The sequence below is a fragment of the Euphorbia lathyris genome, chromosome 10 (assembly GCF_963576675.1).
Source record: "Euphorbia lathyris chromosome 10, ddEupLath1.1, whole genome shotgun sequence".
Taxonomy (NCBI): Eukaryota; Viridiplantae; Streptophyta; class Magnoliopsida; order Malpighiales; family Euphorbiaceae; genus Euphorbia; species Euphorbia lathyris.
Window position 1 is genome coordinate 14,695,594 of NC_088919.1, and position 72,089 is coordinate 14,767,682.

The 72,089-nt window shown below is 36.7% G+C and overlaps 2 protein-coding genes across 10 annotated transcripts; both read left to right on the forward strand.

The window, feature by feature from the left end:
* Positions 1-8,566: 8,566 nt before the first annotated feature.
* LOC136208457 (uncharacterized) lies at positions 8,567-47,661 on the forward strand. Of its 9 annotated transcripts, XM_065999351.1 has the most exons (50): positions 8,578-8,705; positions 8,911-8,966; positions 9,554-9,897; positions 10,074-10,232; positions 10,433-10,510; positions 10,608-10,723; positions 11,169-11,262; positions 11,654-11,697; positions 11,844-11,912; positions 12,606-12,670; positions 14,133-14,340; positions 16,377-16,445; positions 16,562-16,641; positions 17,674-17,823; positions 20,105-20,168; positions 20,437-20,538; positions 20,699-20,896; positions 20,964-21,091; positions 22,285-22,435; positions 22,980-23,075; positions 23,158-23,259; positions 25,025-25,083; positions 25,221-25,320; positions 27,132-27,305; positions 27,388-27,504; positions 28,123-28,403; positions 28,491-30,070; positions 30,168-31,324; positions 32,782-32,910; positions 32,995-33,150; positions 33,605-34,222; positions 34,339-34,410; positions 34,502-34,957; positions 35,077-35,260; positions 35,345-36,095; positions 36,202-36,318; positions 36,709-36,982; positions 39,397-39,510; positions 39,592-39,675; positions 41,273-41,323; positions 41,401-41,580; positions 41,683-41,969; positions 42,045-42,404; positions 42,487-42,550; positions 43,216-43,362; positions 43,589-43,693; positions 43,769-43,879; positions 43,976-44,074; positions 44,828-44,897; positions 46,689-47,661. In XM_065999351.1, the coding sequence occupies exons 4-50, from the start codon at positions 10,136-10,138 to the stop codon at positions 47,420-47,422; spliced, it is 10,542 nt and encodes a 3,513-aa protein (XP_065855423.1). In that variant the 5' UTR covers positions 8,578-8,705; positions 8,911-8,966; positions 9,554-9,897; positions 10,074-10,135; the 3' UTR covers positions 47,423-47,661. The 9 variants fall into 9 exon arrangements, with proteins under 9 accessions (XP_065855425.1, XP_065855426.1, XP_065855424.1 ...); XM_065999354.1 differs by lacking the exon at positions 8,911-8,966 and having other exon boundaries at positions 8,569-8,705; XM_065999352.1 differs by lacking the exon at positions 9,554-9,897 and having other exon boundaries at positions 8,571-8,808.
* Positions 47,662-59,023: 11,362 nt separating this feature from the next.
* LOC136209198 (light-mediated development protein DET1) lies at positions 59,024-69,916 on the forward strand. The gene is made up of 12 exons (XM_066000597.1): positions 59,024-59,363; positions 59,521-59,630; positions 61,139-61,557; positions 61,656-61,884; positions 62,189-62,293; positions 65,540-65,608; positions 66,117-66,173; positions 67,361-67,441; positions 68,137-68,301; positions 68,412-68,507; positions 69,070-69,169; positions 69,387-69,916. Exons 2-12 carry the CDS (start codon positions 59,559-59,561, stop codon positions 69,521-69,523), a joined length of 1,530 nt encoding a protein of 509 aa, XP_065856669.1. The 5' UTR covers positions 59,024-59,363; positions 59,521-59,558; the 3' UTR covers positions 69,524-69,916.
* Positions 69,917-72,089: the final 2,173 nt, after the last annotated feature.

Sequence of the window (72,089 nt, forward strand, 5' to 3'; positions counted from 1 at the left end):
CCGTAGGCCAATAAAATCCAGATAACCTGGACTTTTTCAGAATGGAGGCGGATGCTTCGTGGGCTCCGCAAGCACCTTCATGTAACTCTTTGAGGATCTCCTATCCCCCTTCTGTCGCAACACACTTCAACCAGGGGTGTCCAAAAGATTTCATGTACAGGTTATCATTTATTATGGAGAAGTATGCTGCTTTTCTCACCGTCCGCCTGGCTTCTTCTTTGTCTTGAGGCAAAGTTCCGTCTGCTAGATACTGCTAGATCGGCGATCTCCAATCTCCCCCAGCGGATGTAAGGAGAGCTACGACTTCTGGGGTGAATGCCAGTCTAGTTTTCACCTCGAATGGGCATTGCAGGTCCGCCCACTGATCTTTGCTTGAAGCTAGTTTAGCCAGGTGGTCCGCTTCTGTGTTTGATCCTCGAAGCACATGGACTAACTCCCATTTAGTTTCTTTGATTTACAGGTGGTTTAATAGCTTTTTGGCCTCCTCTACATGTTTGACTAGAGTTTCGTCTTTCACATCAAAGTTTTTGATCACCTGGTTGACCATCAGCTTGGAGTCGCCATAGATCACAACCCGCTCCGGTGTAATCTCCTTCAACAGGCGTAACCCCAATATCAAGGCCTCATATTCTGCAACATTATTTGTCGCGGGAAACTCTAGCTTCGCAGCATAATGTAACTTGATGTAATGAGGTCCTTTGATCACTATGTCTATCCCTGCACCTTCTGCTGAAGAAGCGCCATCAGTGTACATCGTCCATTCCTCTACTTTCGGTTTAGGAAGATTCACACCTTCTTCAGTGAATTCGTTTACAAAGTCTGCCAAGACTTGGCTTTTCAAGGTGGATCTGCCTTCGTAACGAACGTCAAATTCGCCTAGGCGGATTGCCCACTCCATCAACCTCCCTGAAGTTTCTGGCTTTTGTAGTACCTTCCTCATGGGTATGTTGGTGCAGACGATGACTGTATGAGCCTGGAAGTAGGGTCTAAGGCGAATCGAGGTGGTGACCACAACTAACGCCATCTTATCCAATCTTGAATACCGAGTTTCGGCATCTTTTAAGACTTTGCTTACATAATAGATTGGATATTGTTGGCCATCTTCCTCCCTTATCATGACAGTACAAACTGCTTTATCAATGACAGAAACATACATGTATAAATTCTCACCTTCCAAGGGCCTGCTCATCAAAGGTGGTTCTGAGAGGAAGCGCTTGATCCCTTCAAAAGCTTGCTTACAGTCTTCGTTCCACTCGAACGCTTTCTGTTTTTTGATCACTTCATAGAAAGGTTGACATCTACGAGCAGAGCACGAAATGAACCTGCCAAGTGCTATGATCCGCCCGTTAAGACGTTGCACTTCTCTGACATTCTATGGCGCCTTCATGTCCAGTACATCTTTGATTTTATCTGGATTGGGACCTACTCCTTTTTGGCTGATCATATATCCCAAGAATTTTCCATAAGTTGCCCCGAAAGTACACTTCTCAGGATTCAGCTTAATGTTATGATGGCGAAGGACTCCTAAGACCTCTCTTATGTCCTCTGCATACCTCTCCATGATGGTGCTCTTAATGATCATGTCATCCACGTAAACTGAGAAGTTGTCACCTTTTCTTCCTTCGAATATCTTGTGCATCATCCGCTGGTAAGTAGCTCCAGCATTTTTGAGCCCAAAAGGCATGACCTTAAAGCAATAGGTCACCTGGTGAGTTACAAAGGAAGTTTTGATCCTGTCTGATGGCTCCATGGGGATCTGGTGATAGCTCGACTTCACATCTATGAAGGAATATATTGCATGTCCTGTGGTTCCATCAACTAGGATATCAATGCAAGGCAGAGGGTAGTTGTCTTTGGGACAAGCCTTATTAAGGTCCGTGAAATCAATACACATGCAGTATGATCCGCCTGCCTTCCTAACTAGGACCACATTCGCCAGCCATTGCGTATAAATAACTTCCTCAATGGCGTATGCCTTCTTCAGTTTAGATATCTCCTCATCGATCACTTTCTGTCTCTCTGGACCATGATTCATTCTCTTCTGAGCTACAGGGACCGCGTCTTCGGCGATATTGAGTTTGTGAGTGATCATATCTAGACTGACCCCTATGAGGATCTCATCTTTCCATGCGAACACGTCTTCTGATTCGAGGAGAACTTTCGTAACATTCTCCTTAATCTCTTCTCTCACCCCTTTGGTGACCCGCACCTGCTTACCATCCGCAATAAGGAACATTTCTGTATCTCCAAGGGCCATCGTAACAAGCTCATCTTCTTCATCATCCTTAGACTATGGGCGAATCGATAAGGATGCCGAGTATGTCTCTTGAGCAACTTTCTGATTCCCTTTGATCATCACTCCTCCCTTGGCCGTAGGGATGTACATCGTCAAATGGCGTATTGATATGAGAGCCGCCACTTCTGAGATAAAAGGCCGCCCCAAGATGATGTTGTATGCCAATTGACCGTCCATGATGGAGAACTCCAGATCTCCCATCCACACCTGATCTTCATCCGCTAACTCACATTCCAGCGTCACTTGCCCCTTTGTCTGGATTGTGTGACCTGTAACTCCCAGGATGTCTACGATGGTGGTCTCTATCTGAATAGGATCAACCTTGAGTTTGGCGAACGCTCCTCTAGTGATGACATTGCATGAACTGCCAGTGTCTATCATCACCCTCTTCATTTCCGATCCTTCCACCATCATGGTGATGATGAAAGCATCTGCATGTGGAGGGATCACTGGACCAATATTTGCAAAGGGGCGATTGAGTGATGCTCTATCTAGAGCGGTAGTTCTCGCCTTCTTTACTGTAGGCTGATACCCTAGACCGCCAGCGATTACGTTGATGACCCCCTTAGCCTTCTTCTTTGGATCATCTCTTGCTTTGTCTCCCTCTCCTTTCTTGTCATTCTGGACGAACCTGTCCAGCTTTCCTCTCTCAATAAGCCTTTTAATCTCCCTGACCAGCTCCCAACATGCATCCGTTTCATGACCATTCCTCCTGTGATATTTGCAATAATTTTTGGGGTTTCTCCCCGTATTAGTGTACTCCCCTCCCTTTGGTTCGGGGTATGAAATGCTCCGTTTGTGTTGGCTGTTTTCTATCCACATCAGTACTTCGCTTTTGGAGGCGTTTAACGGTGTAAACGATGGCGTATATGCTGATTTGTTCCTGGAGCCTCTCCGCCTACTTCGGGAGGATGAGTCAGGGAGCCTTTCTTTTTCCTTAGCCCATCTTTGGGATTCTCCTTTCCCTCTCTTGGGAGGAGAAGCAGACTCTCTTCGGATATCATCAACTTCCATGAAATCCTTACACCTTTCCATCAGCTCTGTTATGGATTTTGGCTTATTTCTGATTAGATCCACCTGCAAGATCTTACAAGTCGTATTTTTTACCACTGCTTCTACGGCCATGGGGACATCCACATCTACCACGCGAATGCATAACTTGTTGAAGTTATTGACATAATCTCTTAGAGACTCATTTTCTTAGTGCTTCAGCTCAAAGAGTTTTCGCGATTTAACCACTGGTGGGATGCTTCCTGCAAACTTTGCGCAAAATTCTCTACTCAATTGATCCCAGCTATCTATCGATCCTGGGGGGAGAGATTGAAACCAATCATACACCGGGCCTTTTAGCGTGGTGATAAACATCCGACACAACACTGCTTCACTAGCACGGTTAAGTCCAAGCAACATACGATACTTCCTTGCATGAGCTTTAGGATTATCTTCACCAGAGTAGCCTGGTATATTTGGGATCTTAAAATGCCTATCAGTTTCCTCAGCTTCAATCCACTATGTGAAGGGCGATTCTCGGTTGGTGAAAGGATTGTGCCTGACATTCTCCTCATTCTGCCTACGTATTTCTTCCATGATTTGATCCGCCAGAGAACCTTGATTCCTTCTTGGGCGGCTCCTACTATGAGATCTGCTTCACTGTGAGGAGGAGGAGCTGGATTCTGATGAAGGATCTGATGGCGACCGTCTTCCACCTCCGCCACGTCCTCTTGGTGGGGACCGTCCACCTCCTCCTTGATTCGGTGGTGGCTGTGGTATGACTTGGTGAGGTGACCGGCTCGGCGTTCGTCCTCTTTTCCTCCTAGAGGTGTAAGCGATCTTCCCCACCGGGGGGATCCAGCTCGACGCCTATGATGAGAACGGGATTTGGATCGTCTTCTCCCACATGATCTGGTTCGCCTTCTATGTCTTCGATCATCACGTTCCCCTTCTGGGTGATCCGTCTGCGTTCCAATTTGCACCGGAAGAGCTCGAGGCCCGCCAATAGTAATTCCCGGGTTAGTCATGTTCCTCGAGGGAGCTTGATCATTCCTTCGACTTCCCTCTGGTATATTGGGAAATAACCTCCGGTTTATTGGTATATTACTGGCGAGCTCTGGATTAACGACCATTGAATCTGTGGGTTGAGAGAGTAAGAATGACGAATCGCGAAGAGAGCCCGGTCTATAATAGGCGGCTTGCCATTGTGATATGGTTGGCCTTGGTGGACGACGGCGATTCAGCGAGGGAATTGTCCCTGTTGTGGGTCCACCTACATCATGGTTCTCCAAATAGGCCCTCAATCGACCTGCCATAATGGGCCCATGCATACTCCCCACGACATCTGCACAAATCTCTAAAAAGGAATCTGGCGACATTTCTCTTTCATCATGGATGATTGGCTGATCAGGATCAATTCGACCAGCGTTTGTCGGGGGATTAACTGAAGGTGGTATTGATGGTGTTGTGGTTCCAGTTGAGGGGTTAGACCCTCCACTTGCCATGTTTGGATTGTGAACTAAGTCCTTTTTGGATTAGAACATCCACCTTCACCGCACCAATTGATGACTGGTGATGAACTCTCGATCGGATTCCTTCCCTGCGGGGGGCGCCATTGGGATCGGCAGGGGAAGCTCCGATGCCAAAGTTAGTATATTATAGTAGAATAAACTATAATGACAAAGTAGGGTTTAAGGAGAGCGTAAAAAGTGTACCTCAATAGCTTGGGATACAAGCTATTTATAGTCGTGTAGTTGTAACTCCTGGTAACTAGAAAGTCTCCATTAATGCCTCATTAATGGCGGTTACTGATCTTACTCAAGTATGACTGTTAGCTCATTAATGGGTTATTAGTGCCTTTGTCGGGAATCGGCTCAACCGTTCAGGGGGCGGATCGAGGCGTGATGGCGGGTCTCCCAAAGGTTTGACTACGGATAGCGTATGGAGGAATTTATGTGATCCGCCACTTTGGTAGCTTGCTTGATACGCCATAGCTTTCCCGATCACCTGGATACGCGGTCGTTTTGGTTAATATCCCTTTCAGTCCCGTAAATAATATCTCAATGTTATCAGTGCTTAACATTTTAATTTAAGCAATTAAGTAGTTTATCAAACAAAGCCTAAAATTGATTAAATTTAAGTGTAAAAATATTGTCACGTGTTAATAAAATAATAATTATGTTAACTCTCAATTCAAATTGGGTGAAATTGCACAAATTAAGATAGATCACGGGTCAAATAACAAAACTTTGGATTGGTGGATGGCTAAAGCGGTGAAGGCTGACATATGAAAACTAGCTTCTCGATGGGTGGTAGACGTAGCCAAAGAAAAGAAATTGGGTAATTAATTTATTAGTCTTCATATTTTGACAAAACATACTGTTTAGTCTCCGTATTTTTAAAAACATATGGTAAGATCCCTAACTTTTTTCTCGATGAACTGTTTAGTCCCTAACGTTTTTCTTGGTGAACTGTTTAGTCCCTACCGTTAGACTCTCATGAAGATTCTGTTAGTCAATTTGGATTGGGGATTGCTATTACCGCAGCCAAATTCCTTACCACCGCACCCATTGGACAATTTTGCCCTTGGCATAAAAAAATTTTCAAAATTGGAAATTTTTTTTTTGAGAGAAAATTCAAAATTTAGCCTAAACGGATGTGGCATACCGTTCGACCCATGGCGGGAACGGATGCCGCATCCGTTCCCACCATGGGTCGAGCGGTATGCCGCATCCATTCCCGCCATGGGTCGAACGGTATGCCGCATCCGTTCCCACCATGGGTCGAGTGGTACGCCGTATCCGTTCCTGCCATAGGTCGAACGATATGCCGCATCTGTTCCCACCATGGGTCGAACGGTATGCCGCATCCGTTTAGAACAAATTTTGAAATATGCAAAATCGTAAAATTTCTAGTGACGAAAAATACTAAACCATTCAATTTTTTATGACGAAAAATGAAAAATTCTCTTATTTTTTGTGACGAAAAATGTAAAATCGTCATGAAAAATATGTATTATTTTCATGAGTTCTTTGATAAAAAGATGTAAATCTTAATGTTTCCGACTCGTAATCATCCATTTTCAGGGTTCGGATTGTCACACATCAATTATTTTCATAATTTCAATTATTGTTGTTCGGGTTTATGATTTTGGAGAGAGAATTTTCAGTTTTTGATCAAAATTATGAGAAGGGCAAAAAAGTCCAAAAGAGACGGTGATAAGGAATTTGGTTGCGGTATTTAGCAGTTAACATTTGGATTTGAGTCAAAATCTATTTAAAATAAAAATGTATTGCCTTAACCACCCTTTACCACAAAATCAAATATATAAGATCATTATTTTCATTGTTTCTCATTTCTGCGTTCTTCTTTTCCTTTTTATTTTTCTTTCCTTTACACTCTACTGCATCTGAAATCAACTTTGAGTGTTTTTTCTGGTAAATTACACCAATGGTACCTGAACTTTACCTTATTCATATTTTGGTACCTATATTACATTTTGTCTCAAAAATATACCTGAAGTAACGATGACCGGACAATTTAGTATATTTTACCAGTTAATAACCGGTCAACGTAAGTTTTGTGAGTTAATTACATCAATGGTACCTAAACATTATCATAATTCACACTTTGGTACCTGAATTTTATTTTATCCTGAAAGCACAACTCAAGTAAAGGTGACTGAAAATTTAGTTCATTTGATCGGTTAGTGACCGGATAACGTGAGTTTGACCAGTTTAAACTAAACATTAGGACTCACCATACACTTCATTAACAATTAGTTAATCTACTTAAACACCGCTCCATGGATGTTCCTTGGAGTATTCGACAAGAGTGGTTGTATTATCTCAGCATTTGCTCTAGAATGAATATTATCTTTTCTCACATCTTTAGGGAAGGAAATAGAGTTGCTGATGCATTGGCAAAGTTTGGAGTCTCTTCCTTCGTGATCAATCGGTGGCCTTCAGTTCCTGCTTTTTGCCACAGGTTTATCAATGATGACATTTGTAGTATTTCATAATTGCGTTTTTCTTAACTTTTCCTATCTTTTCTTCCCCATTCTTTTGTTTGTTCTCCTTCCTCTTCTCTTATTCAAACACTCACTTTTTTCTTTTATTTATATATTGCGGGTTTGTCAGTTCTTGGGCCATGGGTGCTCACCCCGCCCAAGTTCTGTCTCGTCCCAATTTCTATAAAAAAACAACAAATTATAATACTGCCATTATATATATATATATATATATATATATATATATATATATATATAAAGCTAAATAGTAGTATTGTATTTTATGTTAATTGAGTGTGTGATGAGTCTCAATTTTTAATTTAAAATGGTCCATGTCGCGTTGACCGATCATTGATCGGTCAAATGTACTAAAATATTGAGTCATCTTTACTTGATATGTATTTTTTGGACAATATGAAATCTAGGTACCAAAGTGTGAATTAAGACAAAGTTCAGGTACGATCAGTGTAATTTACTTGTCAAACTCGCATTGACCGGCCACTGACCGGTAAAATATACTAAATTGTCCGATTATCGTTACTTCAGGTATATTTTTGGGACAAAATGTAATCTAGGTATCAAAGTGTGAACTAGGGTAAAGTTTAGGTATCATTGGTGTAATTTACTCGTTCTTTTTCTTGATTTTCTTCTTAATCATTCAAATTCGTAAACATTAAGGTCTTGTTTGATAAATCACTTAATTGCTTAAATTAAAATGCTAAGCACTTATTTAATTTAAGTGCGTTTGATAACGATTGTTTCTCCACCACTTAAATTGGTCAATTAAGTTAAAAATCACTTATTTTGATAAGTCAAAATATTTAACTTAACGTTTTAAGTTAAACATTATCTACTAATATTTTTATAAAAGTTATATCATTCAATATTTTCAGCACTTATAATATTCAGCACTTAAAATTCATTACTTATTTTTTCAGCACTTAATTTTCAGTTTTATCAAACAGCACCTAAGTCTACGTTCTTTTTCTTGTTCTCTATACAAATAGCTTATTCTTCTAAATTAGATTTCGTTTTCTGAAATTTGAAGGTAAATAGTAAAGAATAATTTAGTCGTTTATGAAATAAATGGTAAAAAATCTAACAAACAAACGGAATAATTAAACAGTTCACGAAAAAAAGTTAGAGAGCTTACAGTGTGTTTTTGAAAATATAAAGACTAAACAGTATGTTTTGTCGAAAATATAGGTACTAATTATTAGCCAAAGAAATTGGGGGGCGGCCTCGGGTTTAAGCCTGTGATCTATAGACAACTCAAGGTTCAACTTCTTGTTCTATTCTAAATCCCCAATTGAAGCGCCACTCTGCTCTCTCCCCTTCCTGTCTTCGTTCATGGTTGGTTCAGCCATTCAACGTGATTTCTGATCAATGGAATAACGACTCAACGAGCAAGTAAGACATCGCCCCTTTTAAAGTTGTAATTCCTTCTCTACTCTTTGCGGCTCTGCCAACTGCAATTTCCATTGATTCGCTTCCAGAAATCACTTCATTTTCGGTCCGTTTTCCGAACTGCTCCATGTTCAACCAGCGTTTTCTTCATTTCTTCATTATAGCTCCTAGTTTCTTTAATTGCTTAAATGATCTTCTTACACCCTAGGTGGTGATCGTCCTCATTATGTGCAGGCAAGAGCAGTATCGGAGTTCTTGAACTCGGTAATATGAAATTTGTGTAGTGACCAAATTGAATTTCGGCATGTATTATTAATGTTTAGAGTGTCTTTATTCAATTTCTTTTTGAATGTTCAAAATTATGTATTCTTTTGGAAATTGGCTCTTTCCCTGATTACGGTATGATGCCAACCTGATTTGATATTGTTTAGACATCTGAAGTGGTTTATTTTTCTTTGGGATAAATGCAAAAGTACCCTTACCATTGACAAGTATCAAAAAAAAAAAAAAAGAGCAATAATATTCATGGTACAATTAGAGGCTAACATTGACAATTAGGTTCAATTTTAGACATTACTGACAATTTTTTTTTACAGGGTTAAAATAATTATTTTGGATCTTCCAACTTATCAATTTCACCAGACCAAATATCATTTATACCCTTTATTCTTCATCTCTGCAAAACTTATTAACATTTTGAATCCCCAAATCTAAAAACCCTCACCAAAATCTCTTAAATAAAAAAACCCCAAGAACCCAAAATCGTTGATTCACTTCATTTTTGTTTGATTTCACTTTGAGACCGTTCTTTCTCATACAGTTCACTTCGACCTCCACCTATATAATTGCAGGTTGACGCACCTGATAAATTTTAATTTGTATCAACTGCATGTAAAATTCTAATGTGGAGCATTTATTGGGAATTTGTTGTATTGATAATGGAGGCACCACAATCGAGTTCTATATTCCTTGCTTTTTTCTCTCTTTGAATAAGCTTTTCCAGTAAGGATGGTAGGTCGTATACAAAAATCAGTTTCATAAGATTGAAGAAATTCAATATGGGTCTGCCATGGCAAGATGATAGAGTTCGTTAATATCACGGTACCATCGAGGATAGTCGCTAATTATTCCGTCGACGTGGCGCCACTGAAAATCGCATTTGATGTTGGTTTCAAAGGTTTTACGGTTTGCACAGGTGAGGGGGATGAGGGCACAAAAGACATTTTGTTAATTTAGGTGACCGGAATTTTTTGAACTAAGTTGTCAACCTTGGGTCTTTAATTGTACCATTTTTAACATTAAAGGTATTATTGCTCTTCGTTCTCAACGTTAGGGGCATTTTTGTAGCTTATCCCTTTTTCTTTGTTGCAGTGAAAGAAGCAGATTTTGTCAGTTAGACCTCCATAAAACGAGGGAAACAGCGGAGAAAGATAATGTTCGAAGGATTGGTTCATCGCGTGTTGGTAGGTTATCTTGGTCGATATGTTAAAAACATCCAGAAAGACCAACTGAAGCTCAGCCTCTGGAATGGTAATCTGCCTTTTGTTTTTCTCTCTTCTATTAAAATTGGGTGAATTGGTGCATTCTAATCAGGAAGTGATTATCAAATTAGTTAATAAGTTTTAACGTGTAAAACCTAATTTTTCCTTCAATTTTCAGATTATATTGTGTAATTTAACAATCCACTTGTAAGCGGTAACTCTTTATGATATCAAATCTAATTTTCACAGAAGAAGTATTGTTGGAGAATGTGGAACTCATTCCTGAAGCCTTTGATTATCTCCAATTGCCATTTGCTATAAAGCTGGGTATGCTTATTACTCTGTTTTTTTCATGGGTTGACTATCCATGGGATTTTTGCTTCCTGTCTTACTAAAATCTTTTGAATTTGTTATCTTTTAATAGGTAGAATCGGGAGGCTAAGCATCAAACTTTCATGGAAAAAGCTTGGCTGGGACCACCCCATCATCATTGTTTTAGAAGATGTATTTATCTGTGCATCTCAGCGGGATGAGCACGAGGTATTGAAATTTCACATTTTTCTTCTACAACTAACTTCACTTCTGCCGTTCTGCAAGAAAAACAATGAAGGGCAAATGCAGTGCACAAGGCTCACACATTTTAGAGTCCTAGGAGGGGGGTCTGGTCTATTTGGGCTTATTGTACTCGGCCTTCCTTTCTCCGCTTCCACAACATGCTGTGACTCATGGTCATGTAGGGACGGATCTAGGCGGGGCGAGGGGGGCTCGAGCGGAAACTCCATTAGACCTTTGTATCGACTTTTAATTTTTTAGGGTAAAAGCACCCAAAGAATTTCAATTGAGCACCCATAGGCATTGAAGCACCCTCTATCTTACCAATGATCTGAGGCTCACTCTTGTGGGAGAAAAGTAGTAGAGTAAAAAATAAGCATCCTTTTTTGTATACATGCATTTGATCAAATTCATTGTATTTTTCCTGTGGTAGTGGAGTATGGAGGTGGTTGAAAGAAGAGAATTTGCTGGAAAAAAGGCTCAGCTTGCTGCAGCAGAGCTTGCAAAAATATCCAGACGCGTATGCGGTAAGCTACTTGATTTCCATGTTCAAGTGATTTTACATGGCATAAATCCATTGTTTCCTTGACCTGCTGTGCCAGTTTTCTTCTTTAGTTTGTCAACTATATACAATGGTACATGCAGCTATGACTGGAAAATATAACCCATGTAGAGATTTTTTGTTCTCATTTAATGTCACCCGATTGTGGACAACAAGCTATTTACTTCTCTTTGTAGGACATGTTACATCACATTTTCTTAGTACATAGGGTTTTGAATGAGATTATGATATTATTGACGGCACATTGAGTTTTTGTGAAAATAAAGGTAAAGCTATTTGATTCATGGTGTCATTCATGCTTGATTTGAAAACCCATTGCCTACACTGTTATTTTACTCTTTTTTTTATGTCTCCAGATAATCAAGCTGGGAAGTCATTTATCTCATATATAACTGCTAAGGTGACATTACATTCTTTTAATTATCGCAAATAGTGTTGTATTTTGTTAGGTTTAATTTTCATTTGAGGTATTTGCCCATCTCTTTGGAGATGCACTTATGATTTTGATCATTCTTATTGTTTCCAATATTTTTGATTTACTTATAGGTTCTTGAGAGCATACAATTATCAGTTAGAAATTTCCACGTCCAGTATAGAGATACGCAACTTGACTCGGTAAGCCTACCATTTTTGTGCTTCAACTTGTAGGATTGAATATTGTATAGCCATTACATATGGTCATAGGTTATATTTGTTGCTTCTGAGCTGCTTCCATTTTTATTGCAATAGGTCGTGCAATAACTTATTTGAAGCTTGTGTTCTTCATATTTTTGGTATCATGATGACTCATTTGTGAGTTGCGTATTCATTTGCTACTGCAGATTTGATAGATTTTGACTTCAGTATATTACTTTTGAAAGAACTTTCTCCATCAATCTGCTACTTAGGGGTCATATTCTAGATTAATAGAGATCGGACCTGAAATTAATGGATTATTCTGTGTTCTAGTTCTATTACTAATATATGAAACTTTGGGATTTCAGTAGATTGATAATTGATTCTAAGGGATTCACAGATCAGACAATTTGCGCTTACTTGAACAAAATAAGGGTGGGCCTCTTTAATGGAAGAACTTAATTTGTCCTTGTCCCAATTCAACACAACAAATACAAAAAAATTGAATACTTGCGTCAGAAATTCCCTGAATTGGTTTACTATTTCCATAAGAATGCGCTGGACAACTCAAAGTTTAAATAATCCTTTTCCTGCAATAGATTTTGGGAGAAAACTGTTTCTAGATTGATACTGTTTGCTATCTTATATATAGTTATAACTGCCATGTATAATGTTAATTTTGTCCTGTTGCAGTTGCAGTCGCAGGTTCTGTTAGGTTTGACGTTTTCCAGCTTGACGATAAAGCAAAATCTGGTTGGGTAATTTTTCTTAAGATGTTACTCTTGGATGCAATTGTGTTTCATGTTTTTTTTTATTTTCCACATCGGCCATTTTGTTTCTTCAATAATACCTAGCTGAGATATGCAGTGATGCTACATATATAGATCTGTAATCCATCCAAATTGTATGATTTTAGATTAGTAACTTATTCTATTAGTTGTTAGTTGTGAATAGTTCAGATTATCAATTGAATTGTGAAATTAGAAAATTAATAAAAGGAAATGAAAACTAGAAAAAGGAAGTGGAAAACATTTTCCCAAAACAAACAAGGGCTTGTGGTTTGCACTGAAGAATTCCTAGAAATAATGTCAAATAACTACGAATTTTCCTTTAATGCATGGATGGGGCAATTTGTTTCTATAGACAAGAATGCTAGGAATCCAATATTTTCTACCCGAGCTGTTTTTTTTTCTTTCTCTTTTTCTCTTTTTATTATTGTTCTTTTTATCATGGGCTTTTGTGGTTGGGGTTTTGGGGAAAAATGGTAGTTCACTTGGCTTAGTTGTGGGTTAATCAAGGAGTATGATTGTCACTAGTATGATTGGAGACCATTAAGATGGGATGGTTCCTTAATCCTTCATAAATGAAATTTCCATCCATTATTCCTGAAAATTGCTTCAAGGTAGAACTTTCCATTTCTCATACATGTTATATTTGTACTCTTATTAAGATTTGGAGAATTTTGTTTTATCTATTTTTCTCTTATTAAACTTAGTTATAGTTTTAATGAATAGTAATTGCTGAATGCATTAACTCTACAGAAAGTCTAATTTGATGTTTAATGAAAGCACTCTTAACATAGCTAATATTTATTTTTAATTGTTTGCATCTGTTTGGTTGTTCAATTAAAGTTTCTTTTCTGCTGGGTTGCCAGGTTGTTATATTCATGCCTTTTATATCTGTGGCCAAGAAATCGGAATTATGCCTGTAAAACCGGATTAAGAATTTGATGGTAAACTAGTAAAGACATGTAGTTGCGTTTCAAAACTAGATCCATGGAAACCATACAAATCAGTAATAAATTTTTTTGTTTAGAAGTAATATAGATGTCTTGCTAGTTTATGAAAAGGCTGTCCAGCTCTTTCACATTGATTTGGCTTCAATTGTTTTAGTTTGATGATCTTGGCTTCATATTTTAGGTGTTTAGGTCTTAATATTCGTGAGATGTTCTTTTTCAATGTAGTGGAATAATATTGAGAATTTCCAGCTTGAAGGCACCCATGATGTTTTCTCATTTGTTTTGATTTGAACATTGCTTTATGAATAATAGTTGCCTCTTTCCTCTTTTCTATGTAATTACATTTTGCACATAAATCTGCCACAATCTGAATTAGTCTCTATATTAGTAATTCAGTTTTTTTCTTTTAATCTCGATTTCCAAAATCCTGTCTGAGACCATACTTAGATTGCTATTGAGTTTATGTTTTTCTATGATGTTAGATCATCAGGTGAAAAGGTGGCAGGGTCCCAAGTTAATAAAAGTGTTGATATTCAAGGTTTGCAAATCTATTGTACCACATGCGAAGAAGATGCTGACTCGACCAGTTTGGATGATGCTGAAAATTCCAGATTCTGGTCCAATGGAATATTCGAAGGCCACAAATTTGACCATTTATTGAAGCCATTTGATGCAACATTATCACTTGTGGTATGAAAAGTTTATTGCAATATCTTTTTCTTGTCATTATAGTTGCGGAGTGTTTTGATGATATGTGTGACATTTCATGTGTCCTTTTATACTGTGATCATCTACTGAACTTATTGTTGAATATAACAGCATGCAATGTCAAAAAGAACTGACCATTTAATCAAAAGATTCGTGTTTAACTTACATGCTTGAACATTTTGCTACCTTAAGGACAATCATAATATCCATGTGTGCATGACTGCTTGTGCACCTAGCTCCTTCCCTTCTATATTCATCATTGAGTGTGTATCATTTTTTGTTTTGGCAAATAATGCTGTGAGTGATGTATGGAATTCAAATAAGTACAAGTGATCATTTCCAACTTTAGTGTAGCTGAATCTTAGGAGTAACTTTGGTGGTTATGTTATGCATGAGCTTTTGAATAAACTAGCTGTATGCAAGAGTAAAAACTGTGACTTTGTGCATAATAAATTTTATTTGGGTTAACTGCAACCCGTCAATCCCTAAGGTCCCTAATTTTTGAAGCAGAATGACAACATCCTTCAATTTTATCTCTGTTTAGTAATTAAGTGCTGGATAGATGGAGATGTTGCTCTTAAATCTGGTTGGTCGAAGTGGAAGAGTGCTACCAGATTCCTTTGTGACCCCGACATGCCTAATAGATTGAAGGGAAAATTCTACCGCACGGCAATTAGACCTGCATTGTTATATGGTACGCACATTCATAAGATGTCGGTGGCGGAGATGCGTATGTTGAGATGGATGTGTGGTCGTACGAGAAAGGATCGGATGAGTAATGAAATAATTAGGACAAAAGTAGGGGTTACATTTATGTCGCTGACACGACTTGATTTGACGGTTTTGTATGATGGTTTATGTTAGCCGACCCCGAATCATTTCGGGACTAAGGCTTGTTGTTGTTGTTGTAGTATAGGGTTGTAGAAATTCTACCCTCGTAAGAAAATTCACCTTTCTGCTTCAATAATCTATTTTCCCTCTTTTCTTTTCTTTCCTCCTGTCATAGAACCTATTGAACTAAAAGCTTAAGCTGATATTTAGAGGCCCAATTCATTAATATCTTACACACCTCTGCATGCGAATGCAAGCGTGAACAAGACAGGTGTTGAAATCAAATCAACAAATGGGGTTGCCAGGAATCAAACTTTTGATCACCTGGTCAAAGAGGCTCTTATACCATGTAATGGAACCAATTGAACTAAAAGCTTAAGCAGATAGTTAAAGGGCCAATTCATATTATGATATTAATATCTGACACCTCCTATTCCTCCCCTACTTTTCCTTCTCTAGACTGATCCTTGTCTCGCTTCATGAATCTTTGAACTCAAGGTTCCTCTTTGATTGCAAGTTCATCTTTTAGGTTAAAATTCATATTGGCAGAGGAAGGTTGGACACAAGATGCTCACTCTTTGATATTAGACTGCTTTGATATTAATATCTGACACCATAATGATTATTAGACGGTCCCTCTTTGATATTAATATCTGACACCTCCTATTCCCCGATTCCGTTTCCTATGTTTTTTAGAAATTCCGTTTCCCGTTTCCGCTTCCGTTTCCGTTTCCGTGAATCATTGGAACGCCTGGGTCACCTCTCGCCTCAGGCGACCGTCTTTTAAAACTATGATTGGTAAGAAAAATAAATGGGTTGTTATTAGGTATTGCTTACGGAAGGTATTTTATTGTTTTATTAGCCATTCAATCATCTTACATATCATTAGGTGCTTTTTCTTAAATATCTTCTTGCATTGGAAGAAGATATAGAATCATTAGCTTTCTGGATTTTACTGTTATAATTAAAGAAAAAAATTTCTTCATGTTTGGAGTGTTTTGCTTATTCCTTTAAGTTTAAGCATTATTACAGTGTTACCAGAAACTACTGCTTTGAAAAGTTCGCTTGCATAGGGATGGGCCAGATGGCTTACGATATTGTTATATATCAAAATGAGAAGTCTTTCAGTTTTCATTTTTTCTTGGGACTTCTTATTGCTAGATGACTAAAGTTTGTTTCTCATTTAGGTAAACAGAGTAGGCAAACTTGATAGTGAGTTGGCACAATATTCAATCAGAGCAGAGATATCTGGCTTGGTACGTACAATTATTTTGAAGATGTTGTCATTTATATAGAAATCTTAATTTCTTTGTTCTCCGTAGTACATGTAATTGCACTTTTCACTTTGGCTGTTCTATCACTTAATTTTCAGGAAATTTCAGTAAATGAAGTTCAATTGTGTGAATTGTTGATTCTATCTGATTACGTAAGCATTAGCCATTTAAGGGAGAAGTAAGTTTTGTGTACCTTGTTGTTTCTATTGTTATAGATTGGTGCATTAACATACCATTAAAATTTTGACTTTTTTTTTTATGTTCTAAAATTTCTTATGATATCATGTCAATCTAATTCTTCGCTGAGTTTAGGTGCTTCAATACTCCCTTTTTTCTTTTCTTTTGGCATTAGTGCCATTTCAACTAAGAATAATCCATGTTGATTTATAATCTACACACTGAAAACATATACAGTCCTACTATTTATAGCTTTATAGGAGATTAGAGCACAAAGAGGAATATCAACATCATTACAAATTTGTAGCCCAAGTAAGAAACTTTCCTACAGTCATTGAAAATTTCAGCTAGATCACTTCACTTAAACTATATATAACTCTAAGTAAAGATGTCAAAAGAAACCTAAACAAAACTAAACAGGGAAAATCGAAAACGAAACCAAATTATAATGTTATTTTTGGGTCAGGTGCTCTAGTCTACATAAACAAGAGTAATTTTTCTCAATTCACGAGAAGTTTCTTTATTTCTTCCATCTTATTGAACGTTGTGGTCAAATGAATTGATGAATTCTCAAAAATTAAGTTTGAAGTCAAAGTATGTGAGTTAGTATCATGAGAATTAACATATATTCGTTTTATATTGCAAAAGCTTTTATTTCACATAGAAATGCACAAATATATGCGGCTGAATACGTCACGCCCCCCCGAACTTGGTCAGAAAACCGATTTGGCCCCTGAACTTTAAGAGTCTTGTTAGCCCTTGAACTTGCTTGCAATATTGGCCTCATAAACTTTCTTAAATTAATATATCGGCTCCCTGAAGTGGTTACAATGATCTATTAGCCCCCCTGAACTTGCTCAAAGTGGTGATACGTGGTTTAACGTATCCATATCTCTCCTTGTGCCACCATGTGGACTTAGGGGGCTAACGAGACATTTTAACCAAGTTCTGGCTAACTAAGATTTTTTTTATAATTATTTACTATATGTAAAGCTAAAGTAGTTTTTAATATATTTCTAAGTGGATGATGCAGATATGGTCGTTACCGTCCTTGGGGTCATTCCTTATCAAGAAAGCATAATGGTTGGCAATTATTATGGTGGCACTATGCACAAGAATCTGTTCTATCAGATGTCCGTAAGAAGTTGAGAAAAACCTCATGGAGATACTTAGGACAGAGACTGTAAGTTTATTTTTCATTATTGTATGCTTATAGCTTTGATACATGATGCTGTTTTTTGGCTGTTGTATAGCTTACAACATCTATACCTCATCTTGCTTTGGCATGACTTGACATTAGTCATATAATGATCAGAAACTAAAGGGGTGATATTATCAAAATGATGATTGCTAATAATTACTTGTCGCTTTATTTTTATTTATTTGTTCAAATTGCAGTTTAGAGTTATGATTAACTTGGTATTGTAATGCAATCAGGTAGAGATTTCATTTCATTATCTGAAGAATTTGTCAATTTTGGTTTACAATCTTAATGCTTTCTAGTATAATTTAATTACGTTAGGAACATAATATCAAAATTATAGAAAACTCAATTTTTAACTTTATGGTCCTTTATCAGTTGCATAATTCTAAATTCTATCATTCTTTTCAAGCACTTTGAAATTTGTACATTTTCTTTCTTCCTTTGGTTTCAATCCTTTCCACCTGGCTATACTAATAGAGTCTAACTTCGGCTCTTATTGATACATGTATGTAACATGTTACACCTTACTTTTGGTATCCCCAACTTGCATGAAGTAACTTGGAAAATTGGATGGCCTAATTATGACAAAAACTTCAAATAAATTTTGAGGTGGCACAATATATGTTTCTTTTGTACAGGCAAGTATTATCATTTCTCTTTCAAACAAGCACATGGTTTGAACTCTGGCAAATTAAACGAACAATGCTCCCAATGATTTACAGTACTCATTAATGCCCTAACTCTGTCATGCATCTGACCTAGACTATAATTCTGAATCTATGAAGCACGGACACTTCCCCGGGGTCGCCGTGGCCATGTCGGACTTGCCGGACTCGGGGACTCTCCGGGGACTCGCCGGGACTCGGCGGTGACACGGCGGTGACACGGCCGGGATATGGGACTCGGATGGGACTCGGTTGGGACTCGGCGGGACACAGATGGGACTCGGCTGAGGTGAAAATAGGTAAAAATTTAGGGTTTTTTTTTTGAATCTCCTGCGATTCACAATTTCTTCAACTCCTGCGATTTCTTTGCACTTCTTCATCTCTGCAATTTCTCCAACTCCAGCAATTTCTTTAGCTTCTTCATCTCTTTCTATTTCATTTGCGATTCGCGATGTTCTTCATCTCCTTTGATTTGCGATTCGCGATTCGTTCTTCATCTCCTGTGATTTGCGATTCGCGATTCGTTCTTCATCTCCTGTGATTTGCGATTCGCGATTCGTTCTTCATCTCCTGCGATTCGCTATTCATTCTTCATCTTCTGCCGTTCACGATTCTTCCTTGTCCAGTCTTGATTTAGAATCGCAAGAATTTCAACTCCCTTGTTCAGTCATCTCCCTTGCTCTAATTTCATGAGTAAATAGTCTTCATCTCCCTTCCCAATTTCAGACTTGTTTTCATCCAGCAGTATAAATTTATTTTTATATGTAATATATATAATTAGCAAGTTTTTTAAAAAATTTATATCTAATATATATATAATTAATTATATAAAATTTGCCGTGTCCCGCCGCACCCGTGTCTCATATTTTCTAAAAATGCCGTTTGCCGTGTCCGCACCCGAGTCCGTGCTTCATAGTTCTGAATACTTCTAGCCTTAGGTTTCCTTTTTTACTGCATCACCTTAAGAGCATATTTGCTAGTCCTTTGTCTTTCTATTTTGAATTTGAACTCTCAAGTTCCGCAAGAGATATATTTGTATAAACATGTAGGTTTATGTATGTGTGTTTATCCGGGTATACCTTCTGGACCAAGCACCTGTTTTATCTAGTATGCATTTTGATAGAGATGGAGATGGGCAGGAACATTCTCACAGATTCTAATGTGAGGCCCTATGTGTGGAATGTTCAGGAAGGGGGAAAAGGGTATGTGGCATAGGGGTTCAATATGGGACAGAGGAGCTGTCACATAAGACAAGAGGAGAGCCTATTTTCAGTACAATACCATTAGAACAATTTATTGGTGTGTGTGGATTTATAAGGAGGGACTTAGGGAGTGAGGAGGGCATGAAAATATGATCTTTTCTTTCTTTGCTATTGTAGGCTCTTGATGTTAATGTGAGGAGAGGGGGTGTAGATCTTTAGAGGTCTCATTCTTACTTAATCTATTATATTTTGTTCCTTGCTTCCAGTTATCTCATTAGAAATACTGATTAATATAAATCCATGGTTCTTCCTAGCTGGCTTGTTTGAGTTCCTTATTGATATTTCTATAGAATTTTCCTGTTTCTTAATTCTAAAGTACTAAACTAATTACAGGAATTCTCGTCGAAGATATATCAATTTGTACAAGATTAAACTAGACCTCCTTCAGCAAGAAGAGGTAATTTTTGTTGTTTCCTTCTTATAATTTTTTTTTTAAAGTTCTTACTTTTGATCTTTCAGTGCCTGAATTTTCTCCACGAATATTGATTTAATAAAACCTGGGTTTCATTTACAAATTAGAGACTGAAGCATGTCCCATGGGCAATTTCATTTTCTTTTCTATTATCTCATAACTTATGTGAATTATTAATTTTCCAATCATGAAAATTTTCTATTTTCTGACATGTAATTGCTTTGGATTTATCTTTTAAAATTTGTAATTACAGTCAATTACTGAGTATATCCTTCGGGAATTGGAGCAAATGGAGAAGGAATTTGACATTGATGATATCTTAAGTTATAGGTCCGCTGCTGAATGTGAGCTGCAGGTAATATTTGCTTAAATATGAGGCATAACTAAGACATTTTGATTCTGATTTGGTTTCTAGTTATATTGGATGTAGCATATATACAGTTTTAACTTCATTACATCTGCTCATTAGTAACATAATGATGCCATGTTTCTTGTATGTTTTCGTTTGGCTTCAGGAAGTTTTGTCAAACCCTTCATCTTTGAATATGAGAACAAATGGTGCCAATGCAACTGCTGAGAAGTCACGTAACGATGAGCAGTCACTAGGCAAGTCCCAAGGTTGGCTAAATTGGCTGTCTCGCGGCATGCTTGGTGCTGGGGGAACGGATGATTCTACACAATTCTCTGGTGTCATCTCCGATGAAGTTATAAAGGTATCTAGATTCATAAGAGTTAAAAGTTTCTCGTCTCAAATTATCTAAACACCATCTTTTTGTGCAGGATATTTATGAAGCTACAGAGTTCCACCCGTCTGTATTATCTAGTGGGAATGTTGATGCTAATGATAAGATGTTTACATGTGCAATCAAATTAAGCATACGTCAATTTACTGCGTGCCTGCAAAACAAGTATGGTTGCTGATCCTTTATGGCTGTGGGCTATGTCGCACCGACACTCCTCTTTAGTGTTTTTGCACTGTGTCCGTTTCTGTTTCCTTTGAAGGATATTTTATGAAGGTTATGTTTTAGAACTAATGTTTCCCGGTTCCGTGTCTGTTTCCGTGTAACGTAGGTTGAGGGTTGAAACTTTTTGTGGTTTTTTTGAAGTCTCCTGCTATTATACCCATTGTTCAATTGCTCTCCTTTGAAATTATGGGAATCTGTCATTGTGGCTATTATTTGATTATCTGTTACTTATGCAATTGACTTCTATAGTAAATGGCTGTAAAAACATGCTGTTGTTGCCCATAAACCTGAAAATATAAGTAGAAATCCTTAAGGGGTTCATACACCAAGAATTTTACAGTTTGGATGTCATCATGGGTTTACATCGGGGTTTGAAAGGCTAAGGTCCAATTAATTAGTTTATCTCTTTTCATTATTTTAGGGTTCTCAAAGTATTAAGAGTTTGTGTATTGAATTTAGCAAATGACACCAAGAAACATCAAGCTATACTCCAATGGATTTGAAGTGTGTGCCTATATGCTATTACGTTACTATAATGATACTCTAGAAGTTGGATGTGTATCTAGATAATGCATGCGTTTTAGGTAATTAAACGAAAATGTATTCTAGAAGACAAGGAATTTGAAATTATTCAAGTGTCTGGTGTGATGTCTATAATCATACATCATAAATAATACTAATTTAATTTGTTAATGCATGCTTTGGGTGGTTGTTTTTTGTTATGTTATTGGCCATTGAGAATGTTGCTCAATGATGTTTACTAAAAGGAATAGGTATAAATTTAACGCTATGGTTATTGGGGAAAAGCGGATATAGTCTTCACGTACAAAACATTGCAATCTTAATCTTAAAGTTGACCAGACAGTGCAATTTCAAGCCTTGTTAACAGAAGACAGGTTTTTTTCATTAACAGAAGATTTGCAATTTTAAATCTTATTGGGTGGTTAGAACGCTGGAGGTTGGCCATGTTATGAAATTGCAAATGAAAAAAAAAACTCATTTGTTTGCTAATGAGGCTTGAAATTGTACCGGTAAAACGTTGTGTTTAAGATTACGTTATCCTTTACTATAAAGCATTTTTTTTTGCTTACTGTTTGCAAATATTCTTTTTATCAATTGTCAATACTATTTTATAGGTACTCTGGTCAAGGGATTGCAGACTTGATTTTTGAAGATACAGTTATTGAGTGCAAGCTTTGGGAAGAGTTAGCAGCAATTGCTTGCTTCATTAAGTCAGGGAAGATGGTTTATCCATCAAATGGGAGAGCCATACTACAAATAGGAAGGGTTTGTTTCAACTTTGTATTCCAATTCTTGTAAATTTACTTAATACGATATTTACTTCTAAATTTTTTATATCAAAATTCTTTGAGAAGAAAGCTTTAGGGTGGGTTTGATAAGAAGGATGGGTGGGAGGGAGGCACACATTTTGAGGCATGAATCAAAACAAAGTAGATCACTGTGAAGAAATATAGTTATAATATACATATGATGGATCTGCAATTATACATGGAAGCTAAAGCTATAAGATCTAATATTGTACCAATTCTTTTTACATCAGAATTGTATCAAAGCAATCAAATTGTTCCCTTGGTGAACCCATTGGTAAATCTCTGAAGACCTAACTAAGTCTTATTAATGAACAAATTTTCCAATTCATTATGTATGACTGACTTCTTTCCAACAAGCATCATTACAAGTCATAGGATCATCTTCAATAAGACAAACAGAAAGTGATGTTATGTATTCAAGTGTCAAACTATATATTTTGTCGGTTCTTACTTTTTGTTTGAGCAATGTAGAGATAATATTTAACGTTCTTTCTTTCCAGAACCTTGCAGAACATTATCTGCATGAAGATGAGCTAAGCTCGTGTAGAATACTAGTGAACATATCATCAAAGCAAGAAGTTGAATTGTCAGTGAAGGTCTTATCGTAATCATGCTTTTTTCTCCCTTTCCTTTTAAGTTGGACTATTATTTCTAAATAAATACAATTTCTGTATGTAGGGAATGCTTCAACCACTCGAAGTTACTTACGATGTGGAATTCTTCTTAAATTTCATCGAGTTCTTCACAATATTAAATACCTTCGACTTTCAAAGCAAAAGGGTGAGTTATGTTTGCTTAATAACAACTTCTTGCTATATTTTTTTATTTTTGAGATTTGTCTGTTTTTTTAGCATTAGTTTGATCGATACGTGGTGTGCTGCTGCTGACATGTTTAACTTCATGTTCGTCATGCAATTTTATATATTAATTTTACTACCATAAGAGCTTTTAGCACTCTGTACTTCCCCAAATAGCAGTTAGCTATTTTTTTTCAAGGGGATTATAGATCTGAAAATATTTTTTAGCATTTCCTATTGTACTTTCTAGGATTTTCGGCATCAAATGGTGGTGATTGGGTTCACCTTCACAAAACTCTCATTTCTCAAATTGCCATTATTTCAAACTTGTTCATCTTTGACCTTAGGGGGTAGGAAATTACCTCTTTCAGAGTGTGAATCTGTGATTGGCATGAGTGATGACCTGATATTCTGATTGAGATCAATGTTGCTATAATACCATTGGAGTCTTCGGTTCTTCAGGCTCTAATATCATTCTACTATATTTTCAGTTCAATGCTTAGACCTATAACTTGCAAACGTGAATTGAAAGCTTATGAAGTTGAAAGTTCAATGAGATCTCTTTTATTTTTTTATTGTTGTATACATGAACAACAATCCTGCCTTTACAGTGTAATTATACTGCAAAGTTTTGAATTAAGAAATAACTGAACTCATTTTCATTGTGGTTACACCTTTATGTGCTATAGATTCTCTCCTCTGTAACCACCTTGCCAAGTAGGGTATCCTGCCTGATCTATCTTCTGCCTTTTGTATTGGATATCTTCTTCGAAGTTCTGTGATGTCAGCTTGCCGATTCACTGAATACCTCCTCTGCAAGCACCTTGTCTCTTGTAATGTCACCTTAGCATGGTTGAATGTGGAAATATCTTCTTTGTAGTTTGTTTATCCTTTAGACCTTGTGAACTTCAGTAAGGTGGACTTTATAAAGCACGGATACCTCTAAGAGGCTAGCGTACAAGTGTCAGACACTTTGGGGACACGGGCACGCATGGACACGTAGTGGACACGCCAAATTTGTGTCCCTTTTTTTTTAATATGGGGACACAGGGGCAGTTGTGGGATAAGGATCCTTAAGTCAATTATGTAAAATATAGGGTTCTTTTAAATAACTTCAAACCCTATGTATGTATAAAATTAAACTAAACGTCTAAACCATAGATAGCAGCCAGCCAAGCTATTTATCTCTAACTCTCAACATTTCTTAAATCTCTTGTTTCGGTTTCCTTCTTTCGTTTTCCTATTTACAACTCAATTCTTTTTCCCCTTTTCTCAAGGATTGATGGTGCAGGGATCCTTGAGGTTGCCAATCTATCTCCTGATGAACCGGAATTTGAGTCATTGGTGTTTGTAGATGACGAAGAAATAGATCAAGTGCTTGAAATTGTTTTAGATTAGTCTTCAGAATTGGTAGTTTAAATAGTTTGAATTATTAAATATTTATTTTTTATGAATTAATGAATAATTTTTTATGAATTAATTTTTTATGAATGTTATTTATAGTTTATATATTTATATATCTTCTAAATGTTTCATTATAAATTTAATAATAGAAATATAGGCATTTTCCTCTATATCCTTTTCTCATATTTTGTAAAAATGCCATTTTCCGTACAGTAAGTCGATGCTTCATAGGATTGACCATTATTAAATTTTGAGCAGAGTTCTTTTTTTCTTCTACTTTTTGATGTGCAATTACACTATGCTGCTCAATAATGTCAATAATTTCAGTACTGATGCGACAACAGGTTCTTTGGTCATTTAATGGGTTTAAAGATACCAAGACTCGCTTATCATCAAAAGCTGAGTAAGTGCTCTTGACACTTCAGATGCCTACTTATTTTACTAAGTAGTTGTTTTTCATTGGTAATGCTGTGAAGTCTTATAACAATATGTCATGCATGCTCATGGTTTTATATTTATGTTTATATATGAATTTTGCAGATATACTATGTCAAGTCAAGGAAAATTGAGATGGGATGTCAGAATCTTGGATATTACTATTAATGTTCCTGGCCATGCCATTTCAGAACCATGTACCTTGGTAAACTCGAGTGACATCATCTTGAACTAGCTTCAGTATTGTGTTATATTTGTTTGTTTTGTTCCTATGGCTCTTTCTCTTTCTCTTTTGTTATATTATCATTGATTTTTTTATAAACTCATCCTTCCATTTGTAACGTATATTCCATCTATTGTGTTATCCTTGGTGAAATATGTGTTCCCTTCAATAATATTGTTCTGTCTACTTTGTGTTTATGTTTTTACTGATTCACATATTACGGTTCAGCTTAAACTCCACACGTCTTGTAGGACTTGGGGTTAAAAACTGAGTGTGGCTGTCACTATTTGGGTGCTGCTATGTTAAAAACGAGATGGGACCACCATAATACATGAAACTGAAGATCAGTTGGGTGCTGCTATGTAATCTATCTTGTCAGATATTAATATGAAGTGGACCTTTAACTATAAGCTTGAGCTTTTAGTTCAATTGGTTCCATGATATGGTATCAGAGCCAGTTTGACCAAGTGGTCCAGGGTTCGCTGGCAGCCCCATTTGTTGATTTAATTGCAGGACATAGTAATATGGGCCTGTGTTGTGCACGCTTCAAGCCCAGTGGGCATTCACGTGTGGGGGTGTGTCAGATATTAATATGAAGTGGACCTTTAACTATAAGCTTGAGCTTTTAGTTCAATTGGTTCCATGACATATCTAAATGATTGGACGTTTCTGCTAACTTCATAATGCAGATGAAATGACTACCATAAAAAAATTGAATAGAGCTTGCAGGTGCATCATAGTTGTTAGAATCGTGAGTCGACGCAACTCGTACGATTCGATGCGATTCAGGCAGATTTCGAGTCTATCGTACGACTCGAAACCTTCCTGAATCGGCCGAGTCACCTGATTCAGTCGATTCATGGCACTATTTGAATTTTTTTTTTTTTTTAATTTTTAAAAACTGGATAAATCGTACACAGAATTGGGGAGGGAGATGACTCTTGAACTTTTATAAAACAAAAAAAACTGCAGAAGTTATGAAATTAGACAGTTATGAAATTGAAAAGGTTTATGACTCTTTACTGCAGAATTATTAAATTATGATGAGTTATGAAATTATGAGTTATAAACATACAGATGTTTCAAATAATTTATGACTCTTGACTTCAGTGAAGTTATGAAATTGAAAAGGTTTCCAGATGACTCTTCAACTTTTGATGATGATTCTTTTCATGTTGATGCATTGTTTGGCAATTAGTTTTATTAGGATTGCATTAAATTTGAATTTTAACTTAAGTATTTAGATGATAACTTGATATAATTTCTATTTGGATAGTAAAATTGCATTTTTAGACTCATATTTAAAGTTAAATATGGTTAATATTTTATCTTTTATAATATTTTGAATTTGATCTGAATCTTACGATTCGGTTCGATTCACGAGTCTCGATTCACAAAATGAGATTTCGAGTCACGAGTCGAATCTCGATTTAACAACTATGAGGTGCATTATTATTATCTACACGGAATTATGAATGAAGAATATCTCCTGTAATTGTTGAGAAAAATGCTGTCTTACATAACGATTCTTGAAATAATGTAAGAATCCATGTAGTTGGCACATATATTAGTTCATACCTCCCATTACTTGATAGTGTAAAAAATATTTGTTTCATTAGGCCTTAACTTTTGGTTTCTGCGACAGAAAAAAGTCAGCAATTTTCATTAAGTTTTAGGTTCAGTATGCTTGTAGTTCATTGTCATTTTAGACTGCCACTGGTTTAGAGAATCATTATATTGATTTCTATTTGTTGAATTATCTGTGTCCTAATATGACCTGCTTTGTTTGCTAGGCTTTGCAACTGGGTTCTCTTCTTTATACATCCAAATATGATCCAGAGTCGATTGTTTCTACTACTCAAGAAGAAAAACCATTATCAAATTCAGCATTTCTTGCTGAGTTTTTTAATAAGTTCCAAGTTCAAGACCTCTATAATTGCTTTTCTGTCAAACTTGAGAATTTTGAGGTGAGCTCCACTTTTTGGTGTGGTTTGTGTGAGTTGTTTCAGTTATAGTGCTCCTAAAGCAAGTTCTTAACTTATGCTGCAGCTAAAGCTAGTCTTCCCTCAAGTTGCTCGGACGATCAGCATCTTGGAGAAATTTTGTGCTTCTATTACTCTTGTGTCTTGCATCATTTCTGATGAATCAATTTTAAAACAGGCAGAGGTAACCAAAGCTAACCTAGATAATTTTAAAACATTGTTCATTATCATCGTATACTCAATAGCAAATAATATAATCTTCTACCGTATATTAATTATTGTCTCGTGCTGCTGTAATTTATAAGCTTTTACATCATCTGATTAGAATAGATTAGACTCTGCTACATACACAGTAGAGATGATTGTTGTTATAATATGCTATACGAGAGAAAAGTGAGGCTAGTATTTTAAACAATTTTCTAGATGCTGTTATGGTTCTGTCACCACTTCTTGAGTTGTTTTGATTTTCTTTCTTCAAGTTGGAAGAGAGAACTCGGTGGAGGCAGATGCAAGCCCTAGTTGCTTGGTGTAATCGGAAGAGATACAGATGGGGTTGTAAATTATGACATGCCATGAGATTGTATCAGTGTTTATTAATTTGTGTTCCAGTGATATTAAGGATGAGTTGCTCATTCTGTACGTGAAGTTTTATGTTCTGCATATATGTCTGTCTTCAGTAAAATTTTAGAATTTGTAATGCAGTGATGAAATCTTATTCTAAATTGCCATGTTTTGTCCATGTTGTTTTCCTTGATATTTCTTTTCCAGCATTTCACTCACTAAATTTTTTCCCGAATGTCAGGTGTACATCAATCTACCTTCAGTGGTTGCTAATTTTTCTCCATCAATATATGAATCGATACAGGCATTGGTAGCACACCTAGATAACCTTAGTTCAACAACTAGTTCTCAGATGCTAAAAAATCCCTATTCACTTAATGTTCTGTCAAATCAACCTACGGTTTCTACCTTTGGGTTTTCTGTTTCAGCAAAATTGAAGTCTTTGAGTTTCCGTGTTGACCTTGCAGATGATGAGGAAAGTAGTTCTGTCCTCATGCTTTTACTTCAAGAATTAGATATTTGGTAAGCTGTATGCTCCTCATGACTGCGTATTTTGTTGCTCAGACTCAGAATTTCACACAATTTTAGTGACTTCTGTATTAATTGCAGGTATTCTCATACAGAATCTGAGGAGTGTTTTGTCTGTACCAAAGCATTGAAGATGACATGCTGTCTGAAAGGTGAAACTGATAGCTGTGTTCTGTTTTCATCCGGAAACCAATTTGCTTCTGATGTTGCACATCATCAATATTTGGGTATTGAAGTAATAAATGAAGATGAAAATTGTTGCAATAAGGGTGCATCAATGAAGGCACCCTTCCATTTGCATTATGAAGGTCACAGAAGTGTGGATTCTGTTTTTCATGAGTGCAGAGTATGCTTAAATGATGCTGATGTCCATTGCTATCCCCATATAATTGGGTTATTGGTTGGCTTCTGTGAAAAATTATCTTCATGTGATGTATCTTTTAGATGCGACTTACCCGTCAGTGCTCAGAACAGCAGAGTTGCAAGTAAAAAGCCTTGTTTTTGGTTTGAAAGGTTTGGTTACTCAAATTTCTCTGACACTGGATGCTTTGACCATGATAGCATTCCTTTGGACTACTTTCCATTCATTACAATCTCCAATTCCAGTTCTCTTGTTAGCCTTGAGAGTTCACTTTGTCATTCAATTCCTAACTTGAGGAAATCCTTTAGATTAAGGGACACAAAATTCACAGGTCCGAAGTTCAGTTTAAGGAAGGAATCTACAATCTCTTATATCTCACCAGTTATGCATAAATCTGGTAGGGATGAATTTCCTGCACCAGAAGGTTCCTGTGATGCAAATATTTCTAAGATTGATGCCAGTCTTTGTGGAGTGAAAATACATTTCCATGATTCCTCTTCTATTATTGCTACTATAACGATACCAACCTCTAGATCTTCACTTTTACTTCAACAAGACTTCATGGATTTGTTGTGTTCCACGGAAGGGTTACTCCTCACATCATCTTGGTGGACTAAAAATCTCAAAGGTTTTCTTTGGGGTCCCTCATTATCAAATCTATCCTCTGTTTTAAATCTGCGTGTGAGAAAAGGGGCTGGATCATTGTCTTCCCAACTTGAAGTTAGCATTGGTGTTCAACATGTCCACTGCTTTTTGCCACCTGAGTATTTGGCTATTATAATAGGTTACTTTTCATTATCCGATTGGAGTTCAAGTTTGAGTGAACAGCCTGTTACTGCAAATTGTGATTTTACTGAAACAGAAAAAGGTAGCCCAGCTATTTATAAGTTTGAGATACTGGATTCCACTTTGATTTTTCCTGTGGAACAAGATGATCATCAGTTTCTGAGTATAGAACTTCCACAGATTTATTGTAATTTCATCCTTGAATGTTCTTCAGATGATGTATTAAGGGGTATTCCCTGTGAGTGTATGGTTCCTGCTCATAAACTTGCCAAAGAAAATAACTCTTTGAATTTATTTGGAAGAGACGTTTTGATGTCACTTATTTCTTACCAGAGTGATGAATATGGTAACATAATGCTCAACAATGATACTGCATGTCAGAATATCCCATTAATTGCACCACTTACTGCTGATATTTGGGCTAGACTTCCCTGTGAAAGTGAATCCTGCCTGAATAGTTCTGGCTCCACATGTATCATGTTTAGGATTGCCAATTGCCAAGTTCATATAGATGGTAGGTTATGTTTGAATTCAAACTTCCATTGAAATTCATAGTAATTGTTTTTTCTTTCAGTTATCTTTTCCAACTAATGCTTCTGTTTTAATGGTAGATTGCAGTTCGTTGGATGGAGTTGGGGCAGTTTTGGATGTCATAAATCAGTTCTCTTTGGTTGAGTATCAATCCAAATGTTTCTCCTCTGATATTTTAGGATTTTATCAGCTGATGAGAAGTCCGAAAGAAAATGGTGCAGCTCTACCAATTGCCTCAGGCACAGTGTTTACAGATGCTCGATGCTACATTGATTCTCTGTCAATAACTCTCTATCAATCGAAAAGGGATTCAATTTTGGGAAAACCAATAACGAAGGTTGATATGCAATTTAAATGCTCTGTATCTTTGATAAATGAGACACCCACAGACTTAGACTTGAGGTTTTCTTATTTGACGGTCCATTCATTACTTAATTCTGTCATGATAGCACAATGCCGTGATCCGCTGTCAGCTTCATCGGCTTTTCATATATGTTTCTCAAAGTCAAGTGAAGGTGATAACGAGTTTCATATTTCTCTTCCTTCTCTCAATATCTGGCTACATTTTGCGGATTGGTCTACAGTCATCGATTTCTACAATTCTTATTTGGAAAAAAGTGATGAAGCTGAAGCAATGAAATCATCTTCTAACAGTCCATCTAAAGATATGGCTCATCCAGTTTCTCAAAATTCTCTTCTAAATAAAAGTTCGGAGTCTTGTCAGGCAAAAGAGCATAAAAAGCTTGATTCACTTGTCGTCACTTTGAGGTCGGAAAATATTGGCCTTATGATTCACGTTCCTGTTGGGGCCATTGAAACATCATTGCCCTCTGATGCTTCTGAAGGGAAAAACAGCAAATATATAGTAGTTACTGCACATAGTAGGAACAGTGAACTATTAGTGATTGGCAGAACAGTGAAATTGAAATCTATATTGGAGAAAACAAATGCCAGTCTGAAGACACATGAGGACAGAAGCATTATTACTCGTCCTTTCTTCCAAACATCCCAAGTTACTGTAACGACTGAGATTCATAATGATCAAATGGACGATGCCGTTGTTGGACTGGAGATTCAGGTTGATCGCTTAGATGTGTGGCTGTCCTATCACGTATTCTGCTTCTGGTATGGTGCACAGTTTGACATTCCTGAGGCTAGATCTTCTCATTCTTCATTTGGAAGTGTAGACTGCAAAATCCAATCAAGGAAAATTTCACTTCTGATATCAGATGAGAGGGTATATTTCTCTGAGTAACTTATGATCTTTTCCTTTTCCTGTCACTATCAGCAATCATGAATGCATCTATTATTATTAGCTCAGGAATGAGTTTTCCTGTGGCACTTCATGTTTTTTCTTTGTAACTCTAAGATTTTTGCTTCAAAAGGTTCCGCAAATAGTATCAAATTTCTAGCTTGATTACATATTAAAAAATATGGTCGGTGTCCAAAGATACCAGGATTGTACTAGCACATCGGCTGAAGATCCATACGTACCATACTTCCTAGGGTTTACATTTTGTCTGTAAATATTTCAGATTCATTGTTCAAAGACCTGCTTTAGGGGTGGGGATTCCCCGAAAACCGCTGGGATCCAAACCCACGGGGGCAGGGAATCACCGAATTATTTGGGGCACGGGTGGGGGCAGGGGAAATTTTATCCCTGAAGACTAAATTTGGGTGGGGGTACCACCCCCGAACCGTGGGGATCCCCTCCCCGCCCCTGAACAAAACCCCATGGGGATCCCCGAAAAATCTCCGAAATTATATTTTATATAAATAATATTAATAAGATATTTTTTTATAAGTTAACATTTGCTTGTTATTTTAAATTGTGTTAATTTGGAATTACTTATAGTTTTTGAAATAAGAAAACTATAGTTTTGAAAATACTTATAGTTTTTTAAATTGCTTATAGTTTCTCTATTATATGTCCTGAACATTTTCGCTCACCCTCTTTCTTTGAGAAATAAAAGGCATTAGGTATATCATATCATTAAAAGGCAAAGCCTGCAAGGTTTTGATAATATAATAGTTTATTCTCTCTTATGTTTCTTTTACAACTTAGTTTCCATCAGTTGATACATTCAGTGTTCAAAGACCTGCTTTCTTAGCAACTTGAGATGTGTACAAGATTTTTTTCAATCTATACTAATAAGAAGGCCTTCTATTGTTTTCTCATTTGCTTTATTATTGATCAAGAAAGAAGAGTGGCATTGAGGAAGAATGTCATTTAGCTTCCTCAGTAAAGGAAAGGGTTAATTCAAAGATATTTGAATTGGTATCATTTCAAGAATTGCATTGTTTTGTAGATGCATACATGAGAAAATTTCATTACTTGGTGACTAACTCTCCATTTAACGCGGTGGTGGTCCATTTTTGCAACTACTTTTTATTTTTTATTTTTGTCAATTAAATTTTGGAAGCATGATTGGCAACTGTTTCCTTCTGATAAATTATTTCATTTCTTAAAATTAGTTGAGACATACTAAAAGTTTGAAATCTAGCAAAGTCACCCAAATAACGTTGATCTTCCAAATTCTGTCCCTCCCTGAAACCACCTCTATTCGCTGGTATATATCTGAAAGATATGCTGAAGACTGATAAAATAGTCCAGCCATTATGTGGCTGTGACTCCACCTCCTTAAAAATTATTCTACATTTATTTATTGCTAACTTTTCTCTATTATCATGTAGTGGAGCTGCGGTATACCTCTCCTGGAAATTCTCATGAGAAACTTCTTTTTACATGTTGTCAATGCTGGAAGTAGTTTGGAGAGCAGAATGGCGAGTGACCTTGAAGTGAATTATAATAACTTTCAGAAGGTATATTACTAAAGGTAGCATTAGTGCAATTCTTCTATTTTTGACAATAAATTATTATTCTTTGCTTTACATGTATACTTGTAGGTCGTTTGGGAGCCATTCCTCGAGCCTTGGAAGTTTCAAATAAGTTTATTTAGAAGACATAAAATGAGTACTCTCCTAAACAGTTCCATCATCACAGATATCAATCTCTCGTCGACTGCACCACTTAACTTGAATGTTACAGAATCTCTTATTGAGGTAAAATTTTATTACATGCTTACCACTTTACCTTTTGAATTACGCAAGGATGCCTCTTGAGATAGATTGCATTTCGAATGTACATCTAGTTTGAAGTTCATCAAATTGATTAGAGAGATACTGATAGGCTTAATGAGAGGCATTTAGCAAAAGATCTTTCAGCTTGGCATCTTACTGTAAGAAATGGTTGTGTTTATGTTGACAGTTCTCTCATTTGCTCCAAAAGATCGTGGTGTATGTATGCCAAAGCTTGTCTTAGTGGATTTTTATTGATGTCTTATTTTTCACAGACATGAATCTATGGTTTGATCAAAACAATCTTTTCCTGACTTATATGTAAAGCAGGACGAGTTCAAAGTTAAGTGTATCATAATTGGCTCTAAAAATGCATGTTTACATCTTTTTTCTTAATGAAACAATGAAAAACTCACTAACTCCTGTTTTCCACTCAAAGTGTGTTTCCAGGACAGTTGAAATGGTTCAAGATGCTCAACATCCTATGGAACCAGCTGATTGCTGTGAAAATGAGAAATCATTGAATTCTCAGATTATAGAAACTACAGGTGGAGGAAGATATGCTCCCTATATTCTTCAAAATCTGACTTCTTTGCCCCTTGTATACCATGTTTTCCAAGAGCTGGTCAATGCTGACGAGTTAGGTGCCTCAGAAATGGAGGATGGAGTAACAGTTCAACCAGGTGCTTCCGTTCCTATATATCTGAATGAAACTCCTGAGAAGCAACTGTTCCGGTTCAGACCTGCTGATTCTTCTGACAGGCTCAACGAGAGACAGTCAAGTGGAGTTGTTCATCATTTTATGTGCATTCAACTTGAAGGAATGTCTTTGCCTTCTGCTTCTGTTTCAATGGATTTTGTAGGACTTACTTGTTTTGAGGTTGATTTTTCAAAGGCTTCAAACAAAGTTGAAGTTGAGAAAAGAGGGGATCTTTCTAAATTGGCTAGAAATGGCGAAGGAAATGTTAGATCTAATGCAAACAGTGGATTTTCTGTTCCTGTTGTGTTTGATGTTTCAATGCAGCGTTACAGCAAATTATTGCGATTGTACTCAACTGTATGTATGGTTTTTTTGAGGAGCTTTTGTTCTCATCATCTATATGATTTATATGCTAAGTTCTCATTTATTATGGCATAACCTATATTACTTATATGCTACTTTTCATGATTTAGGTCATAGTTTCAAATTTAACATCAGTGCCACTGGAATTAAGGTTTGATATTCCTTTTGGACTAGCCCCAAAGGTATGAACTAAAAGAAAATTTTCCTAAAAATTTCAACTTTGGATTTGTGGTTTTATATTTCCTCAATATCCAAGATATTTCGTTATTTCAGATCCTAGATCCAATATATCCTGGACAAGAGGTTCCACTTCCTTTGCATTTGGCTGAAGCAGGTCGTTTAAGGTGGCATCCACTTGGGAGTTCTTATTTGTGGAGTGAAGTGCATGACCTCTCAAATATTCTTTCTCAGGAAATGAATACTGGTATTCTTAGATCTTTTGTTTGTTATCCGTCGCATCCCAGCAGCGATCCATTTCGGTGTTGCATTTCAGTGCAAAATGTTAGTGTCCCTTTAAGTTGCAAGACAGAGAAAGGTCCATCTCCTTATCCTAGTAGTACTTCAAAGCAATCCACTGAGAGTTGCAATAATGATAGGAAGCAGTCCAAGCAACGGCTAATTCATCAAGTGACCTTAAGTAGTCCACTGGTACTAACCAGCTACCTTCCAGATGCAGTATCAGTAACCGTTGAAAGTGGTGGGGTTATGTGTACGGAAGTTCTTTCAAAGGTTTGTAATCAAAATTCATAGAGATGAATTAGATGCTTGATATTTGAAGTACATTACCTCTTTCATTTTGACTGATTCAATCATTTCAACACCAAACATGTGGAAAATGTAATTTTCAGGTTGAAACTTCGTTTCATCATGTTGATCCTTCACATGATCTAGATCTGAAGTTCTGTATGCAAGGTTGCAAAGCTTCTTCTGTGAAATTTCCACGTGCAGAAACATTCAGTGCAATGGCCAAGTATAGTGGAACAAAGTTCTCTTTGATTGAGACTATGACCTTCAACCCCATATCTGATTGTGGTATATAATCTGTCTTACTGGTTTCTTTGGTTAATTGTATGTTGACATATTTTTTATGACATTATTTACATTGTATGCTTCTAGGTCCACTCTATGTTACTATGGAAAAGACAATGGATGCATTCTCTGGTGTGCGAAAGATCTTCATTTACGTGCCATTTTTATTATACAACTGTACGGGTCTTCCTCTCAATATTTCAGAATCTGATGGAGAAATAAAAGGATTCCACTATAGCATTCCATCCTGTTACTTAGTTGAACAGGAGCTTTTGCAAGACAGAAAAGATGGTCTCAGCCTTTTATCTGCTAACTGGGATTCGTGTGTTCTAGATACTCAAAATGCTGATCCAAGAAGTTCATTTGTGGACAATCACATTGTCTTCTCCAGGAAAAATGCTGATCCCCATGTGGATAGATTTATGTACAAGCCTGTGGTTTTATCTGGTTTCTGCAAATCTTTCCATGAGAAATCACAAAATCATGATTTAGTTGGTCACAAAGCTTCAAGGAGTATGTCTTCAACTGTTGAATCAACTTCAAGAAGTTCTGGCATTGTTGATACTGGATATGGAAAGCTTAGAGCTTACATGTATTCTCCTGCCATATCTTCTCTGAGTGAAGTTATGGTCAGAGTAAGGTGCTTGCCTGAACGTGGCAGAGAAGGACAAGCAAATTCTTCATGGTCCGAACCATTTCTTCTTGTTCCAACTACAGGGTCAAGCACTGTACTTATTCCCCAGTCATTGCCATATTCTGCATTTATCATATCTGTGACCTCTAGTGCTCTTGCGGGGCCATTTGCAGGGAGGACACAAGCCATTACGTTCCAGCCCAGGTAACAATTTTCGGTTATTGGAACAAGCCTTTATACTTAATATCAGACTTGTGGCATATTTGAATGAGGTTGCTTTACTGATTTTATTATTCTTTTCTTTCCACAGATATGTAATTAGCAATGCATGCAGAAGAGATTTATGTTTTAAGCAGAAAGGAACTGACGTTTTTGTGCAATTGGGCATTGGAGAGCATTCTCATCTTCACTGGACAGACAGAACAAGGTGCTCTACCTGTTTGTAATTTCTACATACACTACTGTGTACTGTTGCAATCTTTGATGTGGAAATGGCCTAATGAACATTATAATTAATTGCTCTAACAAACTGCCATGGCCCTTTACGACCTTATGGAAGCAAGTTTCTAGAAGAGGCTAATTGTAAAATATATGGATGTCATGGAATGACTATTCTAAACTGTTAAGATGAGGAAAACAAAAAGAACATTTTTTTTTTGAGAAACTATGGCATTCACTTAATGTTTGTCCTTTGTTTTGTCTTTCATCATAGTATGGGCAATAATACTTCCAATATTATTTTGTTAAGTCTCTTTTGTGCTGGTGGCAGTTGATTGTAATACCCATCTTCTTTCTTATATTTTTCTCCATATTGTAGGGACTTGTTGGTTTCTGTTCGATTTAATGAACCTGGTTGGCAATGGTCAGGCAGCTTCTTGCCAGATCGTCTTGGTGATACACAAGTTAAAATGAGGAACTATATCTCTGGTTCGGTAAATATGATAAGGGTGGAGATACAGAATGCTGATGTTTCCATTGGGGATGAAAAAGTCATTGGAAGCCTCCATGGAAATTCAGGGACAAATCTGATTCTCTTATCAGATGACGACACAGGCTTTATGCCATACAGGATTGATAACTTCTCCAAGGAGGTTGGTAATTCTTTAATCATTTCATCATACAGCGATTTACAAAATTATTGGTACAGAATTTATTGTGTTAATTTGAGCTCCTCTAAGATTCTGGTGATTAATTTGTTTTCTGCAGTAGAACCGAATCTATAACCGATGATTAATTTGTTTTCTATTAGTAGAACCAAATCAAAAACCATTTGGATGGAACCTATCGACAAAATATGAGTTTTTCATTATTATGACTTTGCACAGTTCGTATGGTTTGTGATTTTGGGGTTTTATGATGGTAATAATAAGATGAAAATGGGCGAGTGCTCAAATAAGATTCTAATATGATAAGAAAGACAAAAAGAAAGTCATAGCAAAGCTGGAAAACATGAAATATCCCTTGTTGTGGAAGACTTACAAGCAGCAAATGATGAAAAATTATGACCACTTAAGCCAAAAATCTAGCCTTCCATCACCCTCTGTGCATGGAAATTGGCAGAAAAAGTATACCATGTTGTTTGTTATAGACCCAAAGCCTAAGCCTCTTCAAGTATACAGCCGTTGCATTCATGGCAGCAAGAAATTGAACATTTCCTAGACCAAAGGTTGTTATTTATTTAATTCTAATTTAACTGCGTGTGGTTTATTTAAGTGTGTTTTGGTTTTAAGTCCTCCAACTTTAGTTGGTTATTTGGCAGTTCAGGCCGGCAGTTTATTTAATTCCTTTTATCTAATGAAGTTTTAAAGGGGCAGTGTTTAAGTTCCTTTTCATAAAAAATACAGAGATTTGAGGTTTTCTCTAATTATCCTCAAGTAGTAGCAATCATAGGTACCAAAAGCAGAAACTCGAAGAAGAATAGTTCTGATTTTGATTGGAGTCTTCTCACCAATCGACCCATAATTCGATCAGACTTTGGGCCAAAACATTGTTCCTCCTTTGCCAACAAATATAGAGGCATGATCTCCTCAGTTTGCTTGAATTTGTGGGGAATTATAAAGTCGTTTGAGACTTATCTTTTAGCTGTATTCTCTTTAACATATACTCTTGGCAGAAAATCCACCGCTCTTAAGTTCCATCATGATCATTTTGAATAATGCTTCGTTAGGCCTGCAAGAAAATAAAATAAAATAACGATGAGTTATCCAGATATGGTTTCTATTATTGAAGTGCCTTTCCACCTTGTTAAAGATAATGAAAACCATAGTTGTTAAAGGCCCACCTCGTGCGCGCCTGAGGCAAGACTCAGCATTCAGCGCCTCTGTGTGTGTGTGTGAGGCGGGCGATATCAGCCAGACACGTGCCTTGAGTGGGCCCCACCTAGGCTGTAGGGTTTTTTAGGGTTTTTAAGCTTCTAATCACAGCCATAGAAAGTCTGTATGATGGGCTCGGATTAAGTTAGAAAAAGGAAAAAAAAAGGAAAGGAAAGAGATGAGCTGCGATTCTAAAGGACATAAAACCCAAAACACTTAGCAGCTTCTCCTCCATTGATGTTGGATAGGGACTATAAAGACTAAAGAGTTTAGTCTTGCTTTGCTTAGGAAAAGTAGTTATTATTAGACTATTAGTTGTTAACTTAGTGTTTAGTTGAAGTTGAACTTTGGTCTTTAGATTTAAATTTTATTATGAATTATAATCATGTTTTTGTAGGTAATTAGAATTTATCTCATGCATTTTAGGATTAAGATTGTTATTATTTGTGTCATTTTAGAAATGTTATTTGTTATTTATAGTTTTATATGTTATTTTATTTTGGTGCGCCTTGTGTCGCTCAGGCGCGCACCTGATCCTTGCCCTTACTGCGCCTTTCACAACTATGATGAAAACCATTCTTATAAGCTTACCTATCACCTTTTGGTTGAATGGTTTCTTGACATGGTATCAATTTAGTGCCAGAGGTCGAGAGTTTGAATCTTGGCTTGCATTTTTATTAACTAAGTTTCAGCAAAGTATAGAGTAGGTTTGTGCTTGTCAAGTTTGAAAACCAAGAGGTTTCACATACATGCGGATGTTAGAGATAATGAAAATTATTATTGAAACTTTACCTATCAAGTTAAGCCTTTTTGGATTTTAACCTTTTTTTCAGTGGCTTATTAGTTTCCATCTCTTCGTGTAGCTTGTAAAGCGTATAGCATGCAAACTGATTTGACCTTGAGCATTTATATGCTAATTGCACTTGACGTCACATATTTTATTTGCCTATTAAAATAGATTTGTAAAAACATTGTTGATTTTGTACTACAGTGTAATTCTAGTATACTAATTGGGAATTTCTTGTTCTAGGCTTTATGTTTCCATTTGAATTTACCTTCAGCGTATACCTGAAAATTGGTTACAAATGCCAAATTCTCTAGAACCACAATAGTAAAAAAACGTTTTTGTTTTTTTGGGGTCATAGATTCCAAAGAGATCATACTAATTAATTATTCCTTACTTTACTATACAGAGGTTACGGATTTACCAGCAAAGGTGTGAAACATTTGACACTACCATTCAAATGTACTCTTCTTGCCCCTATGCGTGGGATGAACCCTACTATCCTCATCGTCTGACTGTTGAGGTATACACACCTTTTTCAATTCGCAGATGTTGTATACCTTTTGTTGCTTGTTACAGTCTCTTCTTTTCTTTTGTGAATAAGGTGCCTGGAGAACGCATTATAGGGTTGTATGCTCTTGATGATCTAAGAGAGTATTCACCAGTACACTTAAAGTCAACTTTTGAGGTACAAAGTTTTGGTCCTTATTTTGCTGCAGTAGTCCTAGTTATTTCAAGAAAGTGGAAGGCAATACATTGATTTGCTTTGAAGTATTTCCATACATCAATTTTTGCGGGTTATAGATGATTCAACAATCTTGGTGGTTAGAAAAACTTTAGAGGTAGAAATTTATGTACTAGTACCACGCAAAGAAAATAAAAATCTGAGGGAATTGTGCTAGGCTGGGTAGGCATTTCTTTTGCATGTCGATCACGTGTTTGAGAAAATTTCTGCATTTTTATTATTTATCTTAGAGCACCATTTGAATGTTGATGCCATGTTTTTCTTTCCTTTCTTTTGGCATGAAGCTTCAATAAAATTTTGACGTGAACATAACAGAAAGGACAATTATATAAAGTTTTGTCGAGATAAATTATTTTATATGGAAGTTGAAATAGAAACTAACTTTCATATCATACAAAAGCAAAAAGTATGCAGCTGTGAAATTTTCACCATTCTCAATCTTTTTGAATATTTTGTTTGACACCCCAGCATGTCTAGTGATTTGAAAAGTAAACCTTATGGGCTGTTACAAATTTCAGAAAGTAAACCAACTTATTTTTCTGGAGGAATATAAGGGGACGTATGGTTTAAACTTTGGAATCGGAATGGAAATGACTATTTATTTATGTTGTTTGGTTATATCTGAAAACGGAATCGAATTCTTTTAATGCTGTTTTGTTCTATAATGGATGGAATCAGAATCAACGCCAAACTATATATATATATGGTAAAGGCTATGGTTACTTTGTTTTTTTACAAAGTAAGTCTTACTTTGTGTGTTTTCACCATTAGATTAATTTTATGCTCCATCATCCAATGGTGAAAACACACCAAGTAATGGTACTTTGTCAAAAACAAAGTAACCATAGAAGGCACCTATATATATATATATATATATATATGATAAATTAGATATATATTTTTAAAACAATAATAATGATTATATTAAAATAATAAGAAACCCAGAACATAGAATAAATGCCAGTAATTTCATCCCCTTCCCTCAAAACCAATATTATATATATAAAATATTTAATGTTGAATTCCTTAACAATTTACGTGGTTTATCAAATAAAAAATAAAGAAAGACAACGTGGAGAGAAGTGGAAGTGAAAAATAACTGCAATTAAATTTGATTCCAACGGAAACATTTGTGATTACCATGGGTGTATGGGGGAATGACTAATTCCATCATTTGAAGGAATTACAATCCAATTCCATACCTAGAATTGGTTAAACAAACATTACGAATGGGAATTTTTCATTTCTATTCCGATTTCTTGATATTTCTTTAACCCAACCAAACACCCCTAATTGTCTTAAGAAAGAAAGCAAGACTGGGAGCACCTCTTTTCATGACGCTATCTACGCAATATATATTACCAAAATAGCATCAAGTTGTGAGAGAATGACAAAAATGTGCATTTATGAGAAAAGATACTTATATAAGGCTGTTAGTAAACCTTGTAACTTTGATATTTGATGACAGTTGGTTCTGATGTGTTCATCAAGGAGAAGTTACTTTTTTATGAGCTAAGTTTGAATGTTTTTCCCATTTCAGAAACCAGAAAGAACATTGATTTTATCTTCTTATGCTGACGGAGTAACTAAGGTTCGCTGCTGATACTTTGGGTGTGAGATACTTTGGTATTTGCATTTTAAATATCTCATAATAATTCCATTTCTCAGGTTCTTAGCATTGTTGATACGGAGTACCATGACTTGAAAGATCTGAAAAACCCATCTCCCTCTCTGTTTCGAGTGAACAGTAAATACGAGCAGAAACAAGACCACTTTGTTGATTACACAGAGAAGTTTTCTCTTGCTATTTCAAGCATTGGTATCTCCGTGGTTAATGCTTATCCACAGGTAAATCGATGAAGTTGTATATATATATATATATATATATATATATATGTTCTGGTTAATTTGCTGATCATGTTACTAACTCAAGCTTGTTCTCACTGTTAGGAACTGCTTTTTGCCTGTGCAAATGATGTTGCTCTTGATCTTCTTCAGAGTCTTGATCAACAAAAGCTTTCATTTCAAATGTCTTCGTTACAAATAGATAACCAGTTGCGTGCAACACCATATCCTGTTGTTCTTTCTTTTAATCCAGAATACAGAAAGAATGCAGCCAGCCAAAGAGTCAAGGATGATGTCGCAAAAGTTAAAAGCGAACCTGTAGTCTATCTGGCCATATCAACATGGAAGAAGAAAGATGCATCCTTGGTTTCATTTGAGTATATAAACTTAAGGTATCTATCATTCATTGAATCATTTGGTTGAATCAATACCTCTGGTGCTAATCATAATGTGTTAAATATTTGCAGTGTGGCAAATTTTCGTCTTGAGCTTGAGCAGGAACTTATATTAGGCTTGCTAGACTTCTTTAAATCTGTTTCTTCAAGCTTCCATAGCAAAACTGTTCCAATTTCAGACCTAGCATTTTATCCTCATATACACAATGTGGGTTTTACGCACATCCAGACTTATGAAAGTGTCAGAAATGGAGAAAGGCAACTGCATGGAGTCGATTTGTTTGAATTCAGTAAAAATCGACTATACAGTTTGTCTCTGCCTTCAGTTGTTCCAATTGGAGCACCTTGGCAAAAAATTTACCTTCTGGCCAGAAGACAAAAAAAAATTTACGTGGAACTGTTTGACTTAGCACCCATTAAATTTACTTTCAGGTGTGTCAATGGCTTTATTTTTTTTGCTATACTTAATGTATTGTTAAGTCAAACATAACCATGCTCTTTATTATTCTCACAGCTTTTCCAGCTCTCCATGGATACTTAGAAATGGCTTTCTAACATCCGGAGATTCAGTTATCCATGTATGTTTCCTTCCCTTCCCTTCCATTTGTTAAGTGTCATTGATAACTATTATATAAGTTCTTTTATTTTTTTTAGATTCTATTGATTTTGAGCATTTTTCTTTGAATATTATTGTCTGAACTTGCTTCATGGGACTCCCTTCTTCAAATTTTATACTTCAATACCTAATTTTGATAAGAAAAATAGAGACGAATTTTAGCTTCTTATCATGTACCTCATTTTGATAAGAAAAAAGGATAAGGTTCAAAAAAATTCCTCTGACGTTTTTGGGAAGTGCAGATAATACCCTAACTTAAAAAATAGTAAAATTTTGGGCTCAACGTTTTGAAATAGGAGCAATGTTAGGTGCAGGTAATGGAACCCATAAACGGGACTGTTACCTGGGTCCAAATTACTCGAGGAAACGTTGAGGGAAAAATAGTGTCATTTCTTATGTGAGCGGTATATATGCACTTTGCCAAAAATGTTTGGGGCAAATTGGAACCTCCCTTGATAAAATATTAAAATTATGCATGCCTTGAAAATGGGAGAAAATGCATAAGATAAATCACATGTTGCATTTCTCACATTCTTGTGCAAATGTCTATCAAAATTATGACGTTCTTACATCTGCAAATTGAGCTCTGATCTGCATTTTTTTATTCACAACTATAAATAATTCCAGAGAGGTCTAATGGCTCTTGCGGATGTTGAGGGAGCACGAATTAATCTCAAACAATTGACAATTGCACATCAGATGGCTAGTTGGGAGTCTATGCAGGATATACTCATCAGGCATTATGCTCGTCAACTTCTTCATGAGATGTACAAGGTGAAGACTATAATTATTTTAGCTGGTTCGGTTAGATCAATTCCTTTTCTATCCTTATAAGATTTGCTATCAACCGACTAGCCATTACAAATATCATTATTTGGCCACATTGTGATTTGTTCATTTGTTAACTTCAATACCTGGTTGGTGAAAGTAAGTTAACAACTTATGTTCAAACCAACGTGCCCATTGTGTTCCTTACATGTGAGAAACCTGCAATTTGCAGATCTTTGGTTCTGCTGGTGTTATAGGTAATCCTATGGGATTTGCAAGGAGTTTGGGACTTGGTATCAGAGATTTTTTATCTGTTCCAGCGAAAAGCATTTTGCAGGTAAGGCTTCATTTTTTATTGTATTTGTATTGCCTCTGTAGGCATTATACTGTAAGCTTTCTATTTTTTTTGCAGAGTCCTACCGGACTAATTACAGGCATGGCACAAGGCACCACTAGTCTTCTGAGCAACACAGTTTATGCTTTAAGTGATGCTACCACCCAATTCAGTAAAGCTGCACACAAGGTATCTCTATATCTGATTATTCTCCAGTGACTAGGGTGTGTGCGCGTGTGTGTATAACGGTGGATCCATGGATACTGATTTGTAATGCCTTTGTAGGGGATTGTTGCATTTACGTTTGATGACCAATCAAGGATGGAAAAACAACGGAAAGGCATACCTTCACAAAGTAAAGGTGTAATAAATGAAGTCTTGGAGGTAAAAAAATTCTTCAAATGTAAAATTCTTCCATGCTGACAGTCCTTGGTTTATCAAGCAAGTTGTTAATGAAACGCGACTTATTTGATTTACTAGCTTTCCTTGGTATAAACTCCTCTTTAGTAGTGTTTCCTTGGAAACTCCTGGAAACCAGTAAGACAGTTTCCGTGCGCGTTTCCGTAAATATTGAAAATAGGAAACTCGTTTCTGGTTCCGCCAGAAAACAAAATCCAACTCTAATTCCGATCCGACTATGTTTCTAGCTTATTGAAACTTCCTCTTTAGCTAGAACTTCTTAAATTGATGATAATTTCTATTCCACAATTTTTATTTTTATTTTCTGCTCACTGTTGTAATCATGGGCAGAATATAAACAGTCTTTTTAATTATTGTACTTTTAATATTTATAAATATGTCCCTATATTTTTAATATTTACACATTTCTCCCAGGTTTACGTTTCTTATGCATTTTAGAAATAACGTTTCCCATGTCTGTTAACATATTTGTGTACAGATATTTTAGCATGAGAGTTACATGTCAATAAAGGAAAACAGAAAATAGATGTGCAATATATAAGTTCAAAGCATCAAATCCCGATAGTACCTAGAACCATTCAACTCTAGCCAAAACTATAGTTTCAGTTAGCACATTATATGAATTATAAAATATTATGGGCTTTTGAATTATCAGGTCATGCAAATACATTTTGGTACCTATCATTTAACTTGATGTTATGCCTGTCGATATATCAGGGACTTACAGGTCTCCTTCAGTCGCCAATTAAGGAAGCAGAGAAACATGGTCTTCCAGGTGTCGTCTCAGGTAATGAATGCACCATAAATGTTTGTACTTTATGCCATGAGTTCGCTTTATTTTCATAACAATCTGGAGTGCCATACATGGTACGAAATTTTGTCAAAGGGTGGGAAACACTGACACTTCTAGGAGGATAACGTATGAGTGTCTGACACTCTGGGGACATGCACCCGACACTCCAGAATAAGTGTCCCCTCTTTTCTTTTTTTCTTTTTTTTTTTTAATATGAGGACACTTCTGGGACAGGGTTCTGAGTTAATTAAGTAGAATATTGGGTTTTTTATACTAATTTTACAAAAACCAGGGGTTGGTATGTAAAAAATAAAATAAAACCCAAATAAATAAAAAGAAATCAAAATCTTTTGGTAGCTTAAACAGTTAGTAGTAAATATTTCTTTTTGATGAATTAATGACTTATTATAGATGTTATTTAGGCTTAATACATATCCAGCCTCCTAAAGTTGTCCGTTTTATTCATTTAACCCCCTCAACTCAAGGGACATCCTTTTAACCCCTTTAACTTACCAAAAACACTACTATTGACCATCATAATCCTACGTGGCATTCACTTGGTCAATGATTGAGCTTCACGGATTGAAGGAGCGTGAAAGCCCTGAATTAATCAATTTCAACAGTAAAAAACAAAAGAAAACCCATATTTAATACTCAATTAATCAAAAAATCCGTAAACTCCATTCTCTTCTTCCTCGACTCTTCTTTTCCTCTGAATTCCATTCTTCAGCAGCTCTTCTTCGCGTGAAAGCAGTTCTTCTCATTTCACTTCAGCAGCTCTTCTTCACATCGCGTTCTGTAATCGAAATCGAGTTTCACGGATTTTCATCTTCGTCTTCAGCGTTTCTTTTCTTCTTCACGGATTCCATTTTTCTGGGTTTTTTTTTGTGTTCTGTAATCGAAATCAAGTTCGATTTTCATCCGGTCAGCTGTTATTGAAAGCGAAATCTGTTCATTCGGTCATTGGGCTTAGTGAAATCAAAATCTTCTTTTCTTATGGAAATCGAAATCTGTTAAAATCTGTTAAGATCTTTGGAAAGGTAAAAACGAAAACTAAAAATAAAATTGAGATATAAAAATGAGAAGAAGTGAAGGAGAAGAGAAATTAAACCTGGAATTTGTGATTGAATCATTTGGAAACAGAAGTTCTTTGAATTCCTGGAAAATGAAAGCATAACACAAAGAGAAAGAGAAGAAAGGAGAAGGTAAGGGAGAGAAGAGGGTTCTTTTGTCTTTTCACTATAATTATTAGAGGGTATTTTAGACTTTTTCTTTACACTGCTGACATGTCAAAATTTGTTGCCACGTGTCGAGCGCGTGTTGTATACGAAAATGAGTGCAGCTCAACATTTGAAAAAAGGGGGCCAATAGTAGTGTTTTTGGTAAGTTAAGGGGGTTAAAAGGATGTCCCTTGAGTTGAGGGGGTTAAATGAATAAAATGGACAACTTTAGGGGGTTGGATATGCATTAAGCCATGTTATTTATGATATATATATATATATATATATATAAAAATAAATATAAAAAATTGGCGTGTGCCACACCCGCACCCATTCGAGTACCCTTGTCGGTGCTTCCTAGGAATGCACCATAAATGTTTGTAGCATGAGTTGGCTTTATTTTCATAACTATCTGCAGTGCCATACTTTTGGTACGGAATTTTGTCAAATGGTGAAACGGATGAATGTACAGGGTCCGTTTTTCTGTTATAGTAGGATCAAATCCTGGATTAGGATCAGTTTATTTATTTATTCATAGTTGTTGCTGTTCATGATGTTGATGCAGGGATAGCTTTAGGAGTGACCGGACTTGTGGCAAGACCAGCAGCTAGTATCCTTGAGGTGACTGGCAAAACTGCCCAAAGTATCAGAAACAGAAGTAAATTATACCAAATCGGATTTCAACGGTATAGGGTCCGACTTCCTCGGCCTCTGAGTCGAGAAGTTCCTCTGAGACCGTACTCTCTAGAAGAAGCAGTTGGAACATCAGTGCTTATGGATGTTGATGACGGGTTGAAGCTAAAGGATGAAGTTTTTGTGATGTGCAAATCACTTAAACAAGCAGGCAAGTTTGTTGTCGTTACAGAGAGGTTGATGTTGATCGTGAGTTGTCCGAGTTTGGTGGAGTTAGGGACGCCTGAATTTCGTGGTGTACCGATCGATCCAGAATGGTTAATAGAGTCTGGAATTGGTTTGGATAGCGTGATCCATGTCGATACATCAGATGGAGTGGTACATATAGTTGGAAGTAGTTCAGATGGATTGGTGAGGCAAAACCAGTCGAAAAAAGGCGGTGGCAGTGGCGGAATGAGGACAAAGCACTGGAGTAATCCTTCGACTCGGCTCCCGCTTTTCCAAACCAACCTCGAATTGGGATCCGAAAAGGATGGCGAGGACTTGTTACAGATGTTATTGTCTATAATTGAACAAGGCAAAGCGCGTGGATGGGGCAGCTGTTATCTTGTGCATAAAAGCAATATCATTTGGAAAGAGGGCCATTCTTTACATATTGCTCGGTAGCTATGTTGCACGGACACTTCTCTTTCCGTTTCCATGTCCATGCAATATAGCTCAGTAGCCTAACTTTTTTCATGCCTCTTTAAATGGAGAGAAGTTACTTTTTTGGTGTATATTGTTGTAAATATACTAAAATATGTAGGTGTTAAATGTTACAAGAAATACAAAAGTAAAAAGGTTGGTTGGTGTACATAATATATATCACATAATTATGGGGAACCAGAAGTTTATCCTCAATGTATTGAGGTTTGACATGCTTGATTTTTATGGCCCATAGTTGCGAAAGGCGAGCCGAGGCGAGGCGAGGCTCGCACATGAGGCGACAAAAGAATTAGAAAAACACAAAATAAAAAGAAAAACACAAAATAAAATCATAACTCAAATTGATTAGTTTAACTTCTAAAGTTGTAAAACACAAAAATTAAATCATTCATGCATATCTGAGATCATTTGAGTTCCCCGCCTTGACTTTTTGCACATACTTCTAATACTTATGAAAAGCCCGCAAAATTTAGGTAGCATAATACTTAAGAACTAATAACTAATAATAAACATAACAAAACTAATAATAAATCTGCACAACCCAGCAACAATTAATGATAAACTTGTAAAAAATTTAAATCATAAAAATTTCGGTAAAATAACACTTAGAACAAAAAGTAAGAGAAGAAGAAAAGAAACTAAGAAGATGGAAGAAATAGAAGTTAGTTTGTGAAAAAAAAGAAATAGAAGTTAAAACAGATAAGAGAAGAGAGAAAAGTAAAATTGTTGAAGTATGTACCTTTTAGATCAACGGTGTTGTTGGAAGAGTTGAAGTGAAGTTGTTCGAAGTGGATGAATTAAGCCTGGAGGAGATGGACTGATTAAAGTTGTTCCAATTTTTGACCTAAATATCACCTTAGGCCCCAAAGGCGGCTGCCTCTCGCTTAGAACCGCCTCTTGCTTGCGGTGGAAAGGCAGTCGCCTTTTGAATTTCGTCCGCCTTCCATTACAGAAGGCGGTGGCTTGATTGCTTGGGCAGCCTCTCGCCTTAGGCGATTGCCTCAATCGACTTTCATAACTAAGTTATGGCCTCTACCAATGTTTTCGAAACCGGACCACACTAGGCGGTTTGACCGGTTCGATTGCGTACCAGCAATGTGTCTGATTTGGTTCATGCTAAACTTTTATGTGCCTATCAAATTGAACGAAACCGTTTGAAGTGGCTGGGTTATCCGCAATCCCACTTGTTCCGGTTAAGCTGCTTGGTTCGATTTGATATATCTTGGCTTAATACATCATTTGCCCTCTGAACTTGTCCAAAAAGCTTGATTGGCTCCCTGAACTTTCAAAGTGTCCCAATAGCTCCCTGAACTTACATAAAATGTTCAGTTAGCCTCCTGAACTTACGTAAAATGTTCAGTTACCTCCTGAACTTACGTAAAATGTAATCATTTGATCACTCGGTCGTAAAAAAGTAAGTTAAATGCGGAAGATGTATTGTACGAGTCTTAAAAAAAATAAAACAACTAAAATCGAGGTATGCAGTTCTAATATTAGTGAAGACAAGTTGTATAGTTGAGCAAGTAATAACTTCATTTTTAATTTAATTTTTAATTATGTAATAACATTTTAAGACTCGTACAATACATATTCCGCATTTAACTTACTTTTTTGCGACCGAGTGATCAAATGATTACATTTTACGCAAGTTCAGGGGGCTAACTAAACATTTTTTGCAAGTTCAGGGGGCTATCGGGACGCTTTGAAAGTTCAGGGGGCCAATCAAGCTTTTTAGACAAGTTCAGGGGGCAAATGATGTATTAAGCCATATATCTTCACTATAAAATTGATGATGATGATAGCATAAAAGAATTAATAATGTTGATGTTGATAATTGGTTTATGGAAGAAATGTGTGATTTGTGTTTATTGTAATGTTGAATTGTTTATTAATTAATTTTAGTTTTGAATATTGTATTAGATTAATTTTTTATTTTTGATATATGATTCTTATGTTTAATTGATGTGAATTTTATTCTATTATATATATAAAGTCATCTAGTTCAATCAATTTGAGTCATCAGATGAATGCATTGACTTTTGATTCCGTAATTTAATAAATATAACATTCCATGCCATTTGGCATTGAATACATTTCGCATCCATTTTCAATACACTTTATGATGCGAACCATTTTTCATTGCTTTAAAACAAGTGAGCGACTATATACCGCCCCCTTATTCTGGTTCACCGCACCCTATTGACCATATTGCCCTTCTCATTATTTCAAACAAGAAATTTGAAAATTCCAAATCCTCTCTACTTTCTTTCAATTTTCAAAAAACCGAGCTAAAACGACATGGCACCAAAAGTAGGCAAGGGCAAAGGATACATGAGTATTACGATAAGTTTTTCCGTTAAAATAACACACGAAATCATGATTTTTGCCTCCGAAATCGGAGGCAAAAATCGCAGAAATCGCACCAGACGGGTGCGATTTACTTGTTCCACCTACGGTGGAACAAGTATGCGCCGTGCGTTCCACCATAAGGTGAAACGCGCGGCGCACGCGTTCCACCTACGGTGGAACAAGTATGCGTCGCGCGCCGCGCCCGTTTGGCCAACGGGCCAAACGTTTGCGGCGCACCAGTCGGCCCTATGGCCGACTGGTGCGCCGCACCTGTTTGACCCGTTGGCCAGGTGGTGTAAGCCACCCGCCCAGGCCAATAAACGGGCCAAATTTTGTTTTTTTTTAAAAAAAATTGTACGGACCGGGCGTAGGCAGACCCGAACACATAAAAAAAACGGTAAATTGAATATAATAAATAAATAATATTATAGGATGAGGCGGGATCTGACCGCAGACACACGTCTTCACCTCCTGTTACTGTATCTGCTCGGCGGGAGCGGACGGAGCAGCAGCGGTTCATGGCGGACGCCCGGAGGGCACATGCAGCACAGGCGGAGCGTGCTGAGGGACAGGATGAGGCGGCTGATATAGAGATGGACGGAGATGACTCTATGCCTCGTCCTAGTTCTGATACTATCCCCATACATCGTGGCGTCATGACGAGGGGTCGAGACGGACGATTTTCTTCTACCACGGGATCGTCTTCTGGTAAGAGAAATTTAAAAATCTGCTTATTTTTATTTGTTTTAATCGTGATTATTGGAAAATATACCAAAAATTTAATGTAAACCGTTTACTGTAATTTCAGGTAGCAGCAAGCGATCGAGGAGTGCTACAGAGGATGACTGGGTTGTGAAGGACCCCGTACCCGGGGGTCCATTTGATGGTGCTGTGATCCCGAGCTTTTTGGGACATGTTGCATGTGCTATCTGGGCCGGTCAGGATAGGGGCGTCCTTAGGTGTCATACCAGATCAGGGTATTGCTCGAAGCTGAGATTATGGTACAGTGGTTCTTCCAGGACGATTCAGTCGCGTATCGAGTCATCTGGCATGTTCCATTTACCTGGTATTATGCACAGTCACATAGATGCTGCTCTGATAACGGCATTTGTAGAGCGGTGGCAGCTAGACATGTCATCATTTCACATGTCGTTTGGCGAGATGACCATTTTGATGCATAATGTGTGGGAGATATTGCGCATCCCCGTAGATGGTGCCATGGTCACTGCTGATGCGAGTATTGATGAGCTTATGGAGTGCATGATGGATTTGTTTGGGATGACTCGGGTTGAGTTAGATGCCCGTCACTATGCCTCTAGTGGTATACGAGCCGCTTCCATCATGGAGCAGTGTAGAGGTGATCGGATTCCTGAGACCCAGGCTATCGCTTGGACGTGGCTGATGCTCGGTTCCATCTTGTTCGTAGACAAGAGTGGTGACCGCATCCGACCTTCTTGTCTGCTAGAGGTGCAGGACTCGGCAGCTAGAGCCGCTAGACTTTCTTGGGGATCGGCTGCACTACCATATCTATACCGTCATCTTGGTATTGCTAGCAGAGGAGATTGTGGGCAGATGACGGGTTGTATGACATTGCTCCAGTCCTAGATTTACGAGTATTTTCCTTGCTTCAGGCCACATCGAGAGGCAGTTACAGTTGACCCGGATCTTCCTAGGGCTTCGATGTGGCCATCTATATCGATGGAGAAGAGCGATGAGCGGCTGAGAGCATTTCGTGCCCGGCTTGATGTGTTGACGGCAGATGAGGTATAATTGCTATATAATTTTAAATACTGTTCAATTAAAACAAATTTGTATTACTTGTATGTGTTAATGTAATTTTATACATCTGTAGGTGATGTGGATGCCGTATGGCTCTGATGCCATTACTGAGACCCCCAGGACGCTATACGTTGGATGGATACGGTATCGGGATGTGATCGAGCCGTACATGTCGGGGAGATGCCTTCGACGGCTTGGATATGTGCAGACCATTCCTACAACGATATTGCAGCCTTCTAAGGCTGTGCGTCCGTGGACCAGTTTGAAATATCGTGTAGATGTGCCAGCTGTGATGGTGCAGGGTATTTGGGACTCTTTTCCCCAGTCTACCATCCTTATATTGTCTGTATTCACTCCAGCACGTACTCCATTAGATTGTGAGGATCAGTACATGCATTGGTACACCCGTCACTCACACCCTCGTCTACTTCCAGAGATTGTTGCACCCGGACTGACTGTTTATACTCGCTCGAACAGTGAGATTGTAAGTTATTTTTCGTTTTTCTTTACTGATCTACAAATGTGAAATGATATTTACTGAAGTGTGAAGTGATATTAACTTTGTTTTTTGTTCGTTACTTTTGACAGTGGGTTAGTCGATTAGCTACCTGGGGTGAAACTGTTTTGGATCACATGAGTCATCTGGACGAGGATGTTGCGATTGTACATAGGCAGTCGTTAGAGCAGATTATGGGTGATTGGCATTTGGCCAAGTGAGTTATGACTGTATTTTGAAGTATTTTAGTACTATTATGACTGAATTTGGTATTTTGATATTTTAGTTTTTTTTGTGGTACGCTTTATTATTATTGCAAATTTAAAAATACATTACCACGACATAAACTGAAAAAAATACATTACTATGACATAAACTGAAAAAAATACATTACAACGACATAAACTGAAAAAAATATATTACAACGACATAAACTGAAAACAAATACATTACAACGACATAAACTGAAAAAAAATACATTACCACGACATAAACTGAAAAAAAATACATTACCACGACATAAAATATTACATTAGTCACTATCTTCTTCGTACTCGTCAATGTTTGGTGAAGATGTCGCTTCTACACCTGACTGTATTGCAAGGTATATCTCTTTCTCCTCTGCAATATTCGTCTCATATTCCACAGGAAAAATGTTCCATGGAGCATTTCCTCTATTTCTTGGCCAAGCTCGTCCTGGAAGGTAATCGTTCTTTGAAGCGCTGATACTCTATAGTACTTGAACCTCTAATTTATAGCGATCCCAATTTTTCACGATCGAGTAAGGATAAGTTCGATGAACCTCATGAGAAATTTCAGACTCTGTCCATCTTAAAAAGATGATGGAGTTGAAATTTTTTCTAGGGATAATTCCCCTCTGATTATCACGCAATAGTCTGGCGAACATAGCTTTCCAGTCATCAATAGGCATAAACCATTTCAGAAATGTTTGAATATGACTAGGAATATTTCCTTCATTCAAACTGTTCAACCATTCCTCTAGAGCGAATTCAAATGACATGTAATGCATATAACATAAGAACCATACCATGTGTAGTGAGTATATTGGAAACTCACCAGCAGACGGAAGCTTGAAACAAAACATAAATGGAGTTTCAGGATGGAACATTTCTGGACTAACAAATGTCTCTCCATATACACGGATTGCATAGTATTGGTAATCAAGCATCTTCGCCGTGCAATCAGACTTACTCAAAGTTGACACTATGCTTTTCTCGGGAGGAAAATTAGGGAACACATTGGTAAAATCAGATGAAGCCATTGATAGTTGAGAGTTTTCGTTGAAATGAATTTAAAGAGTGAATGTGGATAACTGAAATAGAAAAATTGTTTAATTTTATAGATGGAAAATATAGCCGTTGGAATATATCCGTTTGAATATGGCCGTTATTCACCTGTAACATTACAAAACCATACAGAACCACACAAAATTCATCAGAATTCACCTGTAACATTACAGAACCATACAGAACCACACAGAATTCATCAGAATTCACCTGTAATATTACAGAACATACAGAACCACACAGAATTCATCAGAATTCACTTGTAACATTACAAAACCACACAGAATTCATCAGAATTCACTTGTAACATTACAGAACCATACAGAACCACACAGAATTCATCAGAATTCACCTGTAATATTACAGAACCACACAGAATTCATCAGAATTCACCTGTAATGTTATAGAACATACAGAACCACACAGAATTCATCAGAATTCACTTGTAACATTACAGAACCATATAGAACCACACAGAATTAACCTGTATTCACCTATAACATTACAAAACCATACAGAACCACACAGAATTCATCAGAATTCACCTGTAACATTATAGAACCATACAGAACCACACATAATTCATCAGAATTCACCTGTAACATTACAGAACCATACAGAACCACACAGAATTAATCTGTATTCACCTGTAACATTACAAAACCATACAGAACCACACAGAATTCATTAGAATTCACCTGTTACATTACAGAACCATACAGAACCACACAGAATTCATCAGAATTCACCTGTAACATTACAGAACCATACAGAACCACACATAATTCATCAGAATTCACCTGTAACATTACAGAACCATACAGAACCACACAGAATTAACCTGTATTCACCTGTAACATTACAAAACCATACAGAACCACACAGAATTCATCAGAATTCACCTGTAACATTACAGAACCATACAAAACCACACAGAATTCATCAGAATTCACCTGTAACATTACAGAACCATATAGAACCACACATAATTCATCAGAATTCACCTGTAACATTACAGAACCATACAGAACCACACAGAATTAACATGTAACATTACAAAACCATACAGAACCACACAGAATTCATCAGAATTCACCTGTAACATTACAGAACCATACAGGACCACACAGAATTCATCAGAATTCATTACAAAACCATACAGAACCAAATACTAATATCCCCTAAGTTTGGTCAATCTAGTCCATTGTACCACCCTATCTTGATAGAAGCGCTCCCATCCTACAACGCTTTGACTTCGGTGCAGAAACCACCAGTGTATTATAGGGGGCACCGGAAAGTTAGGCGATAAATTTAAACGTATGTAGTGAGGACAATGATTCCCTAAATGAGCTATACATATCTCATGTGCTGGTCTGGTAGCAGTGGATGCGGCATATAAGGGTAAGATAGTACCACACGACGCTAATGTGTCCCCACCCGAGAAGCCGAATAACATGATAGCAGTATTGTACATTGTAGCAACCGGCCATAAGTCATCCCAAACGAGCATCCAATAATCCCGCGTACAACCCGCACCGTCCCAACTTACACTATGAATAGCTGCATCAACACTTTCAACAAACACTCTTTGATACAGACAACGGTTAACAATTATTTCATTTCGAATGTGATGCCTAACTGTCTGCCACGCTTCTTCGCTACCAAAAATGTAACTTGCAACCGTACGGAAACCACAATTTCCATCACCTACAACGTCGTAGTATGATTCGACATATGGTTTAATTATGCCAACTATTTTATCGGCACGTACGAAGTCAGAACCATAATACGTTTTTCCATCTGCATTCATGTATATTAGTGTAAATGAACTATATATTGCAAAACATTCACAAAAAGAAGTTAGGTTTATAAAATAAACATTACCTGATGAGGCACCATTATGTACCGAGGATGAAGAGCTAATTCTGCCACTTCTACCACGACTCCTAGATGAACTATTAGAACGAGCCCGTCCACGACGAGTTTCATTGTATTCCTAAGAACTCGGCATACGTTTTGTGTATTGGCTCGTCTTAGGTCGTCCTCTGACGTGAATTTTGACATTGGGTTCAGTGTACTGAGCTTGATCTAGGTGTAGTTGATCATGGATAAGCATTGAAATATTACGCATTAGGGCTGAGTCACCGTTAGAGACCTCGTCCACTAAGGACTTAAAATATCGCTGATCCTCGTTCAGATCATTACACCCTGCATTTTCATCAGTGTGACCAGAATTGATTAAAAGTGTTCTCCAGAACACATGAACACTCTCAACACTGATCATTTCGTCCAGAACACAAGCTCGTTTCAGCTCGCATGCACATGGTATCTGATGCGAGGTTCTCAATACACAACCGCAACGCACGTCCACTTCGTGGCTCAACCCTCTCATGTGCTCTAACTCTTCATTCAGCAACTGCAGGCAGTAGTGAGAGACATTGAATACCAGGTTGTTTAATGGCCGTCCGGTGAAAGTGACTGCTTGACGAAGCCGGGACTGCTCAAGCATGTACTTGAGATGAAGATAAAATTACTATTACTTAGTGAAATGATACAGCCATAAATGCAAATTCCTAAATTGCAGTAGAACAAATTGCAAATACCTTATATTAGTTGCTTGTGATTCAATCTGCTTGTGAACCTTCTACCATACCGTGTCAAGGGAGCCAGTTGCCGTATTGAGCCATTGCTTTAGACTAGCATGTTCGCTCTCCACTCGACAAGAAGTTGTGATGCCAAAATGTAGGAACTCCTTTGTCCAAGCAACAACAAACTTCTCCTTATGCACCAACCACGTCTCCTCAACATACGAGATAAGATTTTTGTACATACTCATTTTATCCTTCATCATGCTAAGATTGGTCTCGTACTCCTTAGTGGTTAATGATTGAAATATTGTTCTCCATCTGCCATTCTTGAATTTAGGGGCAAGTCCTTTATCTCCCATGATTCTATACACCCGATCTTCCACATCCTTATTTATATGCCAAGTGCATAGCAAGTGCGCTGCTTGTGGAAAAACTTCTTTGATCGGCTTCAATAACCCAAGCTCCCTGTCACTAACAATAACGGTCGGGTTAAGATCAAAGCTATAATAGCCAGATCGAATCATGGAGAAGTTGAAGAAATGATAACTATCAACTATTTAATGGAAATGGGTGATGAAACGAATCAACAAATTTTGATAGAAATGCATACGAAATTGATGGATAAGAAATATAAACATAGTTCAGATACATTGGCCCATCTTCAGCCTTTGCAAAATCCAACGATAGCTACCTTCAGTCTCGTCTTTAACTATAGCATACGCTATCTTAAAGTTGTTATTGCAGGGCGTCATCCCCACAATCTCAACAAACGGCATTTTGTACTTGTTTGTTTTGTACGTTGAATCAATGCCGATGTACTAGTGGTAAGTCCTAAACATCTCAACTAACTCTGGATGTGCCATGAACACATGCGTTATCACACCTGAATCAGCCTGTGTGTAATTGACATATTTGTTCTCCACAGCAATATGGTAGAATTGACTAGCCAAGTCTCTACCTTCAAACCCGTCCTTCCTCATTTTGTCCCTGTAATTATATATGTGTTTAATTACAGAGTTGTCTTCTGGGTTTTTTTCTTTAACTGCTGCTAAAATGGCACAGGGCTTTGCTTGAGCTGAAGTCATATCACGCACAATTTGTTTAGATGCGATACTGAGCCCGCTCATCTGCCGACTTCCCTCTGGATACACACGCATTGTATGATTATGCATTCCAATTAACCCAGCCTTAGCTTGTATCCCCCATCCAGAAAGGTCTGTACGTTGATTGGCTTTAATCTGAAATTTACAGCGGCACGCTTTAGTTTTACTTTTTCTTATTGCAGGATCTTCATCAATTCTCACAACACCTCTATAGCGTTCACCCCGTGAACATCGCAACAGCTTCTGTTTACCCCCGTGTTTGTGCGAAGATATTACAATCTCAAACCCATTTTGAATAGCTATCTTTTTTGCCCAATCAATAGCATCTTGACACGTAGGGAAAACGGTATCCGTTATGAAACGCGAACTATAATCAATGCTATCGGGTGTCCAATCTTCTAACGGTACCTAAATATACAAAAAATGCATATTAGGTTATCATAATTTACATTAAAAATAATGCAAAATATAGTTCGGGGCAATTTCTCCCCCGTAAAAAAATAATTCGGGCCAATTTCGGCCGAAATGGCCTGAACGGGGGCCAATTTTGGCCGAAATGGCCTGAACGAGCAGGCTGCCCGTTCCTTAGGTGGAATGGGCAGCGCGTACCACTCGTTCCATCGGTGGAACGGGTGGCGCATACTGCCCGTTCCTTAGGTCGAACGGGTAGTTCATCCGTTCGACCTAAGGAACGGGCAGTATGCGCCACCCGTTCAGGCAAAATTCAACGGAAAAAAAATAAAAACTCAAAATTAACGTTTTTAATAATCGTAATATTACCTCGTGTTCGAAATCATTATCTTCGGGAATGCTTGGATCCATTTTTGTCAAATCCGGGATTTGTGCTCGGGAGAGAAAGGGAGAGAGAGTTTTTAAGGTTTTGGAACAAAAAAAATGAGAAGGGCAATATGGTCAAAAAGGTGCTGTGAACCGGAATTAGGATGCGGTATATAGCAATACCTTAAAACAAACATATAACTCAAAGGGACATGAAGTTTTACATTTGGTGAGTTGAGGGGACCAATAGGATGCATAATGTGAGTTGATGAGGTTAATCAATGTTAGTAGACACATAAATAAGGCACGAAGTATTACATTTGTTTAGCAATCTTGTATTTCACACTCAAAAGCTTGAAGCGTGTACAATTCAGATCAATTTTACCATGAGTTGCTAGGATTCAAATTATGAACCACTTGGTCTAAGAAATTTTATCATATATAATTTTATTATTGAATTTTCTTTTTTCCAAAACAAACCAAATTATAAGAGAAAAAAAATCAAAATAAATTAATCGATTTTAGTAAGTATTCAATTCGGTTGGATTTTATATAGGGATAATTTTAAATTAAACCCTATGATTATAAGTTTTTGCATATCGATACCTACAGGTTTTTATTATTACAAATCAAATCTTGTGGTTTGTCTTAGTAGAATAAAAAAAATATCTTTTTTTTGAAAGGCTTAAAAGACTGGCGTAACATATGTGTATTTTTAGAAAAAAAAAATGTTGACCCAAAACAAGTCGACTCTTTCTTCCTTCCCTCTTTTTTTTTAATTTTGGAATTTCCAGATGTAATTCAACATCCAGAAATTCCAGAATCCCATAATAAAAAAAAAAGAAAAGCAAAAAATAATTTTTCCCTAAAAGATAGAGTTATGACATTTGTCTTGATTTTGTTAACCGTACAAACCATATGGTTTGGTTTGTTACGAAAAAACCATAGGTATCGATCTAAAAAATGATGAAGCTACAGAGTTTAATTTGAAATTATCCATTTTTTTTTATATAATCATAGGTTTAAAAAAAACCTAAACCGAATCAAACCAAACCAATCGAACCGAACCCCTCCCTCTCATTCCCATTAAAACGCTGCGTTTTGGCTCTGGATGAAATTAAATCCTAATTTCTGTATCCACTACCCAGCTTGAACGGAACCCCTCCCTCTCATTCCCGTTAAAACGCTGTGTTTTGGCTCTGGATGAAATTAAATCCCAATTTCTGTATCCACTACCCAGCAAGCTGAGTAGCTCTGCGTCAGTATCTTTTTCCTCTCAAAACTCCCAAAATCCTAATTTCTCTAGTTCTCCTTCTTCACCATTCTGCAGTTTGAAGTTCGAAGTTCCAGTTCAGATTCTGGGCAAAATCCAGTTTATTATCCTCTTAATTAGGTGCCTGCTCAACCCTGCATCTCATATACCGAGTTTCAATCTTCATTCTGAATGAATCTGCTGCTAGGAGTGATTTGGTGCAACCGTCTGTCATTTAAAACCGAAGTTCGGTGAGTGCCTTAGCTGTTTAAGTAAACACCTAGTCTTAGCTTTTTCTACTATTCCCTAAAATTGATTCAGTTTCTGGGAAAAACTTGGGGTTCATTTATAAACTCATACTATAATTGCATAATATTGAATTTTACTAGTTTAATTTTTGGTTTGTAGGAAGAGGACCAATTAAAGTTGTTTGCTTGCCATTACTGATGTTCAGAAGCAGCAATGTTGCTTCCAGGATTTTTGAACGACAAATTTGCACTCCTCGTCCTGGGACCAATGTACTTCAACTTTTACACTCTTTTATGATGTTTCAGTTTTTCTTTTTCAAGCTGATGTGATCCCAGTGCCATTGGACGGTACGGAAACGGACTCCGGGAGCGTTTCCGCGCAACATAGCTAGTAAATAGATATGGAAAAGAAACGGAAATGAATGGAAACGGGAGCGTTTCCGTGCAACATAGTTGTAAATGGTTCTATCAATAATAAGGATGCCAGTGCTGATTTTGTGGAAGATTAAAGTAATTGGACTATATAGAGCACATCAATGTCATCCAGGATTACATCCCAAGCATTTTGTGATATAGCGTTTGGATCTTAAGTTGAAACTCGATAAAACATTATGACAAAGTTCTTCATTAGGCTTGTAGTTATATTTTGTGGTGCTTTAAATATGTTGGTTTTAAGTTTGCTTTTAAGGTGTTGTGTGGTAGAAAAAAACATGCCCATGAAATTATTTAACCTAGAAAAAGTATGAATAACATGAATGTATCAGAAGAACATATCTAATAAGTTGAAGGGCTGTCTAGAAATAGTATGGTCATTTCAAATGTAAACCTATTGATACATTAGCATAATCATTATATGGTAATACATTGGTGCTATCAATTTGCAAAATACCTTTGGAATTTTTCCGTTTCCGGTGACAAAAGTGCAGCTGCTTCAAATTTTACCTAGTTCTGGTTGTTTTTATATTCCAATTTCAGCCTTAAAGACCTGGAAATTGCTGCTATGCTGTGTTGGTTCTTGTGGCTTAATGGAAATTCTAAGGTTTGGAATAATTGTTCTACTCCTGCCCAGATCATGTTTAGTAATGCCACTGCTTTATTATCAAAATAGAAGCAAGTTCAGTCCATTTGGTCGATTTGGATCGCCCCTCCAACTGTCCCCTTAAAGCTTAATTTCAATGCAGCAGTTTTCACCCCCACTGGTTGCCTGGGTTTTCTTTTCGTGCTTAGGGACTGCCATGATCAGTTCATAGCTGGAAAAAATGGCCTCTTGCACGCCCCTTTGATCCTCTTTTGGCGGAAGCTTTAAGTTGGCTAAAAAATGTTGGCGCAAAGGCATCCTTTTGTAGTCTGATTCTCAACTTCTTGTTCATAGTTTTAAGGAGATGGACTCGCCCTTGGGTCTCATTATTGAAACTGTTCCCTTTGTCAAGAGATCAGCGAATCGTGTTGCTCATTTTTTAGCTAGAGCAGCAGATCAAACCACTAATGCTTTAGTTCTTAATTCTTAATGAATTTTCCGTTGGTTGTAAAAAAAGAAGAAGAGACAACTATGTGTCTGATGTGGTAAAAGGAATGCTAGTAGAAAGTATTTAGTTGCCTTTTAGTTAGAAACTATTTTGAACTTTCTGTGTTTTTCCCAATTCTGATTGATTTGGTTTATTTTTTGTTTTCCCTTTATTAATTTACATGCCTTTCTTTGTTAATGAATATAAAAACTACTAAAGCCATGTAACTATGATTTAATTCCAACTCTAAATCTTGAGGTTGTGTGGTTACAGGTTCATTCTGCTAGGCAATTTTACGAGAACTTAGTCCCAAGTTATACCATATATGATGTTGACTGCCCGGATAATTCATTCCGCAAATTCACAGATGATGGTCAATACCTTATCAGTTTTAGTAGAAATCACCAGGATTTGATTGTTTATAGACTGAAGTGGTTTTCATATTCATGCAAAGGAGAAGATTGTGATCTTCCCTCACGAGTAAAGAGGTTTGATAGCTTCTTCACCCAGCTATATAGTGTTACTCTTGCTAACAGCAATGAAGTTATCTGCAAAGATTTCTTCCTTTATGTGGAGAGTACCCAATTTGGTTTATTTGCTACGTCTACGGCACAATTTCATGATATGCCTGCAATTGGAGGAGCTATTCCGGGTGTCCCTTCCATAGAAAGGATAACTTTCCATCTTTTAAGGTGTGTACCAATTGTCATTTCAATAATATTTATAGAAAGTTGTTTATGAAAAGTTTATGTCGTTGTCCCAACTCTTATTTATTATAGTGTATAATTAGATTGGAAGATGGAGCAATTTTGGATGAGAAGGTCTTTCAGAATGATTTCGTTAATCTTGCCCATAATATGGGTGTCTTCTTATATGATGATTTACTTGCAATCGTATCCCTACGTTATCAAACAGTACACATTCTCCAAATTAGAGAATCTGGTAACCTTGTTGATGTACGTGCTATAGGTGCATATTGCAGAGAAGACGATGAGCTTTTTCTCAATTCTAACACCCAGGCGAGTAACATTTCGTTTTTAAGATTTCGAAATTAATTGAACCTTTGGCTCATTTATCTGTTATTACTATGGCACATACTTCACTAAGCATGACAAAGTTGTTTTATATTTGCTAGAAATAATTTGGCAAGACTTTTTCATTCTTATCCTTTTAAGGGTGAAAGTTACGAGTTGCAGTTTGCTACTAAATACTTGTTTTTTGGTATGGGAATCATAGAATTGACAATTGATTATGACCTGCTAATTGTAGTGCATAGCAACTAAAATGCATCAACAATCTTAGAATCGTGTTTTCAGTGTGCAGGATTCCCAGCCTAATTCAGACAACTCTTTTTTGAGCGGCATTAAACAACGGTTACTTTCGTTCATTTTTCGAGGAATATGGAATGAAGAAATAAATAAATCCATGGTTTGTTATCTGACTTTACTATCTTGCTTCACATGTTTGGTCTCAAAAATAACTTTTTTGTCATTGAATTGAAAGAATTTGAATAGGAGATTGTGTTTGTTAATGTGAGCTTTCTTTGATTGATTCATAACCCCAATGAAGTTTATGAAGTGGGATAAATATCATATTTATGTGTGGTATGGTATTAGGCCTTTGTTAATTGGGAAGTTATTTGGTTCCCTATATATGTGAGGCAATCCTCCCCTTTGAGGTGAGTTAGGCGTTTGTTTACATGGGATCAGAGCCTTGTATTTAGTATTGGGTCACCCATGAAAATTTGCTTCGCGCTCCAAATAGTTTTGTGCGTGAGAGGTGTGTTAAATATCCCACATTACTTAATTAGGGAGCTATATGACTCCTTATATATGTAAGTATATGACTCCTTATATATGTAAGGCAACCCTCCTCTTTTGGGGTGAGTTAGGTTTTTCTGTACAGACAAATTCTAGAAGGAAAAAAAAGTCTAGCAAATGTGAAAGCTACCAGTAGAAGCATTGATATAATTTCTGAAAATATGTTGGTGACCGTGGATAGACTACCACAAAAGATTAGCCACGAAGTACTTTAGTATGTATTCCAATAACCTTTCTATTGTCTGTAGAGGAAATTCTTGTGAGACATGAAATACCATACTCAGATGCATACCAGTGCTTTAAGTTTTATTTTTCTGGAAAATAAAAGGCTGCATTTCCAAGTACCTACATATAGGGCTCTAAATGAGTCAAGCCGCTGATAAGCGGCTCAACATTCGGATCGATGAAAGTTCGAACATGTTCAGTTTGATTTATAAGCGAGCCGAGTTTAAGCATAGCAAAACTCGGCTCGAAAGTTCGCGAGCAAGCTCACTTATAGGTTCATGAACAAGCTCGATTATAAGGTTCATGAACAGGCTCGTGAGGGAAATGTAAGGAAATGTAAAATTATGTAGTTTTGTGTGAAACTTTAGTTTTTTAGGTTTTAAAACTATGTAGTTTTATGTTAATAAAGAAACTTCAAATGAACATGATTAATGAGTTGTTCGTGAGGGAAGTTCATGAATAGAATTAACAATCTGCTCACGAGCGGCTCACAAACATGATGTTGAACTCAAGCTTGTCAATTTTGTGACAAGCTGAGCATGAGCAGGCCAAAGCTCGGGTTCGGCCCTACGTGTTACCATAGATGTGGTAGGGCATTTCATTTTTCTCTTTACGTTACATGCTTGTCACTTTAAATTTTGAGTTGAGTTCTGGTATTGCAGTGAGAGATATTTGGTTCTTCTAGTTTGGTTATAGTGTGAAAGGTGTGAGTTTTAGTGAGATACTATAAATTTTATGTACATTGTTTCAAATTTGTTTATGAGTTTTTTTACTTCTAAGGTTTGAGAATAGGTTTTTTAGGTAAATTACAATCATGGTCACGAACTTTTCTCATTTTCACAGTATGGCCACTAAACCTCAAGATGTAAAATAAAAGTCATTCAGTTTTACACTTTCTAACATTATGACCACTAAACTTCAATTAACGCCTCAAAATGATTGATGACGACCTCAAAATTGAACTGTCCAAGAATTAAAGATGTTTAGAACCACATTTACCATGGAACCCGTTTTTTATTTTCCAAAATCAGAATTTCCAAAGCTTTCTGTCTCTAAATATTCACTTTCTCTCTGTCAGCTATTAATATGAAATGGACCTTTAACTATTAGCTCGAGCTTTTAGTTCAATCGGTTCCTTGACATGGTATCAGAGCCAGTGTGACCAAGTGGTCCTGGGTTCGATTCCTGGCAACCCCATTTGTTGAGTTATTTGCAGGACATGGTAATATGGGCCTGTGTTGTCACGCTTCAAGCCCAAGTGTGCTTTCGCGTGTGGGGGTGTGTCAGCTATTAATATGAAGTGGACAAGTGGACCTTTAACTATCAGCTTGAGCTTTGAGCTAAATCGGTTCCATGACATGGTATCAGAGCCAGTGTGACCAAGTGGTCCTGGGTTCGATTCCTGGCAGCCCCATTTGTTGAGTTATTTGCAGGACATGGTAATATGGGTCTGTGTTGTCACGCTTCAAGCCCAAGTGTGCTTTCGCGTGTGGGGTGTGTCAGCTATTAATATGAAGTGGACCTTTAACTATCAGCTCGAGCTTTTAGTTCAGTCGGTTTCATGACACTCTCCTAGTCAAACAACGCTAAAAAAAATTTGAACTAAAGTTGCTTAGAATATCATCAATTCTTGGAATTTTTTGTTTTGAGGTCAGCAACGGTCATTTAAGGCGTTAATTGAAGTTTAGTGCCCATAATGTTAGAAAGTGTAAGATTAAGTGACTTTTATGTTAAGTTTTGAATTTTAGTGGCCGTACTGTGAAAATGAATAAATTTTAATGGCCATGGGTGTAATTTACCCTAAGTTTTTTCCTTTCATTTGGTTACGAGTTTTATTTGGATCGTGTAAGCTTTGAAGAACTCATTGCAGATTTGGATTCTTTTTTTCTTTGTTATTTTTACCATTTTCATCTCCTTTACTCTTAAGTGGTCAATTTCAAACCCAAAAAGAAGTGACTAACAAACATTTTTAAGTTTGGTAAAGACTAGCAGAATGACCATCTCAATGATGGAATTATATATATATATATAGGGTAAATTACAATCATGGCCCTTGAACTTTGCAATTACCTTCATTATGGCTCCTGAACTTCAAAAATGGACATTATGGACCTTGAACTTACACTTTCCTAACATAATGACTAAGTCAAAAAGACGGATGACGATCTCAAAATGGAGAAGTCCAAGAATTAAAGTTATTTAGAACCACATTTCTCATAATTATTTTTTATTTTCCAGATCACCATTTTCGGAACTTTCTTTCTCAAAACAACCATTTTCTAACAATAGTTAAATAACCTCAAAACCAAAAAATTCAAAAATTAAAATTGTTTCTTAGAATATCATTCCCATTAGCTCCACAATGAAGGGTTACCTAATGTTAATAGAGGTCGATATGTTAGGAAAGTGCAAAGTTTAGGAGCCATAATCTTGGATTTTTAATGAAAGTAAAAACAAAGTTCATGGGCCGGAAGTGTAATTTACCCTATATATTTATATATAAACTTCAAATCTGGTATTCAAGTAATGGGACTGATCAATTACTTGAATTAATCTGAAGCTGATATAGTAATCCACTCTTTTATTTATAGGAACTCACTGCTTTTAATACATTGCTTTGCTCCATCAGAGGGTTCAAGGCTTGAAGAAGAAATTCTATTTCCATTTTCAAGATTATGTTGACTTGATTATCTGGAAGGTGAGATGACTATTATTATTATTATTATTATTATTATAAGGCTTAATGCATATTTACACCCTTAAACCTGACAAGTTTTGCCTATTGGCACCCTAAACTTTTAAAATAACTTATCACACACTTATAGTTGGCACATTCGGACCTCTTGCACACAAAATTGTTGATCGGTCATCTTTGACAGATGATGTGGCATGTGTTCTTTTTCTATAGCACACACATGCCACATCATCTGTCAAAGATGACCGATCAACAATTTTGTGTGCAAGAGATCCGAATGTGCCTACTATAGGTGTGTGATAGGTTTTTAAAGCCAACTATAGGGGTTTGATGGGTTTTTAAAGCCAACTATAAGTGTGTGATGAGTTATTTTAAAAGTTCAGGGTGCTATAGGCAAAACTTGTTTAGTTTAAGGGTGTAAATATGCATTAAGCCTTATTATTATTTAATGATGCATTCAGCATGAAGAGAAACTAACTATTTGAGTATAATAACCATTGAATTTGAATAGGTACAATTCTTGGATCGACATCATCTGCTAATCAAGTTTGGTAGCGTAGATGGAGGGGTAAGTCCTTTTTCTTTCTTTTCAACACATGGTAAGATGGGTGTGTTGTTCATGTTTCAAGTCCAGTTGGCATTCGCGTGTGAGGTGTGTCAGATATTAATATGAATTGAGTCTTTAACTACAACTTAAGCTTTTGGTTCAATTGGTTCCATGATATGGTATCAGAGCCTCTTAGACCAAGTGGTGGAGGGTTCGATTCTTAGAGGGCATTCGCATGAGGGGGTTGTGTATTAGAAATTAATATAAAAGCTATTGTTGGGTCTTAACTATCAGCTTAAGCTGGTTTCATCACATGTGTGTGATCTTGCCTAGCTCTTAAATCCCCCAAGGTAGATTATAGGGATAAGGTATCAAAATAGCCTCAAGGTTTTTGCGGAGAGCTAATCTAGTCCTCATGTACAAAACAACGGGTTAATTGCACCAATGGTAATGAACTTTGGACTTAGTTTTGAAAAGGTCATCGAATTTCATTTTGTTTCAATAAAGTCATTGAACTTTCATTTTTATCTCAATGAAGCTATCTCGATTATTTCTAACAGAAAAAAACACCTGAATAGGGAAACGAAAACCATGCTGAAAATGATTGACTTATACGTATAACAAGACAGTCAGATAATAGCAAAAAAAATAAAAATTAAATGTATTATTTACTTAATTCAAATGCTTGAAACTGTCACACAGTATATATATATATATATATATATATTTAGCTGTCACGTGATACATAGCATATTTCTTTCCAACATGGTCACTATTCCAGTGATTTTTTCTGTCTGAATTGGTTGGAACGACTTTATTAAAATAAAAAGGTAAAGTTCAATGACTTTATTGAAACAAAATGAAGTTCATTTACCTTTTTGTAATTCACCCCAAACTTCAATGCAATTTCAATCCCAACTTTTGTGAAATGGCGCAATTGACACATGAAGCATGATTGTGCTAAATTTGCACTTTTCAGAAAACGTTAAGGCTTGAATCTGCATCTTCTGTTGCTGAAAAAAAAGTCATCTTGCATTAATGAGTCTTGAAATTGTTAGCTCGAGTAAACATTAGGCTTAAGATTCAATACGCCAAGGCTAAATCTGCTTCCCCAATAACTATAGGGTTAAATTTGCAACTTATCTCTAAAATTATTTTGTTTTGCCAAAGAAATTCTAGATAATAGTGATTATATACTTGTTGTTCAGGTGTCAAGAAGTGCTGAACACCATCCTTCATTTTTTGCTGTGTATAACATGGATACAACTGAAATTGTTGCTTTTTACCAGGTATTTATTTTGAGAATTATAATGACTGCTGTATGTTACTCCATCGTTATTTTTTATATGTGGTTTTTTTATTAAGATCAATACAAGATTAATGAGACTATCAAAATGACTAATTTACCCTTAATATTTCTCATCTAAATCTCTACTTTCTAAGTAAAAAAAATTATTTCTTAATTTTTATAGCCTAATTAGGATTATTTGCATTAATTGTTAAATCTCTGTTGCTATATAGGATAAGTACCAAAATGGCCTCAAGAAGGAGAGTGTCAATTTAGCCCCAACTTACAAAATAACACCATTTTGGCTCAACGTTTGTGAAATGGTTACCAATTTAGCCCTAGATACGGAACTTAGTACTAAATTAGTACCATTTCACAAATGTTGAGGCATCAAGTTCCGTTAGCAAAAGTTAAATTAGTACCATTTTACAAACGTTGAGACTAAAATGGTATTATTTTTACGTTGGGGCTAAATTGACACTTCCTTAAAAACCTAGAGGTCATTTTGATACCTTATCTCTACTGTAAATAAGGGTAAATTTGAGAAAATACTATCAAAAGTGCATTAATAATACAAAACCACATAAAATTGAACAAATTGAAAACCTTAAAACGACATGTAATAAATAAAAACCAGAGGGAGTATTATGTTAACTTTTTTCTGTTTCCTAACGTGCTCATTTCTACTTCACACAGAACACGTCAGATGAGCTCTATCTGTTGTTTGAACAGTTTTGTGACCATTTCTATGCTTCGTCAAGAAATTCATTGTACATGAATTTCATATCTTCTCATGCAAACAACATTCATGCTTATGAGCAATTGCAATCGATGAAAAATAAAGCTAGTGGTCTTTCGCAGGTTAAGTCTTGCCGTTCAAACTTTCATTTGGGAATTACATAATAGAATATTATTTCTCTAGTTGTATATGTCTCTCGTATCAAATCTAATTTGTCTATGAACTACTGCAGTTTGTGAAAAAGATGTTAACTTCTCTACCTTTTAGTTGTCAATCACTAAGTCCTTCTCCGTATTTTGACCAATCCCTCTTTCGGTTTGATGAAAAGGTTTGATTCTGATACTTTTGTTTTTCAATTAATCCTTATACTTATTATTTATTAAAGGCGATTTCTACGTGCAATTTACTTGTTAGAACAAGTTGACGATGACAGGATTAATATAGAAAAACGATATATTCTTATTAACAATGTGTATTACATTATCTATATGTGAAATACATCACAAAATGCAATTTGTTAATAAATGTATTTTGGAATCCATGGAAATGCTCAAACTAGGCTTCAGGTGACACTCTATTGTATGAACACCATTTGTTTAACAAACTATCTTGTAAGCCTTTCATTGTTGCGGGTAAAAACAATAGACTCGTGACAACTACGCTCCACAAAACGTGACCAGTAATGGGAGAGCAAGCAGGGTTAGTGGTGGGCCTCTATTGTTCCGTCGAATAGCATGACTACTTAAGTTTTCATCATTTATGCACTTCGCAATTTAAGCAACATGTTATACTCTCGATGTGTGCATTTTTGGCCAGACCTTTGCTTTTTAGCATATATTTTGTTTGTCGTGCCATCTAAAATCCACCATATATTTGCACTTTTATTGTAGCTCATATCTGCGACGGACCGACATAGGCCTTCAACGGACCATCCCATCAAGTTCATTTCGAGAAGGCAACCTTTTACTCTGAAATTCAAGATGAAGCCAGGTACTTCATATTTATTTATTTTTATCCATAATCATTTTGAACTGGAACGATCATAATACTTGTATCAGAATTGCTATGCTTAATTAGGTGTAATGTAGCTTTACAATGAACAAATCAAAATCGTATTTCAGTAGTTCCTTAGTAGTGCTTAGTTTTAGCTCATTCTGGTTGAGTATAAAGCTGGTCGAGTCTTATTTTGTTATGGTTTGACAATTAGGTCCTGAAGCTGGAAGTACAGATGGCCGAAACAAAAAAGTATCGTCCTTTCTATTTCATCCATTTTTGCCACTGGCTCTCTCCATTCAACAAACAATGTTCTTGCAGCCGTCGCTTAATATCCACTTCCGAGGATAATAACCAGTCAAACTCATTATTCGTGTTGTGAAATTTGGTTGGAATTGTGAGCAATGTGAAGTAGGGCTAAGTGTCTATCTTGGAGATACTAGTTTTGATTGAATATCCGAGGAAAAAGATTTAAAATTGTACCGAATTGTTGACTTTTTTTGCCAAAATCTGTCCAATATGGTCAAACAAAGATTCCAAATGCATCATACTGATATAGTTGTAGGCAAAGATTCCAATTTTATGTATCAAAATTGAGCAAAGCAGTGTAATAAATGTTAGATAGATATAGAATTTTAAAGGAGTTTGAGTGTGTTTATAAGGAACAATACAACATGTATGTATGTATGATAACTTCTTCTAGCTTCTCCTATTATGGTATCAAACTAGTATGAGTTTTGAGGAGTTGACTTGTGTTTAGGTACAACTCATGAATACTCCTAAAAAATAAAATTACGAATAGTAGTTGAGAATGTGGTAACTTCATTTCATATGTCGTACAAATAATATTAAACAAAAATTGGAATTTGATTAAAGGTAATTGGATTAAAGGCTCATATAATCAATGTAGATTAATTTTAGATATTTTAGATTATAAAATTTTTATGCAGTTTCCATTATGTGACCTCTATCTCCTCTTTGGAGATTTGTGGATCCAGTTCTAGAGGGCGAGGATCAGAGATATGCAGCTTGCACCTTTTGTGGTATGAGATTTCGTACATCTAACATTACTCGTTTAAGTTTCATCTGGATTTGGTTCGAGGGAAATGTATAATTGTGTGTAACAATATATCTCATGAAGCTTGGGTAATGGTATGATCATATGTATGTAAAATATATTTTAGATTATGTTAAGTGTTTTATTTGATAATTAAAGTATAAGATAATCGGATTATCTTAAAACTAATTACAAAATATTTATGGGATAATGGTGAGAGTTTTAAGGGAAAAAACTACTCACTCCCTGATAGGGGTTAAAACCCCTATCTTTAGGTACGGTTTTTAGGACGGTTTAGTTTAGTTTTCCTTCAATAAGTGAGCAATTCTCGTATTTTTATGCATGTGTGTGTTAATCAGATTTCGTATATGTTTTATTTACTTTTGTAGTTTGAGGTCGTTTTCTGATCGTTTTTGGGCAAATATTGCCAAATTAGCACGTATGTTAACTTTCAATTGTTTATTATAGCTAAATAATCCACCAAAAGTCGCACCAAATGGAGTTTTTACTCAAATCAAGCGATTGGTGGATCAATTTAGCCTCTGAACTAATGCCGTTTGGAGTTTATTTGCGTGTGCAGGTCAAAACATGAACAAGTTCAAGCAAAAATCGTGTCTCAGGGGCCCTCGACAGTCACTCGGAGCATCTGGGCACTTGTCGCTCGCCAAAGCTGGCCATTTTAGGCCAACTCAGCGAGCTGGCACTGCCAGTACGGCGAGGTGGCCCTCAGGGGCTAGCTTGCGCCGAACTGGCTGCTAGAGGCCAACTCGGCGAGCTGGCTCACCTAGCTCAGTGAGCTGGCCCTCAGGAATCAGTCTTTTGACTGATTCCCGGCCCTACGACACCACGACTCGACCCCAACTCTCCCACCTGCAACAGGAAACGAATTCGATTAGATTTGGAACTCAAACCGCAACTATAAATAGAACTTTTGTCAATGTAAATTAGATATCTTTCTTTTATTTGTAAAACCCTAGCTTTCCCCCTTAAAGAATCATCTCCATCTCTTCCATCTCTTTCATCCTCCATTGAAGAACACTCAAGCTCCGCTCCTTGAGGATTATTCAAGGTTCCATCCTTAAGTCCTAGGAAGACACCTGCAGTGGTAGACAGGTTCCCTGGAAGGGATTTTCTCACTCTTTTATATCTTGTTACCTCTTGATACAGTCTATGAATCCTAGGATCATTGTAACTTCGTGACAATTTTTCCATCTTTAATATTAATTCAAGTTTCGTGTTTGTTCAATTGTTTGTATGATTTAGTCTTTGTCTCATGCTTTTCTTAATTAGTTTAACTCATTCATAAATCCAAATACATAGTTGGCACATATTAAGACCTGAATCTGACATAGTTAGAGCCTGTAGGATTGACGACCCTGCGGAAGATTAAGCCCAAATTACTGAACCTTAGAGCTAGTTTCGGCCTTACAAGGGAATCACGCACTAGGAACCACAAAAGGATAAGTAGGGTTAATCGCCTTAGGCAAAAGCGACTTAGATTAGGTTATCAATTGATTAGCAAATTAGGTTGAATTCAATACTATCACATCATTCCACATTCCTTCGAGTAATTACATTATTGAAAGATCACCTGGGAGTAGAATAACTTAGCTAGGAGTAGATTAATATAGAAACAAAACCAAGCTTAAACCCCCCAAAGCCTAGATAACACTAGAAACTGAGTAGCTCGATACTTGTAGGAGTAAATCCTGTGGATTCGATACCTGGACTTGTCCAAATTATTACTTGATAACGACAGGGTACACTTATCGCTTAGTGAGTCTCAATTGAGCGACAGCTCGAGGCGCATCACTCCCCTATCCATATCCCTATCCTTAATCAGGTGTAATTTAACTTTAC

What these genes read in the sequence shown, in the direction of transcription:
- LOC136208457 (XM_065999353.1), top strand. Translation starts at nt 10,136, where the DNA reads ATGTTCGAAGGATTGGTTCATCGCGTGTTGGTAGGTTATCTTGGTCGA. An exon ending in GAAGCTCAGCCTCTGGAATG is followed by an intron (nt 10,233 to 10,432) that starts GTAATCTGCCTT and finishes TAATTTTCACAG; the next exon opens with AAGAAGTATTGTTGGAGAAT. An exon ending in CACTGGACAGACAGAACAAG is followed by an intron (nt 36,319 to 36,708) that starts GTGCTCTACCTG and finishes TCCATATTGTAG; the next exon opens with GGACTTGTTGGTTTCTGTTC.
- LOC136209198 (XM_066000597.1), top strand. Translation starts at nt 59,559, where the DNA reads ATGTTCAGAAGCAGCAATGTTGCTTCCAGGATTTTTGAACGACAAATT. An exon ending in CTCCTCGTCCTGGGACCAAT is followed by an intron (nt 59,631 to 61,138) that starts GTACTTCAACTT and finishes GTGTGGTTACAG; the next exon opens with GTTCATTCTGCTAGGCAATT. An exon ending in AAGCTAGTGGTCTTTCGCAG is followed by an intron (nt 68,302 to 68,411) that starts GTTAAGTCTTGC and finishes GAACTACTGCAG; the next exon opens with TTTGTGAAAAAGATGTTAAC.